Genomic DNA, 54672 nt, shown 5'->3' on the forward strand with positions numbered 1-54672 from the left:
TAAATGTAACGGAATTTGATGAGACTGTTATTAAAGTGAGAGGGTTAGCGCTATAGAACCAGGTTTAATCCACCATTTTCTACATTTGAAAATGCCTGTACCAAGTCAGGAATATAACAGTTCTTGTCCATTCGTTTTTGATGCGTCTTGTTTTTTGATTTTGTCATGTAATTATGGACTTTCCAAATTGATTTTCCTCTGAGTTCAGTATTTTTGTGATTTTACTTTTTTTTTTTAAGCCTTTTCGAATAATTCTCCAGAAAATATTTCAATAGGTTTTAAAATGTATATTGAAAATTTACACACTGCAGTTATTCATAGATAAATCAAAACATATATGGTACCCTTACATCCAATCACAGCGCTCCTAAGTTGACTTCCTTTACCTGTCTTGGGTACACAAAAGGCAAACCTAATGCTGGGAAAATGTAATACTACCGTTTTCCCTTAACCGTACTGTGATTTGCTAGTGTAATTCGAATGTTGAAAACTGTAATTGATCAGTTTTATCTTATATCATCATGTTAGGTATAGTTTTAGAGGGTAACAATGTTTAAATCTGATATTGTCTTATTTGTAATTTATTGTACATTTTTCATACATTATTCATAATTTATATATAGTTTTATAACTTTTTTTGATATCAGCATCACTAATGAGTCTTATGAAGACGAAACGCGCGTCTGGCGTATACAATATCTGTCATAGTTATGATAGTATATTTCGTTTTATTACGTATTGGTGATCAGAACTTACAAAATATATTATTTAGAGCTGATTGTCATTCACCTGAATGAAAAAAAAACTACAATAGGTCTTTAATGAGAATAACTTCGTTCTCAGTAATAATACTAAACACTAGTAAAGGACGCAAAAGAAGATTCCGTACATTGCTAACATTTGATCTTTTTGGAATTTGATGTTTCGAGATAAAAAATATATATCAAATGACGTGAAGGTAATCACCTGTATGTCACCGGAAACCCTTCAACAATGAGCAAAACCGATACCGTATAAGTCAGCTAAAAAACACCAAAATGAAAATATTAAAAACATCTCAAATATCAAAAAGTGACGATCTCCTCTTTTTTTTTATAAAAATAAGCGAAAAGCAAACATGAAAGATAGCAAAGTAAGACAACCCCTGAATGACAGGATCCTAAGTTAAAAACAAACTTAATAAGAAGGATGTGACAAGGTTGACCGTGTTTACGAGATTTCGGAGTTTATGCTAAAAAAATTAAAAAAACACGTTTTATAATTTCATGCGTCCAAAGCGCTTTTCTGGATTTACAGTCACCAGAAACGCTCAAGGCAAAACATTTGAATTCCGAGGATGTAGAAGTACCGAAACAGTTGAAAAGTTATATGACAATAATATCTAAAACAAATAGTAAAATTCATCTAAGGTCGACTTTCCTGAAAGAATTGAAACAAACCTTAGGTTCTTTTACTTTCAAAATTTATAAACGGACAATGTTAGAAAGGTTAATAAATAATGTAAGTTCCTAACCAGTCTTTTTCATGAATTGTTAATACAGAACTAAATTTAGGCCATACGATGACCTAACGTTGTGTCATTTTGGTCTCTGGTTGAGAGTTGTCTAATTGGCAATCATGTCACATCTTCTTTTTTATAAAACTTTTTTTTTCAATACCACACCCGTATCACTTTCCGGTTCTCACATACAGTAATGGTTGAGGGTTTATACAGGTGTCTGGTATTGAAAAAAGCTAAGGTATATACAAGAAGTTCCGGATTGGATTTCAGAATTGAGGACAATAAGTTAGTATTGTATTTGCACTTCTACATGTTCTAGTGTATGTGCTTTTTTTCTCAGTGGGCATGGCTTTAAAAGCAGGTAAACGTCGTCTTTCACTTTCGCCTGTTGTTTCTGTATCTTTGCAATTTTCTGAAAGAGAGGAAATAATAAGAATTCTAAAAGAATAGATCCAAAACGTAAGAGAAGTGACGGAACATCCACACCTACCTCGGCGGATAGAAAGAGCAAGCGGTCCAATACTGAACATAAAAAAACTTAACTCAAAATATGTCAAATCAAACTGTATTATTTTGATAAGAAATCAAAAACCTAAAATTGAAAAAAAAGCATGCCTAAGTTTTTAAATTTTGTATATATGTCCACTACTTTCAAACATCATATTTGTGTATTGTTTCTATTGATTGTAAACTGTAGTTTTTATTTCATATATCATATGTATGAAAATAACTGTTTCAGGAAAAGTGAGCAGTATAAAGTCAAATTTTTTAATATTTATGATAGACTGTTATGTTTAACCAAATACGGTAATGTAAACGCATTATAGAGATTTCCAATAAAATGACTTTACTTGACATAACCGACCTTACTCAACGTATTTCGTCCTAAAGCATTAAAGCATGACGGAGGAGAGCATACACTGCATGCATGTTTTACTCTTTGACCACGCATTGTTTGCTTGAATATACCTTCAGTAAAAATCGACCCCAACTAATTTTTTTACTCTTTAAATATTTTGTCATTAAACTTCGAATGATTTTATTGACACAAATAATATAATGGAACAAGTAAATTAACAACTTGTAATCAAACACATCCATCATTTCTTGTCATTTCACTTGATCCATATTTTTGTTCTTCTCAAATTATGAATTTTAAAAACTACCAAGACGAAATTTAGCATGCAAATATTAAAATAACGATTTCCAAAGCGAGAAGGTTGCCTTTAAAAAAAAAAAGTTTTAACGTTTAAAGAAGATTCCAACACACCCGAATGTCAAAGGTGTACTCGACTTTTAAAACAAAATAGCATATTTCTATAATTTAATTGAAGATAATTTGATATGGGCAGAAATTCATATCAATGATATATTTTTCAAAAGTAATTTTTCGTCTTTACCTATACCAAATTATGGGCGAGGTTTTTGTCCAAGTATACCTAAACTTGCATCCGAGGATACAGGGGTATAGGGCGTACTCCCCCTTTTCGATCGTTAAATTAAAGTTTTAAAATGTCATGTTTTCCACAATATCATTTTTAGCGTATAATTGTCCAAATTGTTTTTTGCATCACTCCCCTCTTCAGTATAAATTCAATTATCGAAACTACACCGTCTTTCAAATATCTTGGATCCAGTCATAATCACAAATTGAATTGCACGAAAAAAAAACTTAAATGAATGTCGTTTGACTTTAATGAATACTTTTTAAAAACAACAATGTCTGAACATAAAGCATCTCGCATGTGATTTAAAAGTTTAAGGCTACATACTGAATTGGATTTTTTCCCGTGATTTAGTAGCTCACTGAACACAGAAATGTTATACTGACGTGTAATCTAATGGCCAAATGGGTACTACATAAAATCTGCTATGCAATTATGATCACTAATGGTCCTACAGATACTCTGTATTTTTGACATGACAAAAAAGGTCTTGCTTTTCTATACTATCTATGATTTATTTATTCTTAATTTGTGATATGTACAAAAAACAAGGTGTAGTATGATTATCAATGAGACAACTCTTCACAAGAGACCAAATGACACAGAAATTTTAACTACTATAGTCCAACGAAAGGATTTCAACAATGAGCAAAGCCCATACAACATAGTCAGCAATAAGAGGCCACAAAATGACAAATGTAAAACAAATAAAACTAACATCCAAATTAATGTTAAAAAAAAATTAACGAAAACATAAAAACAAACGATAAGCATTGAATTATAAGCTTCTGACTTGGGACAATCACATCCTTACTAGGACAATGGTGTGACAGTACGACATAGTTGATCAATATTATAAACGGGATAATTATTCTTTATTTATTAGTTGTAGTTGTTTTTAAGATAGTGTTCAGAAGCTGTGGATACTATCATTTCGGTACATGGAGCTTATTTGGAAATACTAGAAATGGCTAACTGTTTTGATGATTCGTTTCAGTCTCACGAGTCAATTCCTTTCTATCAGTTTTAATTGTGACATGATCATTTGATAAGCATACTTCTGTGATCTCTATTGGCTTTAACTTGGATGTTCATAAAAACTATGTATCATAGAGATGCATGCGTAAAATAAGTTCTCGACATAAACTGGTTAAAATATCAGATAAGAATTAAGCATCACGTTATAATTACGACGAAGAAGCCTCAAGCTACATGTATATATAATACATGTACTTACGACTGATATTAAGCCTCAAGCTATAGTTGTTATAATGATGACGATGATGATGATGATGATGATGATGATGATGATGATGATGATGATGATGATATGATACTGATGTATGTCTTATATCCAGCGACACATATTACATATATATTGTGGATGATGAAAATGTATTGTAATGATAAATGCTTAGACCTTTTTAAACATGCCCGACAATTAAGAGTCGCCGTTTCATATGCTAGGTAACAAGAGAGCGTAACCATTATAAAGACACACTTGTCTTTCTACGAGTAAACCAATACATGCTCTTGCTCGTGAATGCATCATGCTTGGTGGAGAAGCCGAAAAAAACAGTCTTAAAGTCATTCGATCAGGGGGGTCAAACAAAATAATTGAATTTGTATTCGAGGCTTGCCTGCTACCAGTCAATCCCATATACAAGTATATAATTATGAATATAAAATGTGTTTTTTTTTCAGTCGTGTAACACCTGCACTGGTGATCTTATCATTGGATCTGTCGCATAGTTGTCACTTTTATATATATATCTCTAAAACGAGACAAAAAATTTACCTAACTCAATCAATATATGCGATAGCTTTAAAATCTAATTGGATGAATACGAGTAAAAGAAAATTCCCGTAAAGACTGAATTGACATTATAGTTGTCTAAAAAATGTAATTACTATGTAAATTGACATTTTTATCCACTTTTAATCAGAAATACTTGGGGACAGGATATGTTTAGCCATTTCCTATGTACTTAATAAGTTGTTAGTTTACTATCCACAGTGGTCAATGCAGATTAGTAATGATCAGTTGCTAATCAAGTACACCTGCCAAATTACAATCTATATAACGAATTGGTGTACACATTTATTTACACACATTATTATCAACTACAATATTCTTTTTTTTTAATGTTCGTTGACTTTCATTGAAAGAAAAGTAAATGTCAACTATTAAAATTAGAAGTGCATGTCCTGTATCAATGGTATTTTTTAAATATTCACTTCCCGTTAACGTACGTTTACCCGGCTGATTTATTTCAGGAGATTGTAAATTGAAGAGATTAACTACAGAAGAAGCGAGCGTTTGAAATGACACTTGATAAAGTATGATGTACTTTAACAGAAACACGTTCTGATTAACATTTTGAGTTCATTTTTTTCTGGAATTACGACAAAATCTATATAAATTAATACCCACGGAAATTAAATATCATAAAACATTAAAAATCGAAAAGAAGAATCTATCTTATAACGACAAACAAAACCAATACAAATATCAAATAATAAAAGGTTCATTACATTTTGCATTTTTAGTATATCTGAAAATCAAAATTTTGTCAAAACCATGAAAGACAACTCAAATGAATCGTATGATAGGTAAAGATACGTGGTCTTTTGACAGTGAAGTTAAGGCGGGAATCTCAATAATCACGTGATATATAAAAAGATCATGATTTCTTTCGTTTTTCATCATCTTAGAAATATTTGATATTGATAAAATTTATTATGAATGGGTTTCATAGCTTAGGAATACTTAGTTAAAACTTGAGTCACGCATTTAAAAAAATTAATTGGTTAGCAATAGAGCATTTGCATTATTCACGTATCAGGATACGTGCACGGATCGACGTATACGTATCGGGTAGATTTGCTTACAATAATGATTTTACCCCGATCTCAATAAAATTTTAAGGCATTATGAAATATTTTCATCGGGACCAGCTAGCTTTAATTTATCCTTTCCTCATATACGTGTTATACGATACGTCGATACGGATACGCCAGGAAATACTTGATTAATGCAAATGCTCTAATAGAGCATTTGCATTAATCAAGTATTTGCTGGCGTATTTGCTGGCGTATTATACGATACGTCGATACGGATACGCCAGGAAATACTTGATTAATGCAAATGCTCTAATAGAGCATTTGCATTAATCAAGTATTTGCTGGCGTATCCGTATCGACGTATCGTATAACACGTATATGACAGAGCATTTGCATTAATCAAGTATTTGCTGGCGTATCCGTATCGACGTATCGTATAACACGTATATGACGAAAGGATAAATTAAGCCAGGTTGGTCCCGATAAAGATATTTTTAATGCAAAACATACAATAAGAATAGTTTTAAAATCGTATATAAAAACTCACATACCGATAATACTAATAAACCCAATATAAAATAAAATAGACAAATAGGTTCTTCGGGCAACAAGAGCATCCCACACACAAACAACCCCGAGTTAAGTATCACTATGATGTCTGTATAGAGTTCCAACAACTCTTAAAAGTTTGAGTAACCAAATAACATGCTCTACATAGACACGATACCTTCTCACAACACGGTAAAATGTATTTAACTTCGCCTACGGGCAAACGGACTTCGATTGGTGTGAGCTAAAGTAAATGGTGTTATCAGGGGATGTCGTGATTGATATATGGAGTTGTGATGTAAAAAAAAACCCAGTGTAACGGAATAGGGAGCTGTCCGTTTACGGAAATCTCCGACATCAGGGCAAACGATTGAGCTATGTTGATTTGTCCTAAAAAATTCAGACTTTACATGTTGTATACGCAATTCATTGTGAATAACAACTTGCGTATGTTTGCAATGAAAACGACGATGACCACTGTAATATATTTGTTGTGTTTCGTTGCTTGGATGATATATTTCTTGCGAGGTTCCATTTATACAACCTACGACCTCGGGAATATATCTCCATCTGTCCCGCATACCCAAACTATTACTCGCTGCTTCGCCAAGATATAGTATGGCTTAAATGGGCCTCAAGTAATTGCCAGGTTGCGTGAACAATGCGTGATGTTTGGGAAAATTGATTCCCAAGTCAAAGATCAGAGAAAGTAGGTTCATTACAGGGTATGATTTCAACCACATAAATTTCATCAACAACTGATTTCGGCGATCAATCTGGGAGCTCGAGGGTCTACGCCGGGTAATAGGAACCATATACTGATAAAATGATTTATTAATATCTAAAAATGTTTCTTGGATTTCCCCTGTCGAGTTATAAAATTGGCGACGTCGCATAATTAATGATCCAAACACATTTCTCCCCTGGCGGTTTGGAGATGGGGGTTCATCCCAAAATAATAAGTTTCTAGATATTGTCATAGAACGGCGTCGAAAACAATTCATTCAAATCTACATCAAAAAGCGATGAAAAGTTTCGGAGCATTTCAAGGACTCGCAAAACGAAGTCCATACTGCGTCAATTCTAGAAGAAAATGAAGAAGGAACCAAAATATAACAAATACAATTCTACGTTGATCCTAAAACAATCAGGAAAATATAAATATGCATTATAAAGAAGTCTATAAAAAATAAAAATAGTTTTTATTTTCTTAATCTCTCTAATCAAAATATATTTTAACTTACAAAGGTGATTGTTGTAAAAAAAAAAATGGGTCATTTTAATTATAAACGTTTTGGATACGTTTTATGAATCGAGTACACCCCTCATTCTTAAATCAAATATATGAGGCTCTGAATGTTTATTATGTCTAATTGTTTGAGTTGATCAATTTATATCAAAGAAGTTATAATATCCGATTTTATATCAAAAATATTATTTCAATTGAGATATATACTCCAATTATTTTTTCCCTGAAGAAAAGATCCTTGAGTTATGATAATGTTTGACCAAAGTAACAAACTATCCTCGTGCGCCCATTTTACACGTATCACAAATCGTTAGTTCGAGTGCACCTTACAGATGTAGACAACTTGAAAACATGTCGAATAAAGCTATGAGTATGTATTTTATGTGTTTACCGTAATTTATTTGCGAATTTTAGATGTATTATACTTGACAATATAAATGTAAATAGTATATACCATAATTAATGTTAAATACAGTTTCCAGTGAAGAAAAGGTGTGTTGGATTTGATTGATACTATCAGTCCGAAGCAATTGTGCAACCCTAACCCTTTTTATCGGCAATATGTATTTCATGTTTTATTTTTATTTTCTAAAACACATTAAAAAAACATCTACTGTCTCTAGCGTCTCTCATTATCGAGGAACTAAAAACGATTCCACAAACTAATCAATTGTTATTAGTCATATCATTCTAAAGGGGATTAGTTGCATTTCCCTAAAAAGCCTGATCCTCGAAACAGCATACAAGGGGCGGATGTATGATTTGATATCTAGAGGTGCGCGTTTATAGAAAAATATAGAATTAAACAAATTAGGAAATTGATAAAACCAAATAAAAAAAAAACCAAAAACATAATAATCAAATGCGTTCTAAGCGGATGGCATACGCCCTCAATGCTCCCTTCTTGAAATCCACAAAAGTGGTTTAATTTTTTCACACTGCTACGATTGAAATTACATAAAATAGATGAAAATAAATATTTCTTGAAGATTTAATTTTGTGATTGAAAGGGATCTAGAGACAGGAAAATTGAACTATCCAAGCAACATGTGCCATGCAGTAAGAGCAATAAAACGGACGATCTCATTATTTGGACACGGCGAAATTGTCATCAACGCCCCCCTATACGTATAGCCTGTGTAGTATAAAGAAACACACAAAAATAAGCACAATAAAACTCAGAGTTAAAGAATTCCAAATCCGATGTCAGAACAGGCAACAAAAGAAACTAAACAAAATGACAATGATACATATATTCACAAAGGTCTACCACATGTAGCAGTTACTGATATTCTTGTTCCGGACCTCAATCAAATAATATTATTAAATATTTTTCCATTTTATACCCAATAGCTGCAAAATATGAAGAATTTGATAAAAGTATACTGAATTCCGAAAAAAATGCGTAGAATACACAAATGATATTATACAATAGCCTTTTTTTTTTTAAAACAAAGTATACAAAAATGCAGCCCCACACCCAAATCAATACCTTTGTGTCGTAAGAACTTTAAAAAGCTGGGATTTAGGGGAAATACATACAGGAACAAATTTAGATATAAACTGCGGTACAGTGGCAAATCTAGGAGTGTTCCTTTTTTTGTCTTGGGTTGGGCCCCCCTTTTTAAAAAGTGGTTGGATCCGCCCCATATGGTAGTAAATCAACAAACATAACGTGTGTGGCAATCAGTGGTGGATTCAGATTTATTTTAGAAGTGAGATGGAGATGGGAATAGTCTCGCTTAATTTAACGGGTTTATAAGCAGTTTGATAACGGGACATGGACCATATTCTGCCAAAATTCAATGATAATTAAAAAAAAAATCTAGATTAGTTTCCCTTATTCTCCCTCTTGACCCGCCTAAAGTATAATTACCTGGGCAATAAACACACTTGTATTAGTAATTTTCGTAGACAAGGTGTGTTCGATTTGATCCTTTCATATATAAAATATTTGTATATGAAAAAGATACACTTATCACACACAGTTTTTAAATACGATGTGTGTATGCTCTTGATCTTAAAAAGCATTGACTATTTAGTGTTTTAACTATATATCATCAATATTCGGTTCATATTTTACATCTGTTTAGTTGTAATTGAGGTCGGGACTAAAATATTATTTTATACAAATCTGCCCGATACGTATACGTCGATCCGTGCACGTATATAGATACGTGAATAATGCAAATGCTCTAATAACCGGTCCCGTTACGTGTGTACGTCGAGTTAGGTACGTATGTCATTTTATTGAAAATCTCTTATATGTGATATGTAATGTATATAGTGTACATGTATGTGTTAAAGTTTACGTAAAGGTAATTACTCTTCATGAAGTTAAAAGTTTATTGTTTGGAAACAAAATTAAAAATCATCACGTGTCATCAAACGTTACATCAGAAGTAACCAAAATTACCTTTTAAATTTCTACAATGAGTATAAAAATAGCATCAATAAACGTGAATGGATTAAGAAATGTTAATAAACGTACATTAATTTTTAATTGGATTGTTTCACAAAACATAGATCTTGTCTGTTTACAAGAAACACATTGTACACAGGACCAAACTTGGCTTTGGAGCAAAGAATGGAAAGAATACGGGAGTGGTGAAAGTTTCTGGAATTGTGGTACAAATGAATCAAGAGGTGTGGGAATTTTATTAAATAAAGATTTTACGCTTAGCTTTGATGTCTCAATGATAGATGATAAAGGTAGAATGTAAATTGGTGAATTTAAAACTAACACTGCGGTTTACCATATATTTAATTTGTACACCCCAAATAAGGGTTCTGAAAGGAAACATTTTTTTGAAAACCTGAAAAACTTTAAAAATGACTTGTATTCAGATGATGGCACAGACCATTATAATATTTTTTTATGAGGTTTTAATTGTGCGATAGATCAAAAACTAGATAGGTCCCCTTCACACCAAAATGATGATACAGGCTTAAACGAGTTGAAAAGTCTTCTATTGAATTTTGATTTAGATGATATATGGCGATCTAAAGGACGATGTATGATAAGTGCAGTATTTGGCCCCTTTGTATGCAAAAAAATGAATAACAATATCTGGGGCAAAAATGACCACAAACAGTTACTGAAGTTTTATATTTTGTTGAAATAAACTTATTTTTCAAGTTTTTGTAGGAAATCGATTATAAATGATACTATGAATAAATCATAAACGGGTGTCTATACGGAAAATCGTCCTTTTCTGACTCTACTTTGAAAATATGAGCGCAAGTGAGAACATGTAAAATATTTTACATATGGTTTGTATGTTATAGTATTGGCATTATATACAAATTTCATAGATTTTCTCAACTGCGCTCATATTTAAATCCTTAAAAAATATCATGTACAGTCGTTGATTTTTGCGTGCGGTTTATTTATGTCTGACAACTTCCGGTTTCAGTTGCCAGGGAAGCTGGATAGCATCAAAGTCAACAAACAACGCTGATGTGATAGTATATGATTATAGTTCAATGGTAAATGTAATACTTATTCATGCAAAAACAGAGATATATCATAAATCTCATGTGGAAAAATGCACGGGTTCCATAAAATGTTTCAAGAAGAAACGAAAGAAATCAAAAAATAAATTCACGAAAAAGAGCAGACGTCACATGTTAGCTCACTATATTACAAAGCAGAAATTATAAAAAGAGTGGTAAATGTGATAGTTGTATGTCAAAAACAGATATATATTACAAACATTACTTGGGATAATGCATAGGAGCATTGCATTTATAGTAGAAAAATGTCCAGAAAAACAACAATTTTTTTTTATAACTGCTTCAATTCTTGATATAAATATGTCAATGTAAATTGTGCTAATATTTCTAAACAGACATAGATCAAATGCAAAATACATTTACACTAAAAAAAAATAAGAAGTTAAACAGAATTTGATGGATTAAAATAAAATAAAAAAGGTTCATCCAGGTTGACAATTCCTTCCCAGTTGTATGTTGCAAATTAAAAGGACTTATCATTGTTCCTCAAACCAAAACAGATGGGAGTTGGCCTCAAAATTACAATTTAGAAGAGACTCAAAACCAAACATTTAATAATAGGTCAGGGTGAAAAGAAAGTGAAACATGTGTTTTTCTTAAATATGAAAAAAGCAATTTTTTTTTTTATTTAGGTTCACTTTCTTTCATTGTTAATACCTTGTTGTTTTTTAATTTCATAAATATTTAATTTATTTTGTAGATTGTCTCAAAAGTTTTGAATGAGAATTAATATGCCATGTACACCATAAATAAGCCATGAAATGAATTACAGATGAATTCTAACTGTAAGTTGTTGTTATTCCAAACTTTTGTTAAGTTTGATACTGTATTTAAACTTGCAAATAAATTAAATAATTCAACATGTGTGGTTCTTAGATATGAAAAATAAAGTTCCTTTTATTTAGTATAAAAAAGAAAACAAATAGACGGTATAGTTTTCAAAGAGGCAATTCAAATTCACGAATAGATTATATTTTTTGTACGAAATCCCTTAGCTGGAAAATTTTAAACACACGCATAATCACATTTCCATTTAGTGATCATGACATAGTTACTTCAAAAATAAAATTAGATGATATTGAAAGAGGACCGGGAATGTGGATCATGAATCTAAATACAATTAAGACTGATGAATTTTCATATGCATTTAAAACGTTTTGGGAAAATTGGGTTAAATGCAAGAACCGATTCAAAAGCATTCAAGAGTGGTGGGATGTAACAAAATCAAAAATTAAAATTTTGACCATGGAAATAGTCAAAACCTAAACCGTTTATCAAAACAAAATAATGTTGGATAAAAAAAAAAAAAAAAAAAAAAAAAAAAAAAAAAAATAATGTCTTTGCTTTAGAAAAACAGCTTGAAAAAATGAAACTTCAATTAAACGAATCAAATAAATCATGTGACAACATTTAAATGAAAAAGTAAACTTTAAAACTAAAATTTTTGCCACGGAAAGGGTGGGACAAATCAGCGGGCGGACAACTTTGGCAATTTATGGTAGACAAGGTAAGTAAGGAAGATCAAGAAATGTTAGATAGAGATATAAATACCTCTGAAGTAGAAAAGGTACTAAAATTACTTAAACAAAACCAAATCTCATGGCGAAAAAAGTATGATATCAGTAGAAAATACTTTTAAAATTTTGTCCTTATACGAAAAAGCTTCGGGTTCTAAAATAAACTATGACAAAACAAAAGGCTTACTATTAGGGGCTTCTAAAAGAAAACAATTTAAATTTGATAAAATTAGATGGATCACAGGCAATGTTAAAACATTAGGGGTGAGCCATGGTTATGAAATAGATGACGATGATATTTGGAGAAAAATAATAGAAAAAGTAAAAAATTGTATACATGTATGGAAAAGTCGGAAGCTTACATTTAAAGGTAAAACACTTATAGTAAAAACTATGATACTTTCTCTTTGTTCTTACGAGATCGAAATACGAGGAATTCCGAATAAATACACTAAAGAGCTAAATAATATAATTTGGAACTTTATATGGGACGGAAAAGTGAACCAGGTAGATAGAAATGTCTGCTGTTTGGATGAAATAAAAGGGGGATGGGAATGGTAACTGTAGATAGGTTTATAAAAAGTAAACAAACAAAACTTGTATATCGTTTAAATCAGAAGCCATTGGAAAGCTGGAATGCGACGGTAAGTATCGGCTTCGGAAATGTGACGAAAAATATAATGATGCCTTTTTTGTATGTAAATGTTCAAGTTTGAATGGTTAAGATATGAACCAACTTCCACAATTTTATCAGAAATTATAGATACGTGGTCAGGATTCATTCAAAATGTTGATACACCTCCGTATAAAAGTGCTATTTTAAATACGTGGATATTTGGAATCTCTTCTATTTGTTTCAAAAATAAACCGTTGTTTTACTCTTCCTTTTTAAAAAGCGGTATCACAACTATCCAGGACATTTGGAGTTTAGAAAATACAGATTTCATTAGCTGTAATGAAATTTATAGGGAGCTGATTGATCTGAAATTGTATTTCCGAATTTTCAAAAATAAATCAGGCAATTACTAAAGATTTCGTGCAAATTATGAAATCTTGCGGAAACCAGAATTTGCTTTATGAAAGTAAATTAAAGATATCAAATGACCTTGAGATCATTAACTTAAACAACCAAAAAATCAAACCATCAAAGTTAAAACTCAATTATATTCGTACGGTTATAAAATAAGATATACTTCAAAATGTCAAATTAAGTGGGAGGAAATATTTGGAACAAAGATACTTTGGGAAAATATATGGTCGGGATTAAAGTATTTGAAAATTGAAAATAAAGTAAAAGAATTCCAACGGAGATCCTTGCACAATATTTTATATACTGAAGAAAGATAAAAAAAAAATGAAGATATCAAATGGAAAATGCCACATTTGTCATAATGACAGAAATATAGAAACTCTGCAACACTTTTTTTTCAGTTGTAGTACATCACAGTTAATTTTAAAAACCTCCAAGAAATACTTATAAAATCAAACATTGGAGTAAACAATCCTTTTGATGAAAAGGACGTATTGTTGGGTAAAAACACGGGAGAACTAAAATATAATAATTTTTTAAACATAATTATCATATATTTTAAATGAACACTATGGAAACTTCCATAAAATTTAACAAAACGCCTAAAACACCACAATATATTTATAAAATCTAGAAACAAAACTTGAAAATTAATCTTAAATTTGTTCTTCTTTTGAAAGGCGTTGATATCATTGATAAGACAAAATTGGAGTATGTAAGAAAGAAAATTTAGACATTTAATATAGTATAATATAGCTTGAATCAAAGTTATATTTCATTATATGGTTTATTTTTTTCACTAATTGTAAATCCAAGGTTAAAAGTGGACTACTTTTTTTATTGCCTTCTATTTCCCCTGGGTATATGGTTTCACTTTGTAAACAGGGACCCTTAGCCTGATACTGGACGACTAAGGTTATTGTACACAGGAAATATTTAGAAATAAAACGTTTATGTCTTAAAAAAAATAATTCTAAACAGAATTATGCATGGAATCGTAATAATAATCAACATTACGGAGCTTATTTTTGATACTTTATAAAATAGTTCATGAAGATAACCACCAATGTCTGACCCGATATAAACATAAGGCTCCATTATTTCACTTTTAAGTATGAAATTTATCTCCGCTTTAAAATGATCAAAGAAAAGATAGTAATCTTTAGGAAAATATGCTATGTCGGGTTATTGGCTTATAAGATATTATAATACCAGAGATGTTTCTTTTTTCAATCTTATTCCATCAAAATTGAATCAAAGTGGTTGATAGTATCAAATTATACAATAGTTCCCGTATATTACAGTTTGGGATCCAAAAACATTCATACTTGAATAGTTTGTCTAAATCGCATCTTAGTAATGACATTTAAAATATATATTTAAAAAATCGTCATATTGACTTTTTAAAATAAATTGAAAGTTAAGCTTAGTCAGCATTAAAGGAGGGGCGGAAGATACCAGAGGAACAGTCAAACTCATAAATCGAAAATAAACTGACAACGCCACGGCTAAAAATGAAAAAGACAAACAGACAAATAATAGAACACAAGAAACAATATAGAAAACTAAATACTGAACAACACGAACGCCACCAAAAACTCTGGATGATCTCAGGATAAGTAACTAAATTTTAAAGGTGTTATTCAGAGATCTGAATCAAAATCGACTAAGCAAACAAAATATACCTTTACAGTAGGCCCTGTTGCTTTCATTATGATTAATTAGAGACATATAATACAATGCCTTCTATATGTATGTCTCTGATTTGCTTCGATTGTTAAAAATAGTGGATGGGTTGTTTTTTTCCGCAATCATAACTTTACTCAATAAACTAATCTTATTTCCTTAAAAAAAATGTTTGAATTGATGTTCACACACATACGAATATAATAAACTGCTGTTAAAACACATTTAAATCAAACCGTGCACTTCAACTAGTTTTATATATATCTTCATATTCCGTTCTGCTTCAATGCAGGTTGAGTTAAAGGTTGTAATTCGTAGAAATATGTACGATTCGAATTATTTTCTTTTAAGATATCATAATATCTCAGATGTCTTTTTAAATTCATTTCCTTAAAATTAAACCAAAGAGATTGCTAGTATCAAATTATTCAATAGTTCCCATGAATTGCTGTTTCGGATACACAAGATGTTTTGTCTAAATCGTATCTCTTAAGTGACCATGTTTAATAAATCCACATTGACTTAATAACATCAAATAAAAGTTAAGGTTAGTCATCTGTTATCAGCCATACAGTTTGTGAACACTTGTAGGACTTTACAGTAGGCCCTGTTGCTTGTATTTTATTGCATTATGCAGAGATATTTATTACAATGCTTGATATATGTCTTTAATTTAAATCAGTTGTAAAGTCAAGTGGCGGAGATGGGTTTTTCACGATTATAACTTTATTCAACAGTTTTTCAAACCCATGTTAGCATACATGTTAAAATGATAAGAATTAACCGGCATCTACCATTTCTTTCTTAATCTTCACACAATTACTATCAGTGTTTTCACAGAACAATGAAAGATTCATAAAATTGAGAATGGAAATGGGGAATGTGTCAAAGAGACAACAACCCGACCAAATAAAAAAACAACAGCAGAAGGTCTTCAATGTAGCGAGAAATTCCCGCACCTGGAGGCGTCCTTCAGCTGGCCCCTACACAAATATATACTAGTTCAGTGATAATGAACGCCATACTAATTTCCAAATTGTACACAAGAAACTAAAATTAAAATAATACAAGACTAACAAAGGCCAGAGGCTCCTGACTTGGGACAGGCGCAAAAATGCGGCGGGGTTAAACATGTTTGTGAGATCTCAACCCTTCCCCTATACATCTAATCAATGTAGAAAAGTAAACGCATAACAATACGCACATTAAAATTCATTTCAAGAGAAGTCCGAGTCTGATGCCAGAAGATGTAACCAAAGAAAATAAACAAAATGACAATAATACATAAATAACAACAGACTACTAGCAGCTAACTGACATACCAGCTCCAGACTTCAATTAAACTGACTGAAAGATTATGATTTCATCATATGAACATTAGGCACAATCCTTCCCGGTAGAGGTTTAGTATCATACCATCATAACATATATGAGAAGAACATAACCCGTGTTATGCCAACAACTGTTTTTAGAATAAGTGTGTTTAGTTCCGACGCAAGGACCTTATCAGTGACTCAATATTAACGCCAAAATATGCAATCTTTAATGACTTGACAACAGTATCCTAATTATATCGTTTCTTTATAAGTCTATTCAAAGGTTTTGTAAGATTCTGAGGTGAAACTGACACCTTTGTGCTTTATAAATAATATTTCCATAAAAAATTGGATGTGAAATACCTGAACGTATAAGAAGTCTGCATGTTCAGCTATATTTACGAATGATGTCTTTATACCGATGATAAAATTTAGGAAATGTTTTGACTAGTTTGTGATATCGAAAATCCTGGTGTAATAATTTTTCAGTAATACATAAATTTCTCTCCTTAAAATCTAAAACATTGTTACATACACGAGCGAATCGTACAAGTTGAGATATAGAAACACCGTAAGATGGTGATAAGGGAACGTCACCATCTAAAAACGGATAATAAACGATAGGAAATGTAAAATCATCCCTTTTATCATAAATATCATGAAGTATTCAGCTTTCCGTTAGTGATATAGATATCAAGATCAAGGAAAGGGCAGTGGTCATTGTTAGTATTAGCTTTATTTAAAGTAAGTTCAGCAGGATAAATTTCATTAATATACATACTAAAGTTGTCATTATTGAGAGCCAAAACATCATCCAAATTTCTAAAAGTATAATTAAATTTGTTTATCAGATGTTGTTTTGATGGGTCTTTGCTTATTTTTGTCATAAATTGTAACTCATAACAATACAAAACGAGGTCCGCAATAAGTGGCGCACAGTTAGTCCCCATTGGAATTCTGATAATCTGACGATATACGGAATCCCCAAAGCGAACAAAAATGTTATCTAGTAAAAATTCAAGGGCATATATAGTATCAAAGCATGTCCAATTAACATAGTTTTTTTGTTTATTGCTACTAAAAAATGATCTAAAAGAGTTTGAACATATATTTTCACATTCTGATTTTTTGAATGCCCATTTAATTAGGTGTGTGAATTTTTTCTTAATGAGAATGTGAGGCAATGTGGTATACAGGATAGAAAAATCAAAACTTTGAACAGATTCAAAATCACCAATATAAGCATGCAATTTATCAAGTACTTCCAACGAGTTCTTGACACTCCAAAAGTAATTTATACCACTATTTTCGAAGGCCTTATTTCAACAATTTATTAGAAGGTTTTTAATTGTACCAAGTGTACTGGTAAGAAGAATAGACAATTTAGTAGTTGAACAATGGCTTGAAGACGAAATAAATCTATATTTGTAAGGGGTTTTGTGAGGCTTCGGACGCCAATACATAGTTGGGACTTTCAGTGTATTTGGCTGTGCTTGTAAAGCGGTGGCTAAAAGTTTATGTTTGTTACAGATTTCGTTCTCTGAAAATGGAGTCAGTTGGAATGTTGGTGATTTCCTTTTTCAGAACCTCAATGTAAAATTTACGTCAAACAAAAATAATATTATTAGCAGCTTTATCGGCCGGGACAAAAACAAATTCCTTGGCTAGTTCTTTTAGTTTATGTTTGATACGAGAAATAGGTTTATTGTGGTTATTGTTAATAGTAAAATGTTCTTTAAAATGTTGAATACGTATATCAACTATCTTCATTACTGAATTAAAAATTAGAATGTACGCCACCATATTGAAATATATTGGTTTAACTATTACAATGAATGTCCTACAATTATTTAATCACATAATCTATATTATTATGTTTATAAAGTGATATATTCCTTCTGAAATGAAATCATTAAGTTTGTATGATATAATATTATTTATTAAATATTCATGCTTAATAAAACACATTTAAATATACCGCGCATTTAAACTAGTGTTTACCATTTATCATATAAAGTCACGTGATAAGTCGTGTAATGACTTTCCTGGTCGCCCTTTTATTAACAACAATGAAACACTCGTAATTATCAGGTAAATGAATGAATTTAACATAATTGGTATAAATGTTTTGTTATTAATCATTTGTTAATCTATAAATAAGATATGAATAGTAAGTATAATTTTACCTTTTCTCTACCACAGAAAACGAAAGTTACAAAGAGAGAACAACTCCAGATTATTTTACTGCACACAACCCATATGCTCATCGAGTTGTCCCGGTTTTCAGTTTTGTAATACCTAATCTTTGTTTTTGTGCTTCTCTTATAGACTTCTGACCAAAATTTCTTTTTGAAGCTTCCTCGTGCAAGTGTGATTAGGGAATGGTCATTATTTATCAGCTCAGGGGGTCGGTTCAAATTTTCCACATCAAAAATGTTGTTGGCAACCCCCCATAATTTTCATGGACCACGTAATGACCCTCTTAAAACGAGATTTCATAATTATGACCCCCCCCCCCCCAAAAAAAAAATAAATTAATAAATAAATTAATTAATTATACCTACATTTGCATTTAAAAATGATTTCAAAATGTACACGAACTTTTTTCAGTCCTACATCTATCCCAAGAAATATCATCAAAATGATTTTAACGCTTTAGAAAGTTGAAATACACATGTTCCACTGCTTGTTCAGAAACATTTGATGTTTTATACCTCAGTTTTATACAGTTGTTAATCTTAAAAATTGATCATATACACTACCCTTGAGAGTTTGGACATCCTGCTGGTGCTCTTCACTATCAAAGATTTAATAATGACAGAAAATATCTAAAAAATTGCACGCTTACTTCAATACCATCAACAACTTATATACGTTACAAACTTAAAAACTTTCATTGTGCGACCCCCCCCCCCCCCCAATCCCACCCAGTAAAATAAATGTTATAACGGCAACCCCCCAGCTGTGTGATATTTTTGGTAATAACCCCCCCCCCTAAAATGCACCGACCCCTTCAGCGTGTAAATAATGACTGTTCCCTTATATATGCGTATTATATAAAAAGTAAAATCACAAAAATACTGAATTTAGAGGAAAATCAATTCAGAAAGTCCATAATCACATGGCAAAATTAAATAACAAATCGCATCAAAAACGAATGGACAAGAACTGTCATATTCCTGACTTGGTACAGGCATTGTCAAATGTAGAAATATAAGTCATCAGATTGGGTTCCTAAGGATTTCCCTATTTTCACCAGGCGTCTCTTTTACGATGCAACCAAAACCCTTTTCTCTTCATTCCATTCAATCAATCAATCAATCAAAATGTACACTTGCTTTCCTTGTCTGTTCTCGGTCAAGATGTGCATGCAATGTATGCCCTGGAAGCCTAACAAACATTACAGTAACCAACACATGTATTGTTGGTTTGTCTATTCCTTTTCTACTTGCAAGTGCAATTGTATGGTTTCTTAAACAGTTGGTACTAGGGGAAGAACTAGTTGGCATCTTTTCTCTTTATTCACAATAGTTACCCTATGAAGAACTCCGTCATACATTTTCAGATTGTTAAACTGTTTAAAGTGCGGATTTGGTTGAACGTCTTTTCTGGTAGGCTTTGTGTTTCCTTTGACATACTCCACGATATGTTGTATATCCGGATCCTGTTCTTGTACTTTCCTCCAGTCAACAATATTACCTATTCCACTGCCTCTTAAATCCAGATCTTTGAGTACGGCATCCGATGTCAATGTAAGACTATCGATATACGATTCCGGCATAGCTACATTACATATGGCTTGGATGGAATCACTGGTGATGGGTAATCTACTGAGTGCGTCTGCATCTGCGTTACTCTTTCCAGGTCTATACTTGATGTCGAAAGTGAAAGCTGCCAATCCTGCTAGCCAACGGTGTCCTGTGGCGTCTAACTTTGCAGTTGTCAATATATAAGTGACTGGGTTATTGTCTGTGTATACTGTAAAGTCTTGTCCATAAAGATAGTCTCTAAACTTGTCGCATACTGCCCATTTCAATGCCAGAAATTCTCTTTTGTGTGGTGGATAATTGCGTTCAGCCTTGTTGAGTCCTCTACTGGCATAACTGATGACTCTTTTCATTCCCTGCTGTTCTTGGTAAAGAACTGCTCCTAAAGCATCTCCAGAGGCATCAGTATGAAGCTCATATGGTACTGAACCATCTGCATAGCCAAGGATTGGTGCACTTACTAGGTGGTCTTTCAGTATCTGGAATACCTGTTGGTGTTGCTCATTCCATATCCACTCTCTAGATGACTTGGATTCTTCTTCTTGTTTGGTGCTGGAATCAAATCGGTCAATGGTCTACTGACTTTACTGAAACTCTGTATGAAGCGTCTGTAATAACCGACAAATCCCAAAAATCTCCTGACTTCCTCTGGGCTACTTTACCTTGCGTTTGAAGAATTTGCACTTGCTGGGTGAAAGCTTCATATTGGCCTCTCTTATCCTCTCAAATACCAGTTGTAAATTCTGCAAGTGCTCTTCATACGTCCTACCATAAATGATGATATCATCAATAAAGATGCAACATATCTTCAGATTGTAATCTGCAAGGCAACCCTCCATCAGTCTCTGGTATGTCGCCGGAGAGTTCGTAAGTCCAAAAGGCATCCTGTTAAACTCGTAAAAGCCAAGTGGTCCCACAGAGAATGCAGTACGCTCCTTATGGTCTTCCAAAATCTCCACCTGATGATAACCAGACTTTATATCTACGACAGAGAAGAATTTACTGCCTGCACAGCAATCTAATAGCTCTTCTATCCTTGGGAGTGCATAACTAACATGTTTACTCTGCTTGTTTAACTGTCTGTAGTCCACACACATTCTAAGCTGCCCATTCTTCTTCCTAACAATGACAATGGCTGACGCGAATGGGGAACGTGATAGTCTAATAACTCCAATATCCAAAAGTTGTCTTAAATTAGATCTAACTTCATCATACATAGACGGTGGAATTCCTCTGTATCGGTGTTTAAATGGAGTTTCATCAAGCAGATCTATTCGATGTTTAACTCTGTTGGTGTGTCCTAAATCGTTATCGCCTCTTCTAAAATTATCTGTGTATCTCAAGATGAGTTGTTTCCCTTCCTCTAGTTGTTCATTTGTGAGATCGCTCTGGGTTATATCCACTTCTTCAAGTAACTTCATATCTGTTTCCTTTGTATCGGTTGGTTGTGCTTCTATAACTGGTTGAACTTCACAAATAATGGCCTTTGGTGGTATGGTTATGGTTCTTGTTGTAACATTTGATAATCTAACTGTAAGTGTTCCATTTTCTTTATACTGATAATTCCTAAAAGTTGGTTCTGTGTCAATTTCTTTGTAATCTTCTGCCAAAATAGTAGATTGAATAATAGATGGTGTTGTTTTGTACGGTATCTCCTTGTCATAATAGCCAGAAACTTCAGTGGTGGTATACGGAAGAAGGGTTATTCTTTTACATGTTCTTATTACAGCTACTCTGTTTTTGTTCTTAGTTAACTCCTTTTCCCTCAGTGCTAGACATTTGAAGGTCATATACCATGGCGTTGTTAAAGCGGCATTCTGCAAGTATCTTGCTTCATGTTCCTCCTTCAGGTAAAACATCATGGTGTCTAATATGTTAGTTCCAATTAAAGCTGGTACGTGTTGGCTATATCGACTATCAGGTACTACTAGCATTACATGTTGATAAGTGGTGTTGGTATTTCCAGGTATCTTTATATTAACCTCTATATATCCTGTATACGGCAGCTGAGATCCTCCAGCACATTCAACTTCCAAAATGCTATCTAAATTTTTCAATGGTACTGTGGTTGATAAGTGTTCTGTATAAAATGATTCTGCAATGGTCGATACGGTTGACCCTGTATTCAACAATGCTGGTATTTTCTTTCCATTCAAAAATATTATTGTCTCTGTAGGTGTTCCAAATAATCCAGACGGTGTCTTCACAATGTTATGACTTACCTTGGGACCCGATGTTCTGTTCAAACCTAATGCTGGCCCCTCGTAGGCATAGGCTTTTTAGAGTTTAAATCCTGTCTTGTATGATCTAGTCTTTCACGGCATCCTATCTGTATGTGTCCTTCTTGACCACAACGTCTACACAGTATTTGGTTCTGCTGATAAGTACCTCCTTGTTGATAATTTTGTTGCTGTTGTCCTTGTTGATAATTTTGCTGCTGTTGTCCTTGTTGGTAATTTTGCTGCTGTTGTCCTTGTTGGTTGTTATACCATTGACCACCTCTACCTCTACCTCTATTGTTGCCTCTATTTCCTCTAAAGTTATTCCCTCGATAATACTGTTGTTGAGGTTGCTGCGGTAGTTGCTATTGCGGTTGTTCCTGTTGCTGTTGTTGTTGCTGTCTCAATTCCGTAAAATGATGAGTTAACTGCTGTACCATTCCCTTCAACTCTTCATAATCATGTGTGTTTTCTTTGATAGTAGTAGTTGCTGCTTTGGCTGTATTAGGTTTTGTCTTCTTTGGTTGATGATCTTTCTCTAATTGACGCAATGCTACTCTTAGTTGGTTAAAAGCTTTAATGGTATCATACTTGTATCCACTTATATCCTTAAGTTCTTGTCGTAAACTTGTCCATAACATGGCGTGTAACATGGAATTCATCTCATTGTGACTGACAATGCCTGTTCCAAGTCCTTTACCTAGTATATCCTCTCGCTGCCTTGCGCTATAAAATTCTGCAAGTAGTTGTTCCTTGTTGTCTATGGTTCCATATAAACTATCTAATACTTCCATTATTTGGTCATTAGGTTTCTCCATTCCTTGATGCATAACTAATCTAGCCGTTGATCCTATAAGTGATCGTCGAATAGCAAATTCCTTTTGCTGTTTACTATAAGATGGGTCCATAAGCATCATTCTAACATCATAACGCCAGATGTCGTATTGAAGATCTCCTTTGTTGTCTCCACCTGAAAAGCATCGAACTTTCGCCGGCTGAGAAAATACTGTAGTTGATTTTCCTTGGATTGGTTTCTCCTCTGTTTTCAATTTTGGAACTGTTTCTTTTAGTGGTAGTGTAAAACTCATCTTACTTGGTTTCTTTTCCTTTTCAGATAACTTCTCTGCATTGAAATTAGCTACCCATTCATTCAGTTCTTTAGCGTTGCTGCCTTTGGGTTTCAGACCCATAGTTTCAAATGTATCAAACATCATCTTGAATTGTAATAATTCTTTCAACGTAGGACTGGCTGGTCATCCTGGGCTGAATGGTTTCGTAGGTGAACTGCCTCCACTAGCCATGACGATGTCAAATATATGTACAAATAATCAAATGATAAACAAGTCTAAAATAAAATACAAATATGTATGAACTGAATAATCAGCCCTGAATACTTACCTCTAAATCTATAACTTTAATAAATTTAAAGTCTGCAATACGATAACCGATATAATCTGACTAAATGGTCTACGCTCGCAATATCCACGTAAGTAACAAGTACTGAATCTAGTAAAACGTAAAACAAATATAGACTGGACCCTAACTTCACTCAACGTAACCTGTCCCTAACCTTAACACGACAAGAAAACAACTAACTGAACCAGTAGATGTATAAATATCAGCTGAAATTCAAAGTGTCAATCAGGTTGGCAGGGTGTGTAAGGTATTAGGTGATAATGATGTTAGTATAAGGATACATGCAAGTGTACGGTTTCATTCAACTTTCAAACCAGTCGAGTCGTTTTATATCAATTATTAAGTAATTTAATGTTTGACTTTTCAAATAAACCTTTATAAGCTTTTAAATACTCAAATCAAATTTTAAACTCTGATCTAAAATAAAGTTTAAGTAATTTAACCTTTTAAATTATTATCATTTAAATCATGTACATGTATACACTCAAGAGACAACAATAACAAAAGTTAAAGCAGAAATCATCACAACATATAAACATACACAAAATAACACAATATTCAATATACTACAATACAACGTATAACATGTTTATTATACACTATGTCTACCAAGTATCAACAAACACCACACAAAATATATATATATAAACACCAATATAGCACTATATTCAATGCGGTATACATGGTATAAGTGGAAATGTTTGTGAGTATGTGTGTATATGTGTACGCAAGTTCAATGTGTATCGGTGAAACTAAATCGAACTAATCCTGTTTACATAAATAAAATTCTGTAAACTAAACTAAGTCTCAGTTGGGTATCTTACCCTATATATCGCAATGTCTCAACTACATATACCCATCAATCATCATGTCAATGTGTAAATAATTTTGAAAAAAAAATGTATGCAAATTCACAAAGTGTAAATAGTTATCAAAAGTACCAGGATAGTAGGTCGAAAGTGTGTAAACAAAAAATATAAATCAAAACTGTACTATGTAAACAAACCAAAAAAATGTTTATTTACATTGGTTGTGGGAACTTCCGGTTCCGGTCGACGATGACCTTGACCTTGGGCGTGTCTGTGGGTGGGGTCGATGTATTAGTCTCCAATATTTCGGATGATCACAATAATCACGTTGGGCGCCATTTGTAGTCGAGTGGTTTTCTTTGGATTAAGTAAACAAATAAAACACTCCTCAGGTTTTGGATTCTTTATTATGATACGAAAAAGTTGTAGTCAAAAGACCCTGTAATTAAATATAAAATTATAACCAATGGTTCAAGAATAATAACATGAGTACAATATGAACTCAATGATTTTCCAATTAAAATAAATAATACAAGTTCTTAATCTTTCTCTTATTTTGTTATTCTAACAAAATATCAATGTACTCTAATTGAATTAAGTAGCTTATTGAGTTTACAAACTATTCAATTATTATAATGTCTTCAAAATATAATTACATGCAAAACTAGATTCTACACGAAAGCAAAAGCAAAGCAATTAAAAATAAGCATAAGCAAGCAAAATAATAAGCATTGATAACAAAACATATAAAACCCAACTCAATGCTTACCTCACACTTAGATGCAAGGGTCAAAAACAATATCCCCTCATGGGATGGAATCAGCAGTACAGTAACATAGTAACTCCTGAATATAAAATAAGGAATATAACTATTGTGCCACAAAAATGCACAATAATTATTACACTAATACACATTTTGTACATGAAACTTTACTTTTAGTTTATATTTACTAGTTTAATGAAAAATACTACTCAGATAGTTTATATTAATATCTTATGGTTTAAATATTAACTCATAAACGTTTTTAATACTTTTTATAGTTTTTAACCATTTAATCAATTTAGCTGTATTATCCAACAGTCAATCAATCACTCATTTCAAATACACTAGAATTAGTATTTAAATGACAATTAAATATATGTGAGTAATCATAAATACCTAAATGACTAATATGATGATAAAGTAACACAGTGGCTGAATATAAAGACTCAAATGGACATCAGAATAGAAATAAATGTATATGATTCAAAATGTCTGCCTCATGCTGAGTAATATCAAAAGAATACTTTTAAAGAACAAAGAGATTTCCCTCCACACATATACATGTGATTTAACTGACCAATGAGAATAGACAAAGTGACCAATACTGACCATCAAAACAATGAATAGGTATGGAACGCCGACACTGTCTTATTATGACATTTCTCATTATATGATGTTCATTTGCCATCATATGATGTCATTTTATCCTTATATGATGTGCAAATGACATTATATGATGTGCACTTGTCCCTATATGATGTACACTTGTCATTATGTGATGTGAACTTGTCCTTATATGATGTACACTTGTCATTATATGATGTGAAGTTGTCCTTATATACTGTCCAAACATCTTTATATCATGTCCACAATTCATTATATGATGTGCTTTCTCCGTTATGAGATGTGATAGAGTCCTTATATTATGTGCTGCTTTCCTTATACGATGTAAAAACGGCATTATGTGAGGTGCAATCACCTTTATATGATGGTAATTTGGCATTATCTGATGTGCAAATTATGTTATATGATGTGCAAATCATGTTATATGATGTGCAAATGGTCTTCAGATGTTCAAATTATCTTATATCATGTACAGATGTCTTTATATTATGTGCAAACTTCTTTATATGATGTGAACGTATCCTTATATTATGTGCTAACATCGTTATATGATGTGGTAATGTCATTATATTATGACAATGTAACATCATAGGGTGTGGTTCGATTTACATCTTTATAGTTTGTCAGAACATCATTATGATGATGTGCATTCATCCTTCTGATGGTCAATGAACATGATTACGATTAAAGCGATTACTCACTACTTCAGAACTGATTCCAATCTGCTTCTGTGGAGTAACAATTAATCAGGCTCAAATTTTTAGCTGTCGATTGGAAAATGGTTGAGATTTAAAAAGAGATAACCTTGGCATTTTAGTACCTCGTTTTAAGAGGTAAAAAATCACATCTGATATTGTTGGAAAAATATCAAAATATATGAATTGCAACCGTTTTTGTTTTAATCGACTGGTCTAAATTAATAAACATACGGAGTCTGCAATAAATAACACACGGTCAAAATTATTAAATTTAAGAAATAATTCTTTTAGGTCATGCTCTATGCTAATCTTAACAAGAGAGGGCATTATATTTGTCCAATTCTGTACATGAAAAAAATTATATAAGAAGTTAATACACGAATTTCTAGTATGAACATTAATGTAAATTTTGCATTGCTGATTATTTTAGCTGTTAGAGTTTCTCTATTCACAAGATAGACACAAAATAAGGGGGGGGGGTGTCGGACTGTGATAGGGCAATGGTTCATATAAGGGACCAGTCAATTAAGGGCCTTTAATTTCATAATTTTATTAATGGAAAGGGGCATTCAATTTTATATAGTTATAGATCTGCAGTATAATGTTATGGCGATGTCTTCAAAATCCGTAGGCATCATTTTTTACTCCTCGTTCCGCTCGACTCAATTGTTAAAACCTGAATCCTTAGTTTCAACAATTTCACTAGGAGAAAATTTTTCATCTGAAGCTAATATCGAATGAAGGTGTGGTAAATATTAATGAGACAATAACCGGCAAATCCAAATTAAGTTCGTGAAGTTAAAAACAACTTCCACACTTGAAGTTCTAGATTCACTACTGACGCAATATTTTAAACTTATAATGCATTTAGAAACTTAATACGATTTTTTTGTTATTACGAACAAAAGTATTGAAAATGTGTGTTTATTCGTTTGTTTGTAATTGTCCGGTGGTGGCTTTTTTTTTGGGGGGGGGGGGGAGAAGGGGGTTGAAATCATTAGGTTTTTGTGAGTATTTATTGACTGTTTTTCCTTCTTCAAGGTGTAGACTTGAAAAAAAGTTAAGAGAAATTCCACTTTTGCCTCACACGTCCCCACCCCCAATGAACGAAAATTACCATAATTATTACTTATTTATTTATTCTAACATTCCGATGTATTGTTATCAAAGAGATTTCTACTTACGTAGCTTTCGTTTTTGACTGGTTACCGATTTAATAGAGTGCAAACTAACATTCCTTTTCGCTTGTTATAAATTTATTTCTTCAATGAATACTCATAAAAATATTTTGTTTAGATCACAGATTAATAATATACCATTATGGATCACTACAATATAATAGTTATTACGGTGAGGTTGAATTCCCGTACATTTATTCATCATCCACGCACGAACTTTTGACAGAATAAAATATATCTCTGTACATTAACATTACTTTCAGGTACAGCTATGATTTTTTAAAGTTCTCGTGACCATCCACAAAACTTTGCGGTCATCCGATGATTAGAACTTCACTACTTTGATTATATATTTTCTTGTCTATACCAGTTTTCAAGAAAAGGTTTCTCTATAGATAAGTTATCAAGGTAATAGCCAATAAAACAACAAAACTCTGAAAAGCCAAAATTGTCCAAAAAGGACCTTTACTATAGAGTATACCCAGACACATTGTATTTTCATTTTTTAAATCAATCATACATGGTTTCCAGGATAAACGCAAAATATTAAAAGCCGTTGCCGTAAATCTACACTCTATCTGTAAGAGAACAATAGGTCTCAGTAAACGATAAATAAATGCAGTATGTTTAAGTTCATTTAGACACCAATCTGATTAAATTACAGGTATTATGTGTTAAAGCTTTGCTTACGCCGATCTGAAAACATTCAATTCAAGACCATTGGGATTCTCTGTTTTTGTTGGATTTATCCACACACCTTCGCTTCCTTTCCCCCACCTCTTCAAACTAAAATGAACGACCTACCACAAAACCTTTTATATTGCGAGTTACTGCATGTGGTGGTGCTTTCGTAGTAGCATGTTCACAAAGAGTGGGAGAGGTCATTAATAGTACGACCCCGGTCGGGACAAATCCAAAGACTTTCAAATTAATATAGTTTTTGATTTGCTTTGTTTATATTACTATTTGCTCATGCATTCTAATTAAGTTTTACAATTCTAATCAACAGATAAGCTGGGTTTCACTTTTTATGATGTTATTGAATGCTTGAACAAACATTTATACAAACAATTCAAGCAAGCCAACCAAACCTTTACACTACATACTTTAGGAAAATAGCTGTAACATGTTCTTGTACGAATACGCATATCAAGCATCCATCCATATATATCTATATTGAAGTTGTGAAATATATGCTTGCTGGTCGTGTGGTGTGAATAGTCGAACTACTGTATCCCTAGTCTGTCGACAATTAGGTGTGTGAGTAGGAATACCGCAGGTGGCAGGTAAGCTCGACGCCTATCTTAATTGACCAGAATTGTCAGTTTTTCAAACGAACGTCGGGTGGTCTCTCTGGGAACTTCTGCTTCCTCCACTAATATAAACTCACCGCCACAAAATAGCATGAAAGTGTTGAAAGAGGCGTTAAATATTTATCAATCAACAAATTAGTCAATCAATCATAATTATGGCCTCTTAATCTATATATTTATTCTCATTAAGTCAATGTATGACATCAGTACAGAGATAACAATAATAACTTTACAATATATACAAAACAAGAGGGAGAGGTTTCAAAAGTCTTTAGGCAGGGGGACAAACGCATGTGACGTGTTTATATATTTTTTTTACAAATGAACAAAGCATCTTCAAGACTGGTTTTCGAGTACGCGACACAATATATTAAAAAAATATAGATATATCAATAATTCTCTTTCCAGATCTTCTGGTATAGTTCTGTTAAGTCCTGTAATATTTTACTCACTAAGGCATTTTATTTAGTCAATCAAAAGTAAAGAAAATAGGAAAGGTGACAAGTTTTCTCCTTGTCGAACACCATTGTCGCAAGCAAGCAAAGTATTCCGAATTATAATTTCTAGACGATGCCAGCGAAATCGCGGAACAATTGGGCAAGTGTTGAAACAAAGAGTGTGGACACAGTAATAAGGTTTACACATTAAGGAATTGGACACGGTTAATGCATTTAATTCTGCTTAGTTAAAGAGACGAAAACAAGGAACATAATGCAAAAGACGGGCATCAACCAATTCATCTCTGTTGGAAATTAAAAATATTAAATACCCTAAATTGTAAAAGTGTGGCAAAGTGTGATTTTCAGTGTGTTTTCCCCCTTTTAACTAAATAACCGTATGAACTACGTAAAATCATTTGACACTACCGAAAACAATCAAAATAAGTACACAATGAAAAAAATCGTGTTTTTTTAGGGGTTCGTATGGATAGTAAACCCGGCAATTGTAACAAGCCCCTGTGCATCAACCCTCTGTATCTTAGAAACCGTTGACGCCACTCAAAATCTGCTGACATACTCAAGCTGCAGAATTTTATTAGCAATTAAAAAAATCTCCAGTAAAATAAACAATCTGTATATACAAATACTAGTATGTGAATATTACCCAACCTGACCATTTCGCATTTCGCGGGCAGTACGTGGACTAAGCATGCGGTCTCCGAATTTGGATATTTTGGCTTTTTCTGTGGAAAAAAGATTGTTTCAAAGACAAATAAAGGAAGTACAAACACTACATGTATACGTCATATCACAAATATTTCCGACTTTTTATGGTTTTGGAGGAGTAATACTACATTATATATATTACCATTTATATTATTCAATAACATTTTATAAAAAAAAACCATCTCGCCATATTCACGGCCGACACTCGGCTGACCGAGAGATAGGTCGGTTAATCTATATTGAGTATGCGGCTATATCGGCGGTGGGTCTGTTAATCGGGTTGGCTAAAGTCTGTTAAACAGGTGTTATCGTGAAAATCAGTGCAAGGTCAGCAATGTTTCATTGTATAACTTTTTAATTATATTTATACTAAAATGCAGTGAAGTTTAGCATTTGATAGTTCATTGATAACATTCTGGCGTATCATAAACAAACAACTTGTAACATCTCATTTCATTGGCCGAAAGATTCAAATACAACAACAATGTAGTCAGTGTGCACGTGAATTGACACAGGTGACCAACAATGGAATGTACTATGTTACTACGAACGTAAAACAAGGATTTGTTTAGTTTACTAACCTTTGGTCAAAAGAATTAAATAAATATTTTGTTAATTTCAAATAGTGGGGTCGAAATATTATACTGATATTCTGTATTAAGTAATATTCTAAGTTCTTTATGCATGCAGCAACTCAATTACAGTATCGTGTACCGCATGATGAGAAATATAAGGATAAAATAAAATGCATGTGCCGCTTTTATACGGATGAATATATGAACCACTTTTAATTTCTTTCATACTGACGATAGGTTATAATCCTAAAAATATCGTAGTCACTTATAATAAGTATCTCATAATACTGATCCATTACAATAATTAATGATGGGTTACACTGACATTCCTCTTTTATTATTTCCATGCTATAAAACATACACACAGTAGCTAAGCGTACCATAAAAGGAGGAAATTGTCTACCAAAATAGAATCAAAATAGAAACATAATAACGTTAATCTTATCATTTGTGCACCAGAATGAATTCAGTGAAGGCATGTCGTTGTAATAAATTGAAATGCTACATCAGCGAAGATTATTCATTTCTTTTGCATGTGTTGAACAAATTAATAAATTAAAACTTGTGAGAAATGTCGTAGTTTACAAGGAACAATTCTCGTTTGAATTGTTTTACATTGTCATTTCGTGGCCTTTTATGGCAGACTTTGCTGTATGGGCTTTGCTCATTATTGAAAGCAGTACGGTGATCTATAGTTGTTAATTTCTGTGTTATTTTGGTCTCTTGTGGAGAGTTGTCTCATTGGCAATCATACCATATCTTCTTTTATATATTTATTCAAAGTATACAAGGTATTATCCCGCATTTAAGATTTGTCACTTTTTAAGAACACATCTGTAAAAACCAGGACGCCCACCGGACAGAAGGGATCAGAAGGGCAATCATACCACATCTTCTTTTTTAAATATAAATGTACAGTTTTCGATTTCAAATGGCTGAACATTTATTTTTTAATTTCATACTGTAAGAATAGAGCTGCATAACATTGTTGAACTATTTGCTAAAGTACATGTAGTATGTATTCGTATTTAAAATGAAATACAAAACGAAACATGTATGATAAACTGATAAACAAAATATAAAGAAATTAAGGATGACTAAATGCATGTACAAAATGAAACCCATTTTTTATCAAAACATTTTATGAATAAACACTTTTTTTAATAACTGATTGTTTCTATTTATATGTACATATTTACAATATACAATTTAGGTGTGTTTTTCAACCGAGAATAGCAAAACCTCATGAAGTATATCGTTGTAGTTTATGGGGAGAGGTGGAATCAATGAAAAAAATATGTGGATTGAGGTTTCTTTTTTTTATTTTTCATTGAACTTTTGATGTCGTCCCTTGATACAGAGGACACATTTGAATTAAATATTTCGATGTGAAAACTGTTAAGATTTTAAAGTTTGTAATTTTACTATCAATTGCAGAAAATTATATATGTACTACCAATTGCAGAAAACTATAAAACCATTAATAAATTTTACATGCACATTTATAAAAGGTAGAATTGTGAATGGAATCATGTATGATAATACGTCGATGGAAGCTTTAAACGAACTTGACCAGATACGTGAATATTAATCAGTCCATTCAACGTTATAGTACGTGTGTTCTATTTTCGAAGGTGTGAGGTCGAAGGTTTGAATTGACCAATGTAAACGATCGTTCCTTAGAGAGTTAATCTAATAAAGTTTGTTTGACTGATTACGTCGCACTACCTTTTGCTAAGCTAAGCTGCATATGAGTGTATATCATGAAAACTATTCATGTCTGACAAAATGATTTGGAGTACTGAATCCAGTGGTGTAATATTTTTTTTTCTAGCTTCTATAAACGATCTATAAAATGAAAATTTAAAATGTACACAAAAATGACAAGTTTGTTGAGTTTACTTGCATGCAATCTTTTGAACATCGAAAAAAGACTGGCATTATGTTTGTTTACTATATTAACATCAATATGTGAAAAATCTACAAGAAAAAACTGTTTTTTGGTGACATAAATCAATTTTTTATAAAAATATTGTCTGTTAATGGGTCAGATGTATAAAACTCGGTCTGTTAATTGGTCTGTTAAGAGTTATGAATGGCATTACAAGTATAATTCAATTGCTATATGGGGTGTTATCTGAATAAAGAGATAGGCCCAAGATTAGTGGCTAGAATAAATAGAAACAACACATGAACAATGAAAAACAAGTTTAGACAATGGAATCTGAAAATTGATAGAAATGATTTTAAAAAGTGTAAAATCAAAGTAATATTAATTTCATCAAAGAATGGTCGCATATATCATGTGGATTCTGTTTCATTGATATGAATTGCACCAATTTGTCATTTACATAGTTAACACGTACATAAATCAGAGATAAACTTCCTAATGTTTTAATTTTTTTTTATCAAATGAACTGAAATATGTATATAATGCAAACAAATATAGACAAACCGTTCAATATCAACCTTTCTCTTCACCACCTTGAAGGTCACTCGATAGAAAAACAAGCACGTTTGCGGACTGCGAGTCGGCTAAATGACTTACGATATCATAGGAATACATCATTACTCGAAAAATAAAATTAATATTATGCATATATTGTGATTTACAGGAATATAAAATTGTCTTGTTGTTACAAGCACCCAACACTAATATAAAAAAAAACTTACTAATGTCTATTTCTTGTTTAGAACCACGGTTTAGAACTTGGTACAGACATTTCCTTAGGCGGCAGAAAAAGGGAATGATGACTCGGTACAAAGGAAAATACATACCGGAAATAAACTCCTCATAGATTCCAGGATTGAAATTTGATATTTGCGCCTTATATTTACGCCAGACACGCGTTTTGTCTACGAAAAACTCATCAGTGACGCTCGAGAAAAAAATTTTAAAAGGCCAAAAATAAAGTTGAAAAGCATTGAGGAAATACAACTCTTACCGGCGTAACACATCAGCGTATAGCTACGGCGTGTTAAAAAATCATTTACGCTGCCAATATGCTTTAAGCGTGTATTGGGCGTACTAGAAGCGTACCAAGGCTAAGCGTTTATCCGGCGTTCAAGAAACGTATGTTGGCGTATGTTGTATGTTTTTATGCTGCATAAAAATTCCTTTGGGTTGTAGCGTTCATCAAGCGTATTTACTTTCCTTCAGTGGCTAGAGGTATAGGAGAGGATTGGTATCTCATAAACATGTTTATCCCCTCCGCAATTTTACGGCTGTCCCAAGTCAGGAGCCTCTGGTCTTTGTTAGTCTTACTAGTACTAGTATATTATTTTTAATTTTAGTTTCTTGTGTATAATTCGGAGTTTATTACGACGTCCATTATCACTGTACTCAGTAGTATGCATATTTTTTAAGGGGCAAGCTGAAGGACGCCTACGGGTGCGGGAGTTGCTCTATACATTGAAGACCCATTGGTGGCCTTTGTCTGTTGCCTGTTCTATGGTCGGGTTGTTGTCGCTTTGACACATTCCCCATTTTCTTTCTCAATTTTACCTTTGTATTTCGACGTACTTCAAACTTATGCAACGCGCTTTGAACGATTGCTTTAGCGTTCCTATGGCGTGCAACTAACGTATACCGACTTTGTCAGTTTTCTCTGTACGTTTGGTGCACGCTGGTCTTTCCGCCAATGTGTGACGCCGGCATAAGGTAATATATTCCTGAGATAGAAAAGCCTTTGTATTCCAAAGAAAACGCACGGAGTTTAACCAGCTGAATTGCAACACATGATAGATTCATAGAGGTTACAGACTTTGAACAGACAAAGAAATAAGGCTGATTGGTAACTTGGCGTTAATAATAAATTCATGCGAATTCGAGCGGCCAATCAGTCCATATAACGCTAATTTGAAGTGACACACCCTGTTAATGAAATGCAGAGAAAACAAATTTAAAATAAAAGTGCACTTTCTATAAGGATACTGTTGCAGCGTATTGTAATTTTTTCGTCATAAGTACATCTCATTTTTTTCAATGTGAAAATATAAACTCAAGGTTGTAAGACTATTGTCGTGGCTAAATATTTAAATTGTCCAACCCATTAACAGACTGTAATCCCCTAATATTCATTAAAATGTGGTATAACTCAACTTATATAACAATTATGAAATATTTATCAATGACAATTGATTTTTTAGAACCAAAGTACTTCTTTGTGTCCTTTAAATCATATCTTAAAATGGTTTTTGGCCTTTTATCTAAAATATTGCTTTGCGTACAAGCATAAAAACCACATACTTGCGCGACGCCTTTTCGTTTTACTTTGAATTGCGCAGGCTATGCATTTTTTAATGGAGGAACATGATCTATGATAGATATCATTTTGTCAGACACTTTTCCTTTTTTTGATGTGATTCTCATAATGTGCCAAAAATCTGTATATTTACCAGAGTTTAACATTAAATTCTGAGTTTTAATCTTAACAGACGTATAACCAACCCGATTAACAGACCCACCGCCGATATAGCCGCATATCCAATATAGATTAACCGACCTATCTCTCGGTTAGCCGAGTGTCGGCCGTGATATTATGCATGAGTAGATAATTTTATAGCTATTGTTGTGAAATATTTTAAAAACTGACTCTGAGTGTAATGGTGTATTTTGCAATGAATAGAAATAAGAAGATGTGGTATGAGAGCCAATGAGAAAACTCTCTATCCAAGTCATATTATTTGTAAGAGTAAACAATCATAGGTCAAAGGAAGACCTTCAACACGTAGCCTTTGCTTAACCCAAATAGCAAGCTATAAAAAGTCTCAAAATTTGTTTTATCATATTTTCGCCACAGCCGCAAATTTCTCCAATTAGCTACTGCATTAATTAATCATAATCTCCCTCTGAAATGTTTGAAACGTTGATTTTGTTAAATTGCATTGTCTCATTTTTCCTATTAACTGCACTCTTGCTAGCGATAGACACATATTTGAGCCGGGTTTATAGTTTACAGAAGCATATCGGAATCAGTTATGGCGTAGACGGTAATTATTCTTATCGTAATCATGTCCATTGACCATAACGACGATGAAAGCACATCATATAATGACGTTTCGACATCATATAATGAAGTAAACCAAACCACATCATATAAGATTACAAGCACATAATTAATTACACAACTACAGCATATAAAGATATTTGCACATAATATAATGGTAACTGCACATCGAATCATGATATGTACACATGGTATAAGTATATTTGCACATGATATAAGTATATTTGCACATCATATTATAAGGATCTTTGCACATAATATAAGTACATTTGAACATCATATGAGAATGTTTGCACATGATATAAGTACATTCGCCCATCAATTAAGCACATTTACACATCATATAAGTATATTTGCACATCATATAAGAATATAAGAATATTATATAAGTATATATGCACATCATATAAGTATATATGCACATCATATAAGTATATATGCACATCATATAAGTATATATGCACATCATATAAGTATATATGCACATCATATAAGTATGTTTGCACATCATATAAGGATGTTTGCACATCATATAAGGATGTTTGCACATCATATAAGGATGTTAGCACATATCATATAAGGATGTTTGTACATCATATAAGGATGTTTGCACATCATATAAAGGTGTTTGCACATCATATAATGACAAGTGCACATCATATAAAGGTAAATGTACATCATATAATGAAAATGGTCATAACAAGACAGTGTTGGCGTTCCATAAATAGGTATTTAAAGGGTTCACATACCAGAACTCAGGTCATCAACTTAATTAGCATATAAAGATAAACAAAACAGCATGCTTTATTCTTTTATTATTGACATGAGATTCTATTCTGTAAATAAGAAATCAAATCCAATAAATACGTTCCAATGGATATTTTATTATACAGAAAAACACAATATCATACATATCAAAATACAATTCTGAAATTTAAAACTATATACATACAAACCATTTAAATTTCACCCTTCCATACAATTGTCCATTGCAATTTTTGTCGGCAGATAATAATAATCAAAATATATATGAAAAAATTATGAGCACAACGACTGTAAAACAAGTCCATAAGTTTGTTTGACAATATGGAATGTAAAACCACTCAGCTGAGTATGATACTTTATTCCAAAAAAACTATCACCTAATTGAAAAAATCTGTCAAACTACCTATCACGAAAACATAAAGCTATTGAAAATAAATTTATGCTGCATCCTCGCGGTGGGGGTGGTGTCATTTCCTATATAAAAGTTCATGGGACGTGCTGCTGGAATAGGTCGCTTATCCAAACTCGAAAATGTGGGAATGGATGGGGAAAACTATCAGAAATATATGATAAGGTCGATAAAGTTCCAATTACTTGTATATGAAAAGCCCTGTCTTTTTTCACTGCCTCAAGTCTCGACGTTAGTAAACATTACACACAGAATCTTAGCTTTAAATATTCCATTGTTCCAACAAACCACATGAAACAAAGCCTAAATGGATTAAGATAAAAATTCAACCTACGCAATATAAGAAAAGGTATACATTACTAAGATCTATATTATATGAAAAGAGTGGGGTAGCAGCACACCAGCGACTCCCCTACCAATAAAGTATTGAAGTACCCCCGAGACTGCATCAGATGTGAATAATAAATAAGAAAACCGTTATGAATTCAAAACGATGATTTTTAATGAAACAATGCAATGGCTACTTCATCCTCTTATCATTACTTTTTTAGGGAATCATTTTCGAATGTATTATGGCGACTTCATCTTTAAGTTGCGGTGTTTGTGATTTACGCCATATATCTAAACCTTCTGCGGTTTGGTGTAGTGAATGCGATGAAGGACTTTGTGAAGGCTGTCAGGAGCATCACAGTTTATCGAAATCATCCCGAAGTCATACTGTCATACCAATTTCTGAATATGAACAATTACCCAAGGATATAGTTCAAATATCTCAGTTTTGTGACAAACACAATGAAAAATACATCATTTACTGCAAGAAGCATGAATGCCCTTGTTGCAGTAGCTGCATTGTACAAAGTCACAACAAATGTGATGAAATCGTCAAACTAGTTGACATAATACATAACGCCAAGACGTCAAACGCCTTCTACGAAATCGAGCAGACATTGGTAGAAGTAATCGAAAATATTGGGAAAATCAAAGAAGACCGACAAAAGAACCTGGAGACATTATCTGAGACTCGGAAACAGATCGAGAAGGAAATCCAAGAGACCCGAACAGCAATCAATAATCATATCGACAAAATACAAGCAGATATAATAAAGGAACTATATGCATTGGAAGACAAGGAGAGTAAAAATTTACGTCAAATGCTTAATTCTATAGATGTAAAACAACAAGAGATTGTGATATTACAAGGGTGTATTTCAGATATAAAAAAGCATGCGTCAGATCTTCAGACATTTTTGTCTATGAAACGAATTGAAAAGGAGGTTTTTGGCAAATATGAATACATCAGGTCAATATCCAGTAGCGAGAACTTGAAAAAGATCGTTCTGTCACTTAAATTCAACACCAAAATTACAAATCTCATTGCCGATATTCCAAATTTCGGAAAGGTAATAGTTGAAAGTGAACCGTCAAATATTGAGCTTACTACGAGCAAGCAAAAACAAGCTCAAATGATGGTTGCAAAAGTACAATCAACATCGTTTGAACATATCAATTTAAAGTTACAACAGACCATTGACACACACAAATACAAACATATTTCTGGTACATGTCTGCTACCTGATGGAAGGATGGTATTTTCAAGCAGTATTGTTAATGATAAGAAAGGTACAATAACCGTTCTGAACGCCAATGAATCACTGAGTTTTGAAGTAGAATTACCAACATCATCCTTTGATGTAACATACATAAGGGGAGACAATACTTTGGCTGTATCATCTGGTGCTTCTTATACCAAGTGTATTCATATTATCGACATGCAAAACCAAAGAGTAAAGAAAATTATTTCTTTAACGGGATATGTATATGGGATAACATACAATGGAACTGAATTAATTTATTCTGGGCGGTTTCATGGAATTCGAATGATCAATCCAAATGACGAGTCAATAAGCAATATTGTTAGAGGTAAAACACAGTCTGAATGCTATGTTACAACATTTGGCGACAAACTTTATCATACAGATCCGGACGATAACACAGTTACATGTTATGATCAACAAGGTAAAATACAATGGACATTCGAAAATAAATGCGTTTTACAGACACCCGCAGGCATCTCAGTGGATAATAGTGGATATATCTATGTAGTAGGACGTAGATCAAACAATCTTATTATGATATCTCCTGATGGAAAACAACATCGAGAACTGTTATCTGCAAAGGAAGGGCTCTCCATACCATTGGCAACTCATTTGAGTAAGGAAAGAAACATGCTGATTGTTGTGAATAAAAGGAGAGAAGCATTCCTATATTCTCTGACCTAACACATTATTGCGCTAGAATTACGTGAATGTAGTAGTGAACATACAAAAGGAAAAGCGTTCTTATATTCTGTAAACTGACAAATCTTTTTGTTTTGATTTAGTGACTGTAGAAGATCTAATTAATAACATGTTAAGTATACTAGTAATTAATAAATGAGGTGCTTCAGATAAAAATCGCCGATTTACATATGCAAACTAATATCAATACATCTGTTAATCTATTTTTGGTTGAAAAAAAAATCGTTGCAAAGTCTGTTACTGTAACTGTTTGAAAACTGCGTACACATAAGAACCCTACAAATCAGACCAAAATTCATCTGTTATTATCGTATCTTATTGTTCTCAAAATCAATCAAATTCTTATCTATGTATACATGTACTTACATTTCTCGTAATCCATCCAACGCAGCTCAATAAAATGTGTCCCTCGTGTCGTGCATGAAGTATCATATGAATGTAAGCGCGAAATGATGTTCAATATTTTTATTAGAAATGCAACCAGTTGCTCGTAGCTGGTTTGATATTCAACTTTTCACTGTCAAATATTCTTAAAATCAGACGATGTTATTGGATCATTATGATATTCATATCTGAAATAGAACATACGAATTAAAAGGAATGTAAAAGAGGGACGAAAGATACCAAAGGGACAGTCAAACTCATAAATCTAACTTACATTACTAAACATTTCCTATAGTTCATATCAATAAATTGAAACAAAAAATGTTGATACAATGTCATTTTAGTTTCTATTTCTTAATCGGTCTAAATAAAGATTCGAAGTTCTACCTGGCATGAGACCAATAAAGTATCAGCAATTTATTGATTCAGTCTTCAAAACAATGGCTGTATACATTTTGAGCAAGAGCAAAACACAGATAGAGATCAACAAAGATGTACATTTGAATGTTTAACTTAAATAATGTCTATAATTTCCAATGAGACAAAAGACACGGATGAAGGTAACAACCGTAGGTCACTGTACGGCCTTTAACATTTAAGAAAACCTATAATGTTCAGTTTTCTGTAAAAGGTCTAAGAATAGCAAATTCTAATATCATTTGGCGTATGGTTATAACATTAAACAAACTAAAATTATACGATAAACGGCAACCGCCAACAGTCCATAAGGTAACACGATACCGAATGGCATATCTCCCGATTTCCAACATTTTTGGCACACATGTCCTTTGAAAAGAGTTACATCGGACTATGTAATAAAAAATTAGGTTCACCATTTTTGTTTTCTTGGTATTTCCATAGGAAAACGTCAATTTTGGCGACAAATGTACATAGTTATATAGGGGAAATGCCTATTTTTCGGCTTACCTTTTTAGATTTTCCAATGGATGGCTGTGTTGTTACATGCGGAGAAAAACAAAAAACTAACATAATATTCAGGATTACATTCTGAATCCATACACGTATAAACAGTCATATGTCACCATCCTTGTTTTTGAGATAAACGGCTTCAAAGTTGATTGATACAAGTAGAATTTGACCGAAAACGTGAAACGTTATTGAATACAGAATGTAACGTCTTTCCTACTCAGAGATATGGAAAAAGAAAATACGTGTCGGGATCTGAATGGTGTTAATTTTATTTTCATTTCCCCTGTCGGGTTTCGTAAATTTCCTAGTAATGCAATATAAAATTCTACTGATATAGTTTATTTCGTCCTGCACATGGAAATTTCTACGGAAGCGTATTAGCGCCACACATTTTTTTTTAATTTTTCTTCCTATGTTTGCGTTATAACGCAAACCTTTGCGTTATAACGCAAACCTTTGCGTTACAACGCAAACCTTTGCGTTATAACGCAAACATTTGTTTTTTCTTATTTCTTATTTAAGATTCAAAGGAAACAGTAGTTATTAATGGAGGTGGCTGTATATATTAAAATTTATCACCTTTGTAGTCATTGCAAAGTAAAATGCTTGAATAATTAGATCATATCAATGACTAATAATGAGCAGAATAATATAAGAAGATGTGTTATGAGTGCCAATTAGAAAACTCCCCATCTAAGTCACTATTCGTAAAAGTAAACCATCATAGGCCGAATTACGGTCTTCAATACGGAGCATTGGCTCACAAAAAACAACAAACTATAAAGGTCCCCAAAAACGATATCCATGTTACTACTAGTATATATATTACAAAGAAAATTGAGTAAATTGAGGTTTATTATACCTAAGAAAAAAATCAACCCTGCTAATATAGCTATAACCGAATATAAATATACTTCCAAAGTAAGCTCTCGTTTGAGAAATGTGTAAAGTAGGTTAGATTCCAGAAGCTACCCTTTGGCAATAAATGTATAGAATGAAGATGTTTTATTAATAAAATATGTTCTCTCTATTCACATTGCTACCCAAGCATCTTAAAAATACTACATTATATTGAAATGAAAATTCAATGACTTTCTATCAAAGAATCTTGATCATATTCTGAGATTTAAAAAAAATGTTTCCTTATTAATAATTAATTTTAAAGCAGTAAGATAATTTTGTCTATTTGACTTGAAGGTTTCACAATTGTATGACATTATTTTTAATCTTTCAATTTAAATATGACTATATACTAAACAATATCTATTTTCTTGTTAAATTCTATACTTTTCTGATGCACAAATCAGTCTTTATTTATGTATAATTGCACTTCAAGTATTCCATTATTCCTTTGCATATTTATTATAATGATTTGGCCTTGTATGTATGTTTCTTTTTTTATCTACTAGTAATTTATAAAATCACATCCGATATGAATGACTGACGGACATATATACAAAACTTAATGAATAATTGAAATCAAAATGTTTGCGTTATAACGCAAAGGTTTGCGTTTTAACTGTTTGCGTTATAACGCAAAGGTTTGCGTTTTAACGCAAATGGCAAATGTTTGCGTTATAATGCAAAAAGGTTTGCGTTATAACGCAAATGTTTGCGTTGTAACGCAAAGGTTTGCGTTACAACGCAAAAGGTTTGCGTTATAACGTAAATGTTTGCGTTATAACGCAAAGGTTTGCGTTGTAACGCAAATGTTTGCGTTATAGCGCAAAAGGTTTGCGTTGTAACGCAATGTTTGCGTTATAACGCAAATGTTTGCGTTTAACGCAAAAGGTTTGCGTTACAACACAATGTTGGCGTTAAAACGCAAAGGTTTGCGTTTAACGCAAATGTTTGCGTTATAACTCAAAGGTTTGCGTTAAAACGCAAACATAGGAAGAAAAATAAAAAAAAAATGTGTGGCGCTAATACGCTTCCGTAAATTTTACTCGTGAACATGAATTAACATTAATTTCGTCTGATTTTCACACCAAAGGAGCATATTATACTTGAAACATGCTTCAACTGGTTGGTTACACGGGAATCTTATGATAATAGTTCATGAATAAATCACCGTTTAATTCACGTAGATATTTCATTTTGCGTAAATGTTCGTGAATTTTGTCGATTTCTTTGAAGAAAAAAAGAGGCAATAATTTAAATTTTAACAACTAAAGTTTCAAGCGACGGCTGTTAATTGTGGGATTGATTTATACTCGTCAACAAAAGAAACGATACACGACTTTGAAATCGTCGTGTTTCTAAAGCTCGTACACATACATTTTAAAAGACAATACTTGTTCTAAAAACTCATTTTAAGACTGTGAAACTAAACTCCTCGTGCTTTTCCCGACGCCTAGTAGTTCAGCAATGTACTCCTCATGGCCTAAAAAGGCCACAATGTTGAATCTCTTTCAGTCATTTCGTCTCCGAATTTGTACATGCACATTATTTCCAACTCAAATGACACTATAAAAAACCCACACTACCATCGAATACCCGTGCAAGCGTAAATTAAGACGAATATAAAATGATTTCAAGATCTAGCTTTGTCAGTCTCTTTTTGCCGTTTGAATAATAATTATATATTATAGTCAGTCGTTTACTTGTAAAGAGAGAAAAAAAAATGTAATGGAACCAGTCTGATTCTAGAGCCATTCCCGACAATCAACTTGCGTTTACAGACTATAACGGGACCTGATTTTTTAAATTTTATTTTTGACGAATCTAGTTCTCATGTATTTCTCAGTCTACGTTAACTTTCTCAGACCTTATTCGAATGTTGTTGTCTGTCCCGTGTAGACTTGGTCAATAAGATTACAAATCTAGCACTTTATTTTTAAAATATTTCCAAAACTATATTGGATTTGATTTACTCTGTACAGACCAATGAATTTCAGAGACTGTTTACACTGGAACACAGGGAAAGTTATTTGGCAAAATAAACAAGTTCAACCACTTTTTTTAACATTCCATACTTACAAACTATTTTCTGTATGAGTTTCAAAGTCTGCTTGTATTGCGCTTTTTCGACTAATTCTATCCGCATTTTCATCCAGAAAAAAATCCTTTTTCTATTTTGCCCGAGTGGTGTTTTTGGCGACTATTCTAACACGAATTAATAGTTTTACAATTCCCCGGTTTTTTTACACATCATCCTAAGTTTCTATAGATTAAATTTCTACTTTCCAAACAAAATTTCAAGGGGATACGGCGTGCATAATGAATAATTATTTATTGCAAAAATAAACCAAGAATTAAATAAAGTGATTAAACTCAGTCTTTTATGCATGAGAACATATATTGATTAATAATGCAGATGCTTAAATATGAAAGAAACAGAATATTTAAAAGTAAAGTAATACATTATAACGGTTAACAATGAGTAGAAGAATTGCCGTTACGTATTGCATCAGAACTCCCGGCACTCTGCATCAAGGAAAAGCTATCGTTAAAAATGTCACATATATTTTTTTTAATTATTTAATCACTTTGTGATTGCAAAACCTGCTGCATTGACTTGTATACATGTGTGAACGTTATTCGATAACGTCAGGAACGATAACTAGTGGCGTAACGTTAAGACAAATCTATGGAGTAGAATTAGAGATTTGGCGATTTTGAGACAAATTTTAGAAGGTTTTATGCCGATTTTATGTGCTTTCTACACAAATGCTCACCAATTTTGTAAGAATTCAATCAGTAATATTTTAAATGATAAATGAGATAAATGCATTATTTTTTCGAGTTTTAGTTGGAGTTCATCGAGCCACAGGTGTATGCAAAATTTTACTGAAATCTGTGACATAGCCCATTTACTGTAACTTGACCTTAACTAGAGGATCTCAAGAGCCTGTGTCGCTCATCAGTATTTACTGCTTTTTTTTAATCATGTAAAATAAGGTAAAAATCATAATTAATAGTATTAGATAGATTCGTCTCAGTAGTTTCAGAGGAGTAAATTTTGTAAAAGATAACAAAAATTTATGAACAGTTGTAAAAAATTTACTATGAAGGACAATAACTCCTTAATGATTCGATGGACAATTTGAGTCATATTGACTGCTTAGTAGATCTTACTTTGAAGAACATTATTGCTGTTTACAGTTTATTTCTATCTTTAGTAATATTCAAGATAATAACCAAAACTGTAAAATTTCCTTAAAATTACCAATTCCGGGGCAGCAACCCAAGAACGGGTTGTCTGATTCTTCGGAAAATGTCAGGACGAATATATCACTATCAACCGGTGTAAGAGGTTATCTGGTAGGGTTAGCATATCCTTCTCAACCTGTATCATCCGTCTTCTTACTGAATAACAAGACGCCGTTTTAGACATATAGTTTTACTTTACCAGACATTCCGAACCGTAAGAATGCAATATTACAGAACAGCGATTGACAAGAAAATATCGTAGCTTATTTTTGGATATGAGTGAGAACATATGTGGGAATTCTGAGAGTACAGTATGTGATTAACTAAGTGTATGCCCTTACGTGTCGGTCTTTACGAATAGGTGCGCCACGAATTCGATACAATCCGACAAAAAATCATATGAGGCATTTTAACCTGTTTCTGACACAATTCTCTATCTTATAGTATTTTTTTCGATACATTCATAAAGTAGTTATTGACTTAGCGACAATAAAATAAATCTTTAGGTTATTGGAGCTAGAGCCTATTATCATGTCTACTACAAAGGATGTAATTAATCCTTTTAAGAAAAAATTCAAAAGTGACAATTTTCACAACTTTCACGAGTCGTTTATTGTATGATACTTTTAATTCCTACAAATTAGACTTACCAGAAACAGAGACATATAATACAATTGTATTATATGTCTCTGTCAGAAATAAGTATGTCGGAAATCATTTAAACTAGCTATTACTACAATAGAAACATTCAAAAATATAGAAAATCACTAATTACTTCATCAGATGTGAAATATGAATAAGAATAAGGAGTTAAAAATGAGGATATCTAATGATACAATGCAATGTTGACATTATGCTCTTATTTAAGGTGGGCATTCTCTGTTGTATTATGGCGACTTCATCTTTAAGTTGCAATGTTTGTAATTTATATCCAAACGTTAAGCAATCTGGTGTACTGAATGTGAGGAAGGACTTTGCGAAGGCTACAAGGAACACCACAGTTTATCTAAAGGAACTAGGAGTCATACCGTGATACCAATTTCCAAATATAATTAATTGCTACTTAATATCGTAAAGATTCTCAGTACTGTGACAAACACAATGACAAATACACCATTTACTGCAAGAAGCATGAACGTCCTTGTTGTAGTGGCTGCATTGTACAAAATCACAACAAATGCGATGAAATCATTAAACTAGATGACGTCATTCAGAACGTCAAAACATCAAATGCATTATACGAAATCGAGCAGACATTGGCAGGAGTAGTCGAAAATATTGGGAAAATCGTAATAGACCGACAAAACAACCTGAAGACATTATCTGAGACTCGGAAAGAAATCCAAAAGACCCGAACAACAATCAATAATCATTTCGACAAAATACAAGCAGATATAATAAAGGAACTATATGAATTGGAAGACAAGAAAATAAGAATATCCGCCAACAGGAGATTGCGATATTACAGGGGAAAATTTCAGATATAAAACAGCATGCATCGATCAGATCTTCAGATATTTTTGTCAATGAAACAAATCAAGAAGGAAGTCTCTTCCAAGGAGGAATACATTAAATCAATATCCGGTAACGAAAATTTAAAACAGATGGTTCTGTTATTTGATATAAACACTACAATTCATAATTTCATTTCCGATACGTCAAATTTTGAAAAGATCATGGTTGAAAGAAGACCGTCAAATATTGAGCTTACCAAAAAAAAAAGCAAAAACAAGCTCAAAAGAGGGACGAAAGATACCAAAGGGACAGTATAACGGATCAAATGATGGTGGCAAAGGTACAATCAAGATCGTTTGAAAATACTGAATTAAAGTTACAAGAGATTATTGATACACACGAGAACGAAGGTGTTTCTGGTGCATGTCTGCTACCAGATGGAAGGATGGTATTTTTAAGCAGATTTCCTTTGTTTTGCAAAAATATTATAATCGTTCTGAACGCAAATGAATCAGTGAATTTTGAAAGATATTTACCATCACTATCCTTTGATGTAACATACATAACAGAAAACAATACTTTGGCTGTTTCATGTGATGCTTCTAATTCCCCAAGTATTTACATTATTGACATGCAAACCCGAAAAGTCAAGAAAACTATTAATTTAAATGATTATGTAGATGGGATAACATATAACGGATCCAAATTAATGTATTCTGGACGGAATAAAGGAATTCGAATGATCAATCCGAATGACGAGACTACAAGTGATGTAGTCGGAGGAAAAATGCCAGCTTACTGCTACATTGCAACATTTGGCAACAAACTTTATCATACAAATCCGGAGGATAACACCGTTGAATGTTATGATCTACATGGTAAGCTTCAATGGACATTTAAAAAAAAAACGTTTTGGAGAAACCCGGAGGCATCTCCGTAGATAACGATGGTTATATATACGTAGTAGGACGTAATTCTAATAATGTAATACTTATCTCTACAGATGGAAAACAATACAGAGAGCTTTTATCTGAAGATGACGAGCTATCTAAACCATGGGCGATTAATTTTAGTAAGGAAAGAAACATGCTGATCGTTGTAAACGAAAGAAGAAACGCATTCCTGTATTCTGTAAACTGAAGCATCTTCAGTTATAATTTAGTGAGTGTGGAAAATTTTAACGTTTTCACCTTTTCTTTGTCAAATGTTCTAATATAAGATGAGTTTATAGGATCATTATTATATCTAATTTTGAAAACTGTACATGTGAATTAAAAGGAATGTCCATTGTAATTGACATTAATTACAACTCCTACAATTTCATATCAATAAATTAAATAAAATGTTATTATATTGTATAGCATAAGAAGGTTCTGACCTAGTCTTCCAAACCATTTGAGTTGGATAAAATTGGGACAAGATCACAACACAGATAGATATTCACAAAGATGAATATTTCAATTTTATATTTTATTTCTAATGAGACAAAAAAAGTTGAAGGTAACAACCTTAGATCACCGTACGGTCTTCAACCAGTCAGAACCCCCATAACATTCAATAATTAATAAAAGGTCTGAGAATAGCAAAATCTAAAATAATCCTAAATATCAATCAACGACACTGTGTTTGGTTATAAAATCAAAAACAGCAGCCACCAACAGTTTATTGACTACAGTGCTATATTGTTATCCAAATGATAAAGATTTAATGATTGTTTTTATTATTGTATTTGGAAACATCAACCAGACATGCGGTAGAACGTGAAAATCAATACAATACATTGTTGGTTTTCTGTAACGAAAAAAGAACACGGTGAATAGTGGGAAATTATGGCATATGGGATAGGAACAGATATTTATCATTGTAAGGGGTGACCTTACCTAGCAATTTAACCTGACCATATCGGGAAATAGGTATTTAGTCGGATCTTAACACGTACGTGTGATTTGTTTAAACCGGTTTTCAATAAAAATATACGCAGAAATGTCAAAATGTTTAGGACTTAATTAAATCCGTATTTCGGTAAGATTGTGCAAGCATACGATTTTTATTGCGTCTTACACTTTGAGAAGCGAATAATATGTAACTACTTTATTCAAATATTCTGTAAAAACGTTAATTTTGATCTATGAAAGTCAAGTGGCTAGAGAAATTTTCCTGAGGAAGTTTTAAAAAAGTGCAAAAAAATATTTTTACAGTGGGTTAGCTTTCATTAGTCTTCACTATCAATAGATTAACAACTTTTGGTTATATTTATAATTCAGAATCATCATTGAAGGTGGAGCGCGATTGCGCAGTTAATCAATTATATGGATGTGCCATTTGTATGATGAGTGACATTCCGTGGTATTATGTGCCATTTCGAAAAAGTTATACGAGAATTGTCTCCCCTTTACAGGTTAATTTTTTTTATAATTATGTTTAGGCTTCTGATATAATTTTGAATAATTACAAAATGAATCAATGCAATATATTTCAGTTTTTGTTATTGATGTATCAAAACAATTGATGTACGAATATAATTTCTTAAATTTGAAACGTTTAAAATCTTTACATACCAATATAAAGAACTTTTTATCATTTTTGAAATAGACTATGAATAAAAATTGCATGGAAAGTCGCCTCCCAAAACATCAATATAATAATAATTGCATGAAATTACTTCCCTTCATGATAGATTGATTGGGAAATGAGCCAGAGTTATCTATTTGTAATCACAGAGAGGGACTAGCAAGCAAATTTTGATTGCAGCTAATTCATTGTTAAAACAATGTTCCACTATAAACGAATGTTGTTTTATACAAATATAAGGACTTAGTTAGCGAAATCTACAAATTTTATTTGAAATTATGAATTTTTATTGCAATAGATTAATATGCTACCTTACGACATTCCAAAAGATTTTTTGAAAGGATTTGTGCAAAAACGTTACGTAATACATTCTACATACGTTGCTCTTACGGTTCTCTTTTTGACAGGAATTGGCTTTGAAATTAAGCTTCCTGCACAGCCAAACAAAATCTCCATTTTATCAAGGGTTCTACTGGCGGTCGTTAAAAGTCTAAGAGATGAACATTTATCACCAATTAAATTATTGTTACGTTTTGTCTCACAGAGTTGAAGTCTTACGAAAGAAAAACAAACATTTGCTACCAAGGTTATTTTTTTCCCTTCATTTTGATCCATAAGTAAAAATCTGTTGAGTGAAATGTTCACAACAGGACTTCGATTGATCTTGAAATAAATAAGCTAAATGTGATTTTTCTGTGCAATGAGATTGTTGTAAACTTTTATAATTAAATTTGTCAACGTGTATTTTATGTAAGGAATATGACTTGTTTTAAAAGGGTAACAATTCTAACCCTGATATTTGTATGTGTATTGTATCTTTTTGTACAGTATTTATTTTACATGCTATTAAATATTTATATATCTAAATTTTGGTTTTGACACGAGCGTCCCTGATTAGTGTTTTGGTAGCCAACGCGAGTCTGGCATTTACAATGTTAGTTATGGTATCTATACAGGGCCGTAAATTACTTGGAGACATTTCCTTCCTAGTGATGGCGGGCTGACAAAAAATGAAGAATTAAAAGGAAAAAAACAAAAATATTGTTTAAATCGTGCATTATTCAAATGGCACTGGTTATAATCTAAACCACCAGGTGATTAATAATCATAATGGCAGGGTGTGCTCTCGATATTAAGATCTGGAAAATATTGATGAACAGTACTCAACTCCTTAGCACACATTTTAGTGACTTTCAGTGTATTTTTTAAATTAACTTGACGGAAGACATTATAGGTTCTATTGCCAGCGAGTATATAAATGATATCCCATACTCTGATGACTTGCCACAAGAAATAAATACTATGTGAGCCTTGACAGTTGAGTCTTGCAGATGTGAGTGCTTGTTTTCTGTTCTAATGGCTCCTTGGAACGTAATTGTCAGGCTATGCAACATCACATACAAAGAAGTGACAATGATGTCAATATTGAATGCATAGAAGTACTAAATATTGTGTCATTATTTGAATCAATTACGATAAAAAGTAACTATCCGCTATCTGCTATAAAAAAAATCGAAAAAGAACTCCCACTGATAACAAAGGAAGACAACGCCTGAATGACAGAATCCTAACTAAAAAAAGACACAAGTAGGACGAAAAAGGGTGAAACGTATTTACATGCTTTCGGAGTTTATCTTTACCAGCCCTTTCATGAATTGTAAATAAGATTTTGACGTAAAACGGGGATTTGTCAATACCACATTTATAACACCTTCACGGTCATATATACGGTAACGGTAATGGTTGAGGGTTAATGCGGGCGTCTTATAATCAACAAAGGCAATAGTATATATACACGAGGTTCACGTATGTGCGGTTACGGTAATGGTAATGATTGAGGGTTAATACAGGTGTCTAATATTCAACAAAGGCTATAGTATACAGAGGCGGACTTACGGGAAAAATATGGTTGCTTTTATAGAGAATCACTGAAGCGTGACTTAAGTGGCCCCTCTTATGCAGTCAGTGGGCATCTACTTATGAACAACATTTCTAGATCCTCCACTGGTATATGTACACCAAGTCACGTATACGGTAACGGTAATGGTAGTGGTTGATGGTTAATACAGGTGTCTGATATTCAACAAAGGCTATAGTATATATATATACACAGAGAACAAAAAGTAAGTATATATTGTATTAGGTCTTCTATATTAAAAGAAATCCAAAACATGGGGTATTATTGACAATGGACAACTCTTCACAATAGACCAAATGACACAGAAATTTAAACAACTATAGGTCACCGTACGGCCTTCAATAATGAGCAAAGCCAATACCGCATAGTCAGCTATAAAATAAAAAAAGACAAATCAAAAACAAATCAAACGAGAAAAGTAACGGCCTATAATTAGTGTACAACAAATGAACGAAAAACAAATATATAGCACATGAACGAACGACAACCACACAGAAGCACATGAGAGTACCCTTGTATTTGTTGAGGTTTGTGTTGCTCAGTCTTTCATTTTCCTTGTTGCAATTTGTGTACTATTATTTCTGCATAGGTCTTTTTCTCTTTAAGCCATGGCGTTGTCATTTCGAATTATGAGTTTACATGTAGATATCTCTTTGGTATATTGATAAAATTTAAAAAAGAAAAAGAGACAAATTCAACATGAAGACTACCTCACACTATTCACATCTTCTGTCTGAATCGTTTGTACTACTTTTGGACATTTTATGATAACACGTGTGTTTGATCAACATGTATGTTACATGTAACCCTTTCGATGCATGATATACCGGTATGTCAATCATTTTCATGACAACTACTAACAAACACCATACTTTATTTCCCCGGTTTTTCCATGAAATTATCAGGTTGTTTTCGACTTATGCGTTTGACCATCCCTTTTGGTATCATTTGAGCCTATCTTTATAGATAAAACTAGGATATCAAACTGAGAACTTGATTTCAAAATAGATTTTTTAATTCTCATTTAAAAATCAAAATAACTTTTTTGTTTGTTTGGTCTGCAACTGAATGTTTTGTCTTGCTATTCCAAGGATTCCAATGAAGTTTCTTTGCGGCGGGGGAGATATTTTATTGCCATGGAACCAATAAACAGATGGACCATAGCACATTCATTTGAAGCAAACGCGTAATTATGAAATCTGAGATGCATCGACTTTTGATGTCAACAAAAGAAAATCTGAGAAATTTTAATTACTTTTAAAAGGGCGGCAAACTATTGGAATACTTTGTTAATGTTAACGATCGTAAGTCTGTGTTTTAAAATGCATTGTAATGGCAGTTCGATTCTAGCACTTAGCTAATTACTGACTCAATTAATGCGCATCTTTGACAGGAATGTATTGACAATTTTGTTAATTGGCGTAATAGAATGTTGAAGTGACTGGATTCTAAAGCAACTGTCAATAACATTGACTTATTAAAGTCTGAACGTACTGCAGTGTTTGAATTTACAAATTCTTCTTTCTCGAAAGACGTTTTAAACTTTTGATAAGTGCGTTCTTAAGTTTCATCTTATTTTGTTTGTCGGATAGACTATTACTGTCATACTTCTTCTTTCTTCTTCTCTCTGTATGAGGTTATGTTATAAGTGACAATATGAATAAATCCAAAAAGATTTTATATATAAATTGCTCTTATTAAGTGAACAGTGAAAATCTTGTTTGCTTTGCAATGTAAAAACTACAAACATAAATCGTCAATTAAAATGCATATTTCATTCACAATGTATCATACGATATAAACAATCTGTATAGTTTAATAATACGTTGAAATGTCCCATATTTTTTTAAGGATAAGCAGATACTGCTTCACATGTTACATTCGTCGTGGTGTTTATGTTAGTACAATCCCGGTTATAAGTTTAATTCGATAAGTCACAGTCGAGGAAAGGGAACGGGTTTAACGACCTTAGGAATATAGCCGCTGTCATTTGGGGACACGTCAATTTGCACAGACAGAGTACGTTAAGATTAGGGCAAAACAATCTTTGCAATTACTCCCAAAAGCAGCGTGCTTTGTTGAGAAGCAGCAAATTTCTACTTTCAATTCTTTGACTAATCACCGCTTTGTCCTACTACTACTACTTGTTTCTATAATTATATTGTTTATGTAATACTATGTACTGTATGTACATGCCAGAAAAACACTCAAATAGTCAAAACGAAAGAACAAAGATGGACAACACCACAAAAAAGACAATGCAAAAATATATATGAATAAAAACATTATTTATGTTTTCTATACAGTTATTAACACTTATGGTTCTACACCCAGTCGATACTTATAGCTTTGCATTGCAGAAACAAAATAATTTTAGACTCATTGTACATAATACATTTAGACTAAATATTTTTAGGTTGCCTATAGCTTGATATTTAGGTATTGGATAACCCAGTTATTAACTAGTTCAGAAAACCGCGGTGAAGGACGTCTATTATTAATTTTCCAAATTTAATTATGAATAATGAAATAGTTCACCATTGTTCACTATTCATTATTCAAATTGAAGCAGAGAATAGTGAAATACAAATAAAAAATTAACTGACACTATAGCTATATTCCGTATTTCTAAATTCGCCTTTTTGGTGTTATATATAAATATATATATATATATAAATATTCAAATATTTAAATAAACTTTGCTATCCTTCATCCTCTGATAATAGATATAACAAGTAGATTGTGCAGCAATGACCATTAGAGGGGATACCGAGGACCTAAAAGCCAAAATATGCGTAAAAAATTAAAAGATAGCCAATTTTGAATCATGAAATGGATATTTTGAATAATGGAATGGACTGCTGCAACCCGTCATTCTCATATTAAGCATTTGTCGCATCTGTTAAAAATAACCTTTGCAAGAGTCCATTTTCTTCAAAAGGCTTATCTTTTGTCGAATTCAATAGCTTTTGAGCTGTAAAATATTTCAAAATAAAACAGCATAGTATTTCGACTACGATTATAATCGTTAAATGTATGCGTAAAATACTGATACATGTACAATGTTCCATCAATTACGTTAATATTCATGTGCGGATCCAGAATTTATAAAATGAGGGTGCTGCCTAGCAGGGCATTGTTTTGGGCGATGTTTGAAACGGCTAAGCATTTACTCTATTACAAATGTAAAAGCTTCATAGGAGGACCCGGCTTCCCAGTGCCCACTAATAACTCCGCTCTTGATAATGCCGTTCCACTTTTGACGAAGTGACATTCTACCAAAAAGACGATGGTGTTGTAGGCTTTCAAAGGGGCAGGGTTATTTCACTTCAGCGTAGGAATCCTGTTTCAAACATAATATAAACTGGCCCCTTTTGATATTTTTTTGTTTTGTTTACTTTGTTATTACAAAAATAAAAGTACAATGTTCAATTGGGATAATGATAGTAAACGAACTGTGCTTGTAAATATTTTTGTTGACGTGACATGACCGATTGGTCAATAAAGGTTCATTGGTCTTAAAAGGTCAAGTGCGCGTCATCAAAAGCTGATCCGCGTCCGGTATTTATTATCTAAAAGCGTACTAAATATTTTCGAAAGG

The 54672-nt window shown here is 32.5% G+C and overlaps 1 protein-coding gene across 1 annotated transcript; it reads left to right on the top strand.

Annotated features, from left to right (window-relative positions):
• Positions 1-18657: 18657 nt before the first annotated feature.
• On the top strand, positions 18658-40239 carry LOC134701591 (uncharacterized). Its single transcript, XM_063562732.1, has 2 exons — positions 18658-18744; positions 37916-40239. The coding sequence occupies exon 2, from the start codon at positions 37937-37939 to the stop codon at positions 39641-39643; it is 1707 nt and encodes a 568-aa protein (XP_063418802.1). The 5' UTR covers positions 18658-18744; positions 37916-37936; the 3' UTR covers positions 39644-40239.
• Positions 40240-54672: the final 14433 nt, after the last annotated feature.

Source organism: Mytilus trossulus, unplaced genomic scaffold, assembly GCF_036588685.1.
Source record: "Mytilus trossulus isolate FHL-02 unplaced genomic scaffold, PNRI_Mtr1.1.1.hap1 h1tg000247l__unscaffolded, whole genome shotgun sequence".
Taxonomy (NCBI): domain Eukaryota; kingdom Metazoa; phylum Mollusca; class Bivalvia; order Mytilida; family Mytilidae; genus Mytilus; species Mytilus trossulus.

Bases quoted from the DNA above. Each gene is read 5' to 3' on its own strand.
- LOC134701591 (XM_063562732.1), top strand. From the start codon at position 37,937: ATGGCGACTTCATCTTTAAGTTGCGGTGTTTGTGATTTACGCCATATA.